Source organism: Stegastes partitus, unplaced genomic scaffold (genome assembly GCF_000690725.1).
Source record: "Stegastes partitus isolate 25-593 unplaced genomic scaffold, Stegastes_partitus-1.0.2 Scaffold1011, whole genome shotgun sequence".
Lineage (NCBI taxonomy): Eukaryota > Metazoa > Chordata > Actinopteri > Pomacentridae > Stegastes > Stegastes partitus.
The window spans coordinates 1-72,089 of NW_007578742.1; the positions used below are offsets into that span (position 1 = coordinate 1).

Here is a 72,089-nt window from a genome sequence, read left to right on the forward strand (position 1 = left end):
TTTGGTTATTTCTTAGATTTGTTGTCGGTCTACTGGGAAAATGTCTGTCTGCTGGGTTAAGAACACACAAACAGCTTTACTTTGTCAGTTTTGATGATGTTGAAGGTTGTGTTTGAATTTTTGTGCCTCGTAACGTCTCCTGAGTGATTACAATCGACTCCTGAGCCGGTTCACATCGGACCCTTTTAGAAAGTCTGAGGAGCTCAGCACAGATCTGGAAAAGGAAGTCGATGACTTGAACAAGTCGTAAGCCTTCGTTTTCTCTTTCCTCTAAATCTTCCTGAGATCTCTGACCCCCGAAGCAATAATCTTTGGAGCGAGATGGCTCACCTTGAGAACTGGTGTCCCTGAGGGTCAGGTGGGCAGATGGCCTCTGGGCCACAGAGGTCACGAACTTCGACCCCGAATTGTTGAAGGAGCGAGGCATGGTTCTGGCCTCTGAGGCAGGAAAGAAGTCACAGAATGTCAGAAATGAGGCTGGAGATGAAAGGAGTTGTTCTGCATGAGTGTCTGTGTGTGTGTGTGTGTGTGTGAAGGATGCTCACCAATGAAGGTTTGTTTGGAGATGATGTTCTCTGTCACCTGAAAGACAAAATGGAAACACATCGGTTAAGACAAATAACAACAAAGAACCCAATCAACATCCCTCCTGTCTGCTCACACAAGGAAAGAGCCGTGGATAATACGGCACAGTACTGCTAATGTTATGTGTGCTGAGCATTTGACAGCAGATAAACGCAGTCTAAACATTAGTTTGTCTTGTGGCAGAAGTAATGTGGTGTTCAGAGTCATGAGTCTAAAGTTGATTCTAAAGCAGCGACTGTTTTTTCTTCTATTTTATGACGAATAAAAAGCCAGGACTGGTTTTCTGGGTGTGCATTTATGTTGCAATGGACATAACTGTATTGTCTGTGTTCAATTTAAAGTCTTTATGACACCTTCTCAGCACTGATAACATAAAATATTCCTTTTAAACAAACAAAAAAGTCTCATATGCAATTCTGTGGATGTTGTTTACAGAGAGGACATAAATATTAAAAATTATGATATAAAATATAAAGTGATCAGCTGCTAAGATGGGCGATAGATGCATCACGTCACCTATTATTAGTTTTTATGTTATTATGTTATTTAATTTGGTTCATTGTCCTAAAAAAAGCCCCAAATCGTTCATGCTCGTACCAAATTTTAATTTATAGTGAATTTTTGTTTGACCTTCTTCTGGCTGCAAATGACATAAAATAAGTAACGAATGTTGGGAAAACATTGTGTTCGAGATGTTAGACTTGTTTTTTTCCCTCCATTTTCATTAAACATGCCATCTATAGAGTTATTTAGACCCTTTGTCAGTAATTAATGTCAAAGCTTTCATTTGCAACCACAGATGAGGAGCTGATCTGTATAATTACTGTACATATAGTATAATAACAGTCTTTCTGCATGTCCCACGGGGACTTTGTTCCACTCCTCTTTGAGACGATCTCCTGGTATTTCACGCTGACGTCTTTCTTGCCGTTCCTCTGGTTCTTAGTTCCCTCTACAAAAATTCCTGACAGGATTTATTTCTGTTCACCGTTGTCTTGTTGGAAGGTTCAAATCCACCCAAGGCCAAGTTTCCTGCAGACTGCCTGATGTTTTCCTCCAAAATCCTGAATGTGGTCCTGTTTTCTTACGATGCCACTAATTGCCGGCACATCGGCTTAAAAACACCCCCAGCGCATCACATTCCCATCATGCTTCACTGTCAGGTTGGTATTCTTAGGATTGAATGCTTCTTCTTTCTTTGAACAAAAATCCCATCTCTGTGTCCAAACCACTCCATAAGCAGAAACTTTCTTCTTGGTCCAGCTGAGCTTTTGTGCGTCTGTCTTGGAAAGATGAGCTCCTCCTCGGTCTACGTCCATGGAGACCAGCCTTGTTCAGCGTCTACGGTGTTTCTCCCCAGAACTGCTCACATTCATCAGGACTTTCCGAACGGTGCTGATCCTTTGGATTCTTCTTGCCGGTGCAGAGGTCGCTCCTGGCTTCCTACCAGCCCTTTGAGATTGTTCACAGCGTGGAACTCTTTGCTTTGTTGAGAACACTTTGCTTCACTGACTGTAGAACGACTGCATCAGCCCTTCTAAACAGTGCGTCAGAACGCCCCCGTGGTGGGTACAAACCATCGAAACATTTCGACCGTTTCAAGGGAAACTTCTTCAGTAAAAATAACGATTGGAACCCATCCATATGTATTAACATCCGTAACGTGATGTCTCACTTTCTTTTGTCACATGTTTATATGATTTGCAGCCATAGGAAACCTATTGTCAGATAAAAATCCACTATCAATCAAAATTCGGTATGAGCCGGAGTAAGTTTGGGCCAAATTGCACATCTGTCTCGCATATTGGTATTTTCTCGCTGAAGAGAGAAAATGTGCCACATCCTCTTCTCCTCCTTCCAGCATCACAGTACTAAACTATAAACTTCCTTCTCTCCCTGCAGACAGCTCATTTCTCCTGTCTGCCCTATCTCTGCTTTATTCCTCCTGCTCCTCCTCGTAATCACTCACTCCCGATGAGCGGCGCCCCGTTTCATCTTCCTCACTTCCAGATAGAGCCAAGGCACGGAAATATACCATTTGTTCGAACACACAGATGCATTTTATCACTCTCACACACGTAATTTTTCCGCCGATGCTTTCTGTGCTCGCTTTGACTCCTTGCTTTTGTCCGTCCCACTTAGTAAATCAAGCTTCAGCTGCCTTCGTTTCATAAATATTTATATACATACGAGTCTTTCCGTCCTTTCAGCTTCATACCATCTTAATCTCTTCTCGCTCCCCCTTCAGTCAGAATTACTTCGACGTCTTTCACCTTTTTTGTCAATTCTACGTCTACTTTTTTTCATTTTCTTCCCTTTTATTTTCTCCACATACTGTATGTCTTATAACCAAAAAGGTCACAGGTTTAATCACCTGTTACAAGTCATGTGGCCGGTCTTTAGTGCCCCTGAGCAAGGCACCGAGCCCCTGTTGCTATAAATCTCCAGATTAATTTGCTGAAATGCCACAAAGTCCTGAATATAATTAATTCCACCAGCGTTTTTTTAATGGTCACCCGGCTACATATGTGGTGTTGTTCTTGGCAGCGGGTCTGTTTCTCCTGCACCGAACACTCAACTCGACCTGCAAATTGGACGTGATCGCTGTGGGCTTTGGCGTGCGAGTGTGTGCGTGTGTCTCGGTGTGAACTGAGGCAGGGCGCCCCCCACTCGTGTATATCCTATATACTCTGAGGGGAACACAATACAGTAAAGTGCAGAGCGTCTACTCGGAGCTAAGTGTAGCGTGCCAGTCTCCGCATCACGTTCCTCAAGTCACTGAAAGCAGAAAATTGCCCGACACACACACACACACACACACACTTGAAGAGAAAGACAGAAAATTGCCAACAGATTTTCTGCCCTGCATGTGGCCACAGTCGAACCAAAAAAAAAGAAGAAGAAGTAAACACGAGGAATACGTGGGTTTTTCAGAAGCAGGAACCCACTGGAAGCTTTCAGACGTTCTTCAGGGGCGACTCCAGCACAGCATGTTTTCAATATACACATTTAGCATCGTGTGCTGTTTTTAATGCTCGCATGTTCACATGGGAAACTATTAGACGGCTAAAGAGTGAAATCAGCTGTGGCGGCTGCATGCATAATTTATGCTCTGCACAGAAGTGGAAGCTTTCTGAGAGCATCCTGAGAGATTTCTGACCAGCTGCATGTTGAGAGGTGAACACCAGTGTCATGTAGCGTTGCAGTCCATTTACAGTGTTTTCTGCCTCCCCGTTGGCATCTGGTTTGTATTTACAACCTAATGTATGACGTTAGATATGATAAATTTAGAGTAAATGGCGTCAAGGGTGCTCAAGATTAACCGCAAACATTATTTTAAAACCAAGAATGCAGCAGTGATGTTAGTTAAGACGTATAGTACACTTTTGAGAAATTAATTCCTGCAGGAGCTTTCCATGAGGACGAAGAAAAAGGTGCTGAAAGGGGGTAAATTGATTGCTGGTATCTTAAAGCATAAACACATCTGCATCCTTCTGAGTTACTCAACGCAACATATCCCGCAGGTGTGATCAGATCACAACAATTATAACAGTTAATATGCTGCATTTTCGGCCCTGCAGGTGGTTTCAGTGTGATAAATGTGCAGTAAAAAAGAGCTTACAAGATTATTTTTTTAAAGCTTCCTGCAGCTTGAAGCCATTAGTCTTCCCTTTAAATGAAAGGTCAGTCGCGGATAACATCATGGAATAATTTCAGGCAATAAGGGCTTCTAACAAACAACAGCAGCATGTGATGTACAGTGTAAACGTAAATGTGAGGCGTGCGTCTGCAAAAATGGGCTCAGCAGCACACTGAACTGTTGACAGAATATTTGGTGTACTAGTTGTGTAACGTGGCTAGAAATCAAATCTGAATCTCTATTTTTCTCCATTTTCTCTGACGCTGATTGTGCATGACTCTGTATGTATACATGACACCAAATATTAAATGACTGGTGGAAGGTGGATAATCAGAGAGGCAGTCGGAGGTAACTCAGAGGGTAACGCAGCAGCTTGTGTACCTATACGTAAAATATGAAAAGCATATGGAATTCTCAGATACATGCCAACTTTCACCCCAACTACAGTCCATCTGGAGGAGTCTGGAACCTGGAAAGATTTACTCGGACTTACTCGCGTGTCAGAGGTCGAGCCAGTTATTTGAGGCGTGCACCAATTAAATAGTTCCCCGCAGCTAGAATGACTGAAGAGTGCACTGATAGCACGCCCAGGCTGCATTTAGTGCTTCCAGGTGAGAGTCCGCTTCTGTTTTTGGAAAGACGTTCTCCATGTTTGCTGCTCCTCCTGTGATAGAGATGTTTGCCTCGGCGTTCTTTTATGGAGCACCCTGGGAGCCGTAGAAGTTTAAGGCTCCGTAGTTGGATGTCTTCTTAATGTCTTTTCATGTTAGATGTTTGCGTCTTCTCAACTGCCATACGTATGGGAATAATAGCTTAGCTTTTCTTTTTCCAAAGTTCCTCCCCTCTGAATCAGTCACACATGGCTCATTTATGTGCCTCCTTCACACATACATCATCCTCCACACTCAGGATTGCAAATTGGAATATTTTACTTGTGTGTTTATCAGTGATGTGAATTGAATGTAAAAGGAACAAGCACAAAAGGGTCTTAAGTCTTTCATCTAGGAGAACTAACATTTCTAAAGTGAGCAGCGTGCAGGATTTAGCTGCAGCAAAGGTTTCGTAATCGCCTCTGGGACGGCCCAGGTGTTTTTTTTTTCTTTTCGGGAAGTATTGTTAGTGAGCAAACATTAAAACTGCAATGACAAGAAAGCATCACCATTTGTGGACCCACTGAGGTGGAAATGTTGTTGAAGGTAAAACCCAGTGATGCCTAAGCTTGGTCTTGCAGGAATGTTTATTGCATCGGTCAAAAATAGAGAAAAGCTATGAGCTGAATAAATGATGAAACACTAAATAACACAGTTTTAGCACCCGGTGATGCTTTGATGAGCGTTGAGAGAGCGGTAAATCCCACACATGTGACCTTGCCACAGCGTTAATCATGTCTTGCCTAAAGTGGAGGAAAGACTTTTTGGAACTGTTGTTGCGCTGCGAGGAAGTAAGTCACGTTGAAGTGTTGACCCTAATGGGATTTTATCGGTTGTTCAGGTGGTGGTTTATTGTGAAAGACTACACTCCTGCCCTTGTTAAGGGCGCCACTTTCACTTCTAATAAATCAACACGTAGCCTCTGATGTGACAAAGTTCAACTTCGCTGCCTGCGTGACCTTTTGTTCATGTTAGCCACACCGACACCAGGACACTGTGCGTGCACGTATTTATGGGATTTAGAGCAGCCTGAAACAGCACAAGTCTGAAAAAGCCTTTCCAGCTGCAATAACAACAACAAATAAGCCCTGAACTCTCCTCTTTCACCCTGTTAGTAACAACAGACGGAGATAGAAATAGTCTGATTTCCTCACGTCATACTGTGTCTGGCCAAAAGCTAAAAAAAGAAGGCATTAGAGAGAAAAAATGAAAGATTACTATACAAGGGTAGAGAGAGCGTAAGTTGATATAGCGAGTAATCCTAAAAAATTCCCTTTTGGCAGGTTTTCTTCACCTCTATAACATGCCCCCTGCTGCAGCTTCTGTGTGGCCATGTCCCAAAGCACCGACGTCCCAACAGGTGGGTAACTGAGGCAATTTAAGAGTCTAATTTACCAACTAATTATCAAAACTAAAGCAGCAGGGGAGGAGATATTATGACTTCTAGCCCCTGGTGTGAGCCAAGCTAAAAGCAGCACTTATTTCTACACCTCAGACTGTGCAACTCAGCGGTGTCTTTCCTCTAACGCGACTGTCGGAGGCTGTAATTAGCTAAATGGATCCAATCTGAGTCCGTTAGCATGTTAACGTGTGCTAGTTACCACCAGGATGCGTTGTGGTTCTGTCCCCCGAAAACAGCGATCTATGAACGTCTCTAACGTATTGACGGTGTGACGTCTTTGCCAAACATTTCTATTTATCATTCTGCGTACACCATGTGTAAAATAAGGCTCTTAATCATGTAAGATTCAGGGATGAGGGTAATTAATCACTGATTCACCTGCTTAGTGTGCCGTAAGCGGACCATAAACATGCCTCACTTTACCAGAGATCAGGAAAAACAACCTTCTTTCTTGAAAACCTGCTGTCACAAAACACTGCAGAACAAACCTAACCCAAAAAAGCAGGCAGCGGTGGTGACTTCTCATGTGTATTATTATTAATTATTATTGGTTTAATGATGATCAGGGGAAAAGCGAATACTCCCAGAAGTTAAAGTGTAGCTTGCACATCGCTAAACTCCAAAAGAATGTTGTTGATTATGCAATAATTAAAATATTTAGCAGGTTGGTGACGTTAGTGTGCAACATAAATGCAAGTTCACTAGCAATCCATCCAAACAGTTGTCAAAACATTTCACTCAAAACCAAATGTCAGTCTGGTCTGAGGGTGGCAAAACTGAAAAAGCAAAATTCACGAGGATGCATTCTCCGGGGATCAGAAACGCTGAACAAAATTGCAAAATAATCCATCTAGTGAACCCAGCAGCTGCTTGAAATAAAGATTCATCATTTCTATCGATTAATTAATGGCTCAAGATTCACTATTGGTCTTACTTTGTGCTCCAGTTCATAATTAATAATATCCATAATTGATAATAGTGCAGGGTCCAGCCGTTATGTTGAAATAATACATTATTTAAGCCTTATAATTTATAATACTGCAGGGTCTCAGGTAGGTAAAGTCGTACTTTAAGTCCTTTTTGTACGGTTTAAATCCCTAATATGTGATTAATCTGGTAAAATCCCATCATGAAAAACACCTTTGTAACACCAACCATAATCTTTTTTTACTAAAAGCCACAATAGCTGTTGTGTCTAGTTATGTTATCCTAAATATCTTATCTTTTTTTGTTGCATGTTTGGAATCCTATTTAACTTTGTCTTTGAAAAGTGCTTTTCATAAAGGTTTCCAAACTTTAAAAAGTCAGTCTGCAAGTGTTCGACTTCGCCTTTTCCAGACATATGTTTTATAAAGTCCAAACATGCAGAACAAATGGGACAAAACTGTGGCACCAAAAATCACAAGTTAGTGGGAAAAGAGAGAAAACCAGAGAGCAAAAGATGATGCACAATTATGGGAAATGAGAGACGAGGAGGAATGAGGTTTAAAAAAAAAAAAAAAGTTGGGAAAACACAGAGGGGAGTCAGAGTGGACAAGTATGGAAAAAAAAAAAAGAACAGGAGAAGAAGTGAAAGAGAGGATTGAGAGAGGAAGAGAAGGAGAGTGAAAGAGGGACAAGTATGCACATGAAGGAGCGTTTCTTCTGCAGATTAGCGGTAGCTGCAACCCAATACTTTAATATGCTGCTCGACCCCGACAGGCCCGGACTGGCTGTGTGTGCTTCGGTGTGTGTCAGCAGTGTGTATCTGTTGCGCCACAGTGACAAACTCTTATCAGCCCTAATCTGGTCTAAGAGGCTGCTCATTCCTCACTGTCTGAGTCCAGTTTTGGTGTGCATGCAAACACGATTTCTGGGGAGTGGAGTGCAGAAAAGCTGCACAAGTGTACCAAAGATGGAGATGAAATACTTTGATGTTTGTGTGTCTTACGGCTAATGCTGCTTTACGGAGCTGGTTCAAAGGTTAATATGTGACTAAGATGTTGTTTAAAGGGAGATCGGTGCGCAGATTGGGAGATGTTTGTATTCGTGGCTTTGCTGGTCGTCTTAGAAAGTCAAAGGAAGCTGTTCTGTTTAAGGAATCCGTTATTCTAGGAAACCAGCTCCAGAGTGACAAGACCACAAATTAAAATTTCACGGTTGGAGGTTTTGATGGGTTCCTTGCATACTTGCCTTAATTTAAGCCAAACACTTCTGTGTCAACGTTGGGCCTACCTCTACGGCGTCCTGTTTTTCTTTTTCACAGTCTCTTTCCTCTCTTAAACCTCCCTTGAGCCACACCATGAGTGCATGCTTGACAGTCCAAATCTCCATGGAAAATCCAACCGCATAACTGACCACGTTCCCATCTGCGCCGACAGTTTGTTGTGCTTAATTAGGGAAACATTGTCGACTTTGGCATTGAGACGGTGTTGCAGCGAACCTGATTAGGACGTCGCTGGCCCATTAAATGGCCGCTATCACCACAAATCATTCCCGTACATACGGGCCAGCAGGGACTTTCTGCGGCTTCTACCGGGCCAGAGGAAGCGTTATCATCCACTGGGATCATCGGTTAACAGAAAATAACCCCCGTAACGAGTTTAAGTGGCTGCACAAAACGGAGCTTTGTGAGATGGGGTAAACAGAAAGGTTATGGCGGGGGTCTTTTGGGGCAATACTGATGCCGATGATTGGAAATCAAGAAAGCCAATATGTAATATTTTAACAGCATGTGATGGCAGAGAACCTGTCATTCTTAACTTCTTCACGAATAAAGGGGACGAACTGAATATGTAAAATAGAAATATGGTTGAAAATGATTAAATTAAGACGCTCTCCTCTGTTTATGTGGGATCGACTGAGATTGTTCAGTTTGTTTGCTGCAGTTATGTCGACTGCTGCTCTCTGTTTTCCCAATATGTCACGTTTATTGCCATCCTTATCCCTTTTCCAAACCTAAACAAGTAGTTCTGGTGCCTAAACTAAACACTGGCTGAAAACAAAATGATAATTTGGTTCAACAAAAGAAAATAATCTTGGTGTCTGGTGTTAATCTGGTGCCCAACAAGACTGCAAAGCGTGTTCATTGTAGGCCTGATTATTTTCATTAGTCTACACTTTTAATCCACCTTACAAACACCCTTTGCTCTGCGCTTGCAGCTCAAGCACACCAGCTCAGCTACGACTCCCCTCAAACGCTGTACAGCTGCTCTAGTCTACACAATATCAAGTTGTAACGTCGGAGTAATTCTGCCAGACATGTTTGAGCTGCGAACCAAGTCGGCGCTGACTGCTTGTTTCACTCATGTGTCCTCTGGCATATAAAATACACCACATGGACATGTTAACAAGGTAAAAATAATAAAAAAAAACCTTGATATTTGTTAAAGAAAGTCTTTTAAAACGAATCAGATGTACTTTGTCCAAATGTGATTGTATTCCATCTGGGCTGCATCAGAGGGTTATTGGATGTTGATGTGGTCTGGAGCCGTGTCAGGGTTGGACGGGCAGCAGTCGTTCTTTATGTTTGTTGTATAGAAGCCAGCACGGTGCATCAAGACGTTGGAGGCAAATGATTATTATGTGGCTTTATTCCATGTACTTTATCTTCCTGGACTTTTCGCCTTTTGCATTGAGTAGGGCGTGCTCTGTCAAACATTTACTCCATTTGTGAAATACAGTGCAGCCTTTCAGCACAGTGCAGCTATGAGCAATGAGCAGCAGACCGCTGGTTAAAATCAGCAGGTCAGGCTTTGTCCTGTCCAGTAAGACCTACACATGTACTTGGAAGAGCTGAATAAGAAATGAAATTACAATAATAATTGGTGCAGAGAACATTTTTCTGGAAGCTTTCCAAACATTCCAGCCACATCTCTTGAATGTTCCACAGGTCGTGTTGATAAAAACCGAACCATCGGCTGAGATGAAAACCTGAAATGTTCCTGACGACAGATTCAGTCATTTATGTTGAGCAGCCCTGACATGCACAGTTGGTGAAATGCTTAACATGTGAAATCCAAGCTGCATTTCATTACACTATGTGGCCATATGTGTGTTATGTAGTTAGCTGTGAGGGATGGCACCGGTCCCTGTATGCATTCAGTCATCTGACTGTGATTTACCCACTTTGTGACCCAGTAGGGGTTGTTCATTAGCGGTTTATCGCTGGAAAGCAGCGAGGAAAGGCTTTATGACAGGTAACGCACCAGTGGCCAACTCGATGCCAGTTGCTGATAGCTGACCTGTTTGCTGTGGGAGTTTCCTGCCAGACAAATGAGGAAGCGGTTGACTTTACACACATGAAAAACAACAACAAAAAAAAGGAGGAGATTGGTATCACCCTTTATGGCTTTACGAGTTTTAGTTTTGCCAGTCACATGAGAGACTCTGGGTTATTAGCTCGGTTGTCTTCCTCTCGGTGTCACAACCAAGAAGGCAAACAGGATAAAAGTGTTTATGCACAACAAACAGTGCTTTACTGAATTATGGGCTCCTGCTCTGTGTGTATTTACCTTCCTATACGATTGTATGTGTTTCTTCAGGTATTATTCTTTCTGGTTTCTCTGCGAGAGACAGAATGAAGTGCACAGCCGGAGTCAAGGAAGCAGTTTCTGCACTGCATTAATTCCTTGTCTTTCTCCTCCCTGTCTTTTGCTCCTTTTCTTTCTCTGTCTGCCATCCTTAATCTCTTTCACAACATGGCTTTCAGTCCTAAGGACACAAACAGCGTTAAAGTAGGCCAGAGGCGGGGTTGTTTTACAGCCTCGCTCGCCTGTTTCTTTGGCTCTCAGTGTTTTAAGTTTCATTTCACATGAGCAAATAGTAATATTAGTAGAAAAACCTGTATGTGTACTTCATGATAAAAACAAAGGCGTCTGAGACATGCAATGCTTTGACATTATCTGTGTTTAGAGGATCAGATATTTCAGGCATTTCTTTAAAATCCAATTCCTGATATAGTAAAAATCTAAAATACTCACATGTTCAAGATGGAATAATTTGCTTACAGCATCAATAAAAGTCATAATATGCGTTTTTGGACATAAATATGTCACTGTGACATCAGAACTGTGCCACGTAAACAGCTGTAGTCGCTGGTGCTGCTTCCTGGTCCCTCAGATTCTGTTCCCGGAAGTTAATTACTCATGATTGTGGTGGTGATGAAGCACAAAAACAAAGAGCATCCTCGCTGCTTGTCTCAGCAGTACTCTGAGCACGTAAACACAATAATTTCCCTCCACGATGTCCTCATATCTGCCATCACAATCACTTTTATTGTTTCCACAAGAACCCCGACCTTGTCAGTTGGTGCTCAAGACGGACGGTCATGATGGGAGTGATTTGTGAGACAAAACAAAACCATTCACACGCCTACAGTGCAGGAAATCTATTGCTGCACGTGAGTAAGTGGAAACGCCTGCATTTGCATCACATGTTGCTTCGGTGCAGAACTGACCTCGTATTAAATGCTAAATGTGGGCCACTTAATCACATAATTGGTTAATTGTGTGTGTTTCCACATGTTAGACAGGTTCTGATGTCACTTAAATTCAGTTTTATGTGTATTCTAAGCAGTCAATAATGGAATATGCTAAAGCTGGGTTTATGTTAAGTATTTCTTATGTGCCAAGACAGGTGAAGAGAATGAAACTGACCGTCTTGTTGCAATGCAAACTTCTGATTGGGCCTCGGATACTTATTGGACATGTACCACCCACCTAAACACTGCAACAGCTAAATAGTGTTTATATAAAAGGTAGGAAGTAGAGTAGAGTAGAATTTCTCCTTGTGAGATAAATAAAGGCATATCTTATCTTATCTTATCTTATCAAAACAAGCTCTTTGCTGTGTGCTATTGTGTATTTTCTGTAATATTACTGAGAAAAGCAAATGCCCTTTTATAAATATGTTTTACAGGAGAACAAATCTGTGGAGCTTGCAAGCTGGTGAGCGTCAAACTCGCACCATTGAGCCCGTCAACATGAGCACATTTATCAAATGTGGTGTGGTTTCAGACTTTTCTGCTTACAGTGTGATGACTTCACTGCTCTGACATGCTGCTTCTTTTATCTCACGACTATGTTTATGTCAAGTTTTTTCATTAGATTTTTCATGCTGGCAGCAGAGAAGTCTGTGGTCCAGAAAGTCAGTGCACATCTAGGGAATGCTATAAATAAAAAAAAAAAGATAAGACGGAGTCAAGGACACAGTGTGGTCAAGTGATAATATTAGACGTGAACACAACAGTTTGGAGCCGTTCTGTGGCCGGACGTGTATTTTAGGGACTTTATTTTCCCCCAAAAGAAAACTCAATAAAACCTATTCAACAAAAACATCCTTGATTGTGGCAACGAATCCATGACTTTATCACACGCCACCGAAATGTCACATTGAAACAAAGCTCGCAGTATGTTCTAAAATAGACTCTGCTGCGCCTCTTTATCCCAAAGACCTACCGCTGAGTTTTTGACCGAGGCTCGACGCCGAAGAGGGAAAGTCGTGATGTTTTAACGGTGTTTTGGTCTGTACATGCTTCATGTACAAATATGTAGAAGCTGGGGTCTTGCACAGTGTGTCCCAGAGGTTTTACATCCTTATACGGGCTTATGGGAGCAGTGCTGCCACCTTTAACCCCACGAAGAACATCAAGGACGCTGTGGAAGACCGCTACAAAGTGATAAAACCACGAATCAACTGTGATCTAACAGGACACTACAAACTAGTGTATGAAAACTTTAGACTGAAGTTTTTAACAGCATTTTTTTTTGTACCTTCTGCCATTTTGTTCTCTCTTGACTGTGTTTTCCTGCAATGGAAGCTTTCTGTTTGTCACCATCTCAGTTTCATCTGCTGTTTACCAAAGTTGAACGGATTCTTGCAAATTCACTGGTTGCATTGATTCCTGTTCATGTTTTCTCATTCCCACCGCTGCCAAATCATCCCAATAAGTGTAGTTCAGTGTTGTTTTCCCTGGCCAGGTGTGAGCTGAGTGTGCTGCAGCCTGCACATGTCTCTTAGTCATGCCCGGCTTCATCAAAAACATGAGAAGTCTTGTCTTCTCCTCTTCTCTGTTTTCGACTCGCTGCCCTTCCATCATCCCGGCTGCGTGTAATCCTCCACCCTCCTCGTTGTTGACTGTGTTCCCACATGGAAATGTTTTCCAAAAACCATCCGTCCCTCCTTTATTGGCTCGAACAAAGTATGTGGTCAGTAATACACAGCTGAGTCACTAATGGCATCGCAGTGTGCTGAGGAGGGCAGAATTGAGTTTTTAACAGAGTCTAGTTGGTGCAAACCATTTGTTTTTGGCAATTTTTTTAGAAGAGACATGTAGAATTAAGAGGTTTTGAAGAAATATCACAGTTCTAAGTTTAAATTTAGTTACTTTTATTGATGCAATGCTGTGTTAACGTTAAAAATCCAACAATTCTTTCTGTTTTTTTACAGACAACATGCCTCTCAAACCTGCCTCCAGGTTTGGTGTTCAGAGGATTAGATTACAGCGAAGAAGTAAAGAAACTTCCGGCTTGCTTCATGTCACATGGCCACATAGCAAACGGGCATGTAAGACTGAACATTTTTATCTTTTAGCTAAACGATGCACATAAATCCACACAAGATTCTAGTTTGACAATATTAGTGAGTGAGATAAAGGTCAAAGGGTCGGAGTTAATATGAAGACTTTAGGGAAAGCAATAAATCTTCCAGCAGGCTGAATTATGGTGCCTGGCTTCTGTTGGTACATTAACTTCCCTCTAATAATTGGTACTGTTCTGTGCTGCAATGTCCCATTTAGTTTCAAGCAGGAGTGAATGCAGTAGCGGTTAAAACCCAACAGGTACTGTAGGAATGCTGGCCGTTAGCTTTATTGTATTAGTCTTAAAATACCCTAAGAATGTCTCTCTCTATATAACATTATACATGTGAATATGTATTTCGTCTGAGGAAACAATTCTGCTTTGGGGAAATTCCCGAAAGATCGTCTGAGTCTGGTATTTAGCGTTTAATGCATGTGTCGTGACAGCACAGAGGCTTCTTGTCTTCTGTTTTAAATTGCCAAAGAAATTTAACAAACTTGAGGAAGTCGTTGGGATGTAAAGACGGAGTTAGGGGAGGATTTTTCGAGGGGTTGCTGGACGGGAACTTGGCCTGAGGGATGAATGGAGAGAGAGGGAGGGTGGTCGACGCCAGACACAGAGGCCTTTTGTGTTTGTCTATCAGCTGGAAATCACTAACAACACTGCGGCCCACCACTCCACCCCGAGTGTGCGCGCGAGTGTATAAACAGCATGTCACTGACTGACATTTGCTTTTCAATAGCCAACTGTAGCGCAGCATAAGATAAGGAAGTGCTGCTCAGACGCCGGCTTGTTTCGTTGGCATGAAGCGAGCCTCAGTGTCCCGTGTTGCTGCGGTTACGTCACGCTGCCCTCCATCTCTTCATTGTTATCTGAAGGTGATATAATATTCATTGATGGGTTTGGTTTTTTTTAGATATATCCTCTTCCTCTGTGCCATAAAGCTCCTTTGTTCTCCAGAAACGATCAAATGACTTCAGTGAGACACCTTTACGACTTCTTCCTTCACAGATAATGTATGCATACCTGCAAACTCAGCTGCCATTTTTAGTTTCAGGTCGTTCATGTAAGCTGTGTAGCTCCAAAGAGACAGCTAAAAAGAATTTGAGGGTTATGAAAAGTGGCCCTTCTTGTAGAGTATTGTGAGGAAAAACCCTGCTAGAATAAACTCCGCGTGTGTGCATTTACTCATTACATTAAGACATGGTTATTTAAAAAAAAACAAAAAGCAACTGTATTGGTAGAGGGAAAAGATAACTGAATGAAATGTAATTGTGGAATTAGAAAAGCCACATTTATGATTAAGGCGTCCCGCAAAGAGGATCCTCTTTAAACTAATAAATTGCAAATAAATTATTAAATGAAATTAACTGAAGCTGGTTGAGCTCTGTAATTGAGTTCATTAAAAAAAAAAAAACAAGCCTTTTCTTGTTCTGTTCTAACCTCAAGATGCTCTGAAAGGCTTCATTTGTGGATTCAAATCACAAACATTTACTTACAGGGCAGAATGTGTGTATTCTTGAGCAACACATTCAATGTCCCGCTGCTGGAAATGCTCAATATGGCACCAAATTAATGCCTTACACCCCTCATCCACTGCGTTTTTATTATCCAAAACATACTGAGAAGCATTTCCGAGTGGCGTAGAGTTGGTCAACGTTGATTTAAAGTAGGCTGATGGCTTTTTAAAACACTGTGGCAGAATTTTCCACAGCCGTAGTCGAGTGTTACAGAGTTCACCCCAATTCACCGAAGATGGAATAATTGCTGGTGTTAGTCTAAACACACAATAGCGGCAGCCTTATCCCTAAAGTGCACCGTGTTGGTCTCCTCGTGTCATCAGTCGTTGACCTCGAGGAACAGGACGGGCTTGATTCCTGCTGATCCGACGGTCATCGGCGTGTGGACTGACACAGAAAGCCGTGGGCGTCGACATGTAGGTCATTCGTCATCATTACTTTTACGTGCAGCAGGCACACTTAACCCACAAAACGAGGCACGGCGTTGACCCACTGCCGGGCGCTCATCAGTTAAACGCCAAAGAACAAGCGCTGACTAATTTCCACGACGGCTCTGACTGATGCTGGTTCTTTTGAAGGCCCTTCAACTCTGAGACTGAAACAATCCTTTAAATAAATTTGCCGACATCAAAGTCTCGCCCAGCAGAACACAAACCAGTTCTAAAGTGTTCATGCTTTGTGATTAATCGTGAGTCATGTGTCTCTCTGACTTGTATCAGAGCTTTGTGAATTCATAACGTACTGTTCATTGTTACACGGTTTTGGGGTTATATCAGTCCTTAATGTGTAGATGGTTCTTTGAGCTCTCCTCCTGTAACAGAAGAACCACTTCCGCGCTGATTTTAAACGGTGCGCTTGAGGAAACACAAAGTTCTTTCATTTGACAGATGTGACGAGCGGAGGCACGGATGAAAGGAACAGTGATTCTGTTGTGTTATTCATCAATAAAATTAAATGAATTACAGTGTGGCACAAACTAAATGCTCCTCTTCAGAGTGCGTGATTCAGCCCCAGCGCATGGTGTGCTGCTGCTTTTTGAAGGCTGGAGCTGAAGCCTGCAGCGTGTCTGCCCACACCCTGACCAGTGATGTCAAACAGATGTTTTGCATTGGTCGTCAAAAGCCAAATATTTGCAGTGACATCACCGCTTTGAGACGGAGCAGATTTACAGATAGGGCACCAACAATACATATACAAAGAGAGACCAGTGAAGCTTTGTTTCTTTACAGAGACGGATCTTTGATTAGAAATAACACGCTGGAGCCGGACGGGTCAACAGGCACGAAGACCAATGAAGCGTTTCTGCCTGGTTCCCCTTTACTTCATATTACTGCTGAATTATTATTATAACTCAAACTTAATTTAAAAGGAATAAGAAATCTGTCTTTCTTGAAGCAATACTCTGTGAAGCTATCTTGTGACTCAGCCCTTTGCTCGTCGAGGGATCTTTCTCAGTTTACTCCTGAAGGTCAGCGTGGTGCCAAAGCCCAACAAGATGAAGTTTAAATTCATCTCTAAAAGCTCTTTTCTTTCCCTGAAGCAGCTTGTCAGTGTTCACAAAGCTGACGGCAGCAATGTTCTTCTTCTCTGATGACAGTTTTAGTCGCTGATCTGGGGCTTTCCATCTTCATGTGACCTTCAACAGCAGACGGCACCTGGCGTGGTAGACGTTCAGATTGTCTCTAAAATGTTTGCCGGTGATGAAAACGATGATGAGCAAGATCACGTGACAGTCATACGTCATAGATAGAAGTTGTGGGGAGATTGTTTTGCGGTTTCCATGGCCAAGAATGATACTCGGTTATTTCTATTTTTATACTGAATGACTAGGAGTCGACTGATGTGTTTATTCAGGGCGATGAAATTACTTTGTGTTGCATATGTTAAATATCTTTTTAACATTTATCCTAAAGTGTTGATCGGCGATTACTCATGTGGTGTAAGCAGGACATTGTGATTACAGACGGAGTGAGGTGGCTGCATCAGAGCCAACGTAATGCATTTTTAAAGGAATTTAACTTAGAAAAATCCTGAATATCGACTCTAGTAATAATACTGAGTGTTGCTCAGGTGTGGCTCGACTTTCGGCATTCTAGCTCTTGTCTAACTGTGACCTCTCCAAAGCAAAATCCCTCTTCTTTGATCTGCTGAAGGTGGACAAGAGCCGAGGAGCCGGTTTTGACCCCTTTGACCCAAACCAAAGGAAGGAACAATAGTCGCAGCTCACACAAAAGAGCTGCAGTTCAGCCATTTTCACACGGTCAGCTATCAGAACGAGGAGGAACATTTGTCAGAATAAACCAAAAATGTATCAGCTGGATAAAAAGTTACTGGACTGGCAGTGAAGGAGAAGCTACGCCTCGGCTGAGGACATTTGAGCGAGCCCTTATGCGAATTCCTGCGGCGTCTTGCGTTAACCCCGGCCCTGTCCCACGTTATCCATCACCGGAGCTGGAATCTGAGCGCCGATGTACTAGCAATTTGTCTCAGCAGGTGCAGATGTTCCAGTGCCGTCTCTCAAACTGAGAACAGCTGGGAAGGAAAGTTACACCGACCTCCAGTGTGGCTTCAATACCTGAGCTTAGTCACACGCATGCCATCGCAAAGCCATCGATCCTCCCGCCCTGCTTCTTTTCCGGCCATTTGCCTTGTGACTTTGCTTGTCTCACTGTAAATCTTTGGTGCGACAACACCAGCATGCAGGACAGTGCGATACGTCAGAGGGAGCAGATCGCATGTGCTCGCTGACTGTCCTGCACAAACATACCAGCAGAAGATGAAAGGCCCGAGGAGCCGAATTCTTCTGCTGACAGACCGTCAAAACTAAAACGGCATGAAAGTAAAACACAGCTTTACTCACTTACCTTTCCCCTGGTACTTTGTCTTTCATTTCACTCGTTTAAGACCCATAGTGGCTGTTTTGTTTTATCCTATTGACCTTGAAACAGTTAAACTTCCCATTACTGGTGTCTATTTTAGAAGTCAGCGGATTCAGGTCACACATGCTATTTTTATATGGGGAGCTACAGAATTTCGTATAGATTAAAATAAATTAGCAGGCTAATTGTTCACCGTGACAAATTCAATACACCTCTGGCAGGTTTCAAGTGTCTACAGGTTCATTTTTCTGCCACCTTAAAATAAACTGGAGCCAAAAGCTACCACAGTGAACTTCATTTAAAGGTCCCTTATGGGGCTTTAGTCTCATCCAAGAACACTTTAACACACTCTGAAACTACTTTATTTGACTTTTAGACTTGTATCTGGATTTTGGCAACACTTTTCTTGCACGTGGTGACGCTTAACTCAACCAAGAGGACTTTTTTTTGCCTCCCTCCCCGTCGTTTTCAGAGAATGTGCTGATTAAAACCTCACTGTGTGTGATTTTATTTATTGGTGGTCTTCATCGCTCCAATTCTTCATCTGTTTGCTCCCATCTTTTGGCGACAGATCGCCCATCTGCTTGATGACTTTTTATCTTGAGCTGAAGATCCTCTTAGCGCAAATTTTCTCTTTTCGTCTCCCTCAACAAGTGTCCTCGCTGGGCTAAGGTGGAGGACCACAAAGAGGTGATTCCATGTCGACTTAAAGACTTATAATAGATGCAGTGAGTTTCAGAGGCTAAAGCAGAGGGCTGCATCAGGCCACACTTCCTCCCTCCCATCACTTTCATTTACTGCTAGAAAGCTTTTGCACACGAGAGCCAACAAAACCCAACCCAGACAGAACCTTCAGCCCGCGCCAGCGCCGTAAAATACATGGACGGGCCGCGGCGAGTTGTTGTCAACTTGAGTAACGTCACGCTCGCTTCACCTGTCTGTCCGTGTCACCGCTCTTTTCGGTTCTGCTTCATCTGTTTCCAGCGCAGCGCCGGCGGTCACTCCTGGTCTGTTTGTAAGTCGGCTCGCAGAATCAAAGGGACGGACTCACATGCACTGACATGCACAAACATGTCTACATGGACGGACCGGCTGCCAAAAATCATAAAACGGTCAAGCTCCGATTACAACACACTGATTTCAGTTGCTGCCGAGGACGTCATTTCTCTACTACATGGCAAATAGTTTGCTGCTATTTTTGTGTTCAAATTCTTCTATATTGCACCCTTAAGAGTCTTTTATTAGTCAGTAAACGATTCATCTTTCCATGCCAGTCACTTTTTATTATTTGTTAATTAATAAAAGCAATGTCACCCTTTTTGAAGTTGTCATAATTTCTATTTCCGATCTGAAGAGTGTCGCATTGGAAAAATAATCAGACCGTGACAAACAAAGTGTCGAGTTCGTTTCAAAATTTCCTGAAATTAACGGCCTTGTTGATGGATGGTACATAAGCTAAAACATGCAACGCCGCCGTCAGTGTGGTCTGTAATTAATTCTATTATCAGCTTAGCGTTGTGCTGTCTTTCTTCCTCTTTTCGTTTCATCTCCCTTCTTGTCGTCCTTTACGTCTGTTTCCCATTTCCACTCTTTTCCCTTCATATCTTTCATCTCCTTTTTTTTTTCTTTCTTTTTTTAATTTGTTCCTGCCCTGCTGGGTTTGTTAATAGCTTCTTTCCTTCTGCTTTCCTCCTTTTTTTCCCCCTTTCGTACACTATTGCTATTATTTTTCCCTTCTGTTGGTCTCTGACATCTTTCATGAAGCTCTCAATAGGCGCTGCAGTTAATCAGTTCATGTCATCACCACTGTCTTCATCACCAGCTTTCTCTGCCACATCTTTTAAGTCTGCATCCAGACCGCGTACTTTGAGTGTATCAGTGAACCGAATCCGGGTGTGTTTTGAACTTGAACTTGCAGCAGAGCAAAAAGACAAAGAGACGGCGTTTGGGAGGTTGTGCGAGTGAATTCCCAAAATGAACAGTGAAGGGTTTAACAGGGATGTATGGCCTTATTTTAACCTCGAACAACTTTGTTGCATGATCACAGCAGTCAGACGAGCTTAGCTTTTCCAGCCTAATTAGAGTAAATAAAGTGATTCAACATGTTGCCAAAGAGCACCGGATCACATGGCTTGAAGTGACTGAGCTGCAGTAAGGAGCCGTGATGAGCCCTTCCCTCCTGACACCTGTTAGCTGTTAACAGACACCAACAAGTGGCTGCGGTCGGACCTGACCTATATTTGTCATCGGGAACGGTGCTTGTAGTTAACGGGACCGCTGGCTTTTATGACCTTTAATTCTATCTTCTGTGTGCATCATTAAAAAGGCAGGTGAACTTCTGGGCACTGGGAAAAAAAATCAGGGGAGTTTAATGAGATAAATGATGCCAGTGTCATGTGCTTATACTGAACATAAAGCTGGGACCATAACACTACTGGAACAACAACAAAAAGTGCAGTAATTGAGTTTTACAGATGGTGAAACTTTGGAATTTGCTAAGCTAGCAGGTTTCCCCTGCTCCCAGTCCTGATGCTAAGCTAACGTGATTTGATGCAAAGATATGAGATCGTCCTTCGTCATATGGCAGCATGACTCCCTCAGTTTAAGCGAGACAGCAGCCAATCCAGTGACTGTATGAGTTAATCAAGCTCAGCAGATCAGTATTTAAGCATTGAAGACTGTCGTTTAGATGAATACGGAAGCGCTACCGTAGGGTGAGAATCCAGGCAGTTAGCTCGTTTTTTGGACCATTTAATGTTGTAATTTCAGAGCAAATTACTCCAGATGAGGTTTCAGTTTGAGAAAGAACTGCTTTGGAAAAGTGTTTGCTATGTTGGATATTTAAACATCGTAAAACGGGTGTGGTTCAAACTGCGTATTTGCTAACCAGGCTCAATATGTATGTCTGTAGTATATAAAACACTCTGGTTTAAAATCTGGCCCTCCAATCTTTTTACTGATGCATTTTATAAGAAAAGAGACGGCGCCTGTTTGGTCTGGCAGCTCAGTCTGACCACCACCTTGGCGTTTTGATTCCTTTATTGAAAACCTAAATCTAGTTTGGAAAGCTGCGAGAGGATACAGCGCTTTGAGGGATCATTAACACAGGACAGGTTTCCGACAGCAAACAATGCAACCACAGTGTTGTGCCGCCTGTCACCGAGCCGGTGCAATAAGTGCTTTTTCTTCAACTTCCTTTTTCTCAAGCGACAGAGAATAAACCGCGGAGCGCTGACAAGCAAGCTAATGGGAGCTGCATGTGACTGCATGTGTGAATGTTTGCAAGAGAGCAATGGCATGTAAATTTGTTTAGATGTTTCTCACCAGCCAGCGCCAGCGTTTTCTGTGACACCCACTTAAACTGGAGAAAAACTAGACATTCCTGTTCCCGTCCACTGAGGACCACGGGGGCATGGCACCCTCCGATTGTATCGTACAAGTAGAGCAGAGAGAGGCAGCGGGGTGAAGAGGTGAGAGGTAGAAAGAAGCAGACTTGGAGAGAATGTAAGCCGCAAAGAGAGACAGATTTAACGGGGGAAAAAAAGGGGGAAAGAGTGGGTTAAACCAAGACAGACAGTGGTTTATGTGTGTGGAGGCTGAAGATAAACTGCTGCGAGCGTCCAGACATTCAGTCTAAGTGGGAAAAGTCCTCTTGGCGATGTCTGCGAGGAGATGACTGATGTCGGTGGAGCTGCTCGGTGGGCTGACTGTGTGTTTGCGTGGATGTGTGTGTGTGTGTGTGTGTGTGTGTGTGTGAGAGAGCGACGGGGAATTCTTGAAGCAGCTTCCTGGAGTCATTGGGATTTTCATGCTGATTCGACGTGTGCGCTTAGACGAGTCTGACCTTCATGTGTGTCAGCAGTAATGTGTGCATGAGTAACAGTGATGTGACTGACTTGTTTATCAGTGTGTGTTTCTAGTCGTGTGTGAGCATTTTAGTGAGACTTCCGTGTCTGGACCCTTGAGCTCCAAGCATCATCGTCAGTAAACTCTTGTCGCCATGCAAATCAGAGATTGTAAAATCATGAAGTGGCCACAGGTATTTACGAGGCTGTTGAAACAGAGTGTGTGATGGATATCATGTGATCAATTGACAATAAAAAAAAAGCTTGAAGATTTGATAATAAAGTTTTGGCACGATTCAACAGGGTGAATTTTTGCACTTGTGTTGCTGAGTTTGCAGCAGCGCCACTTCCTCGACATCTGCCCACACAGTTGTGAACTTGTGAGTCCAAATGAATACGTACTGAGAGCAGTTTGGGGTTCGGTGATGATTGGTGGCTTTTCATCTGCACTGCAGTCACAGTCAAAGTAAATAAACACGGCACTTTTTCTGCTTCTGTAAACAAGACTGAAACAAAACTCAGAATTTCAGACATTTTGAATCCAGAAAAGGAGCCATGTGGTGCCTACGGTTCTGTAATTTGCAATTTAATTTGAATAGCTTCCACATGGCACGCCCCCGACCTGCGTGGGCCTCAGTGCAAAACAACGATTTACGTCGGCCAAGCGACCACGATGACATGTCCATGTAATCTGCAGCTCGGTGCCAGAACATGAGGCTTTCTTTCTTTCTTTTTTTCCTCTTATTCACTCACATCTTTATGGGAAAGCTGAAGACCAAACAGGAGAAACTCGGTAGCAGATTTATTTACTGACCAACAAAATCCATCTACCGCCACCTCTGGAGCTCAATACGTTATCGACTAGTAATTTAAATCCGTACAAGATCCAAACCTTTAATGCACGACGCTGGGATTCTCAGCAACGGAGCAAACGAATGTTATTCACACATTGTCAGACTATTGCTTTAGGGACGCTGTACATTTGTTCCTTCACCCAATGCATTGTGCAGGTGTTTCCTGGTTGAAACTTGGGATGGGAGTTTATCCGATAAAGAAAGCGAGTAAATGCGTTGTGCACAGCTCAACAGAAAATGAAATCTGGCAGTAAGGTTACTCACTGTATTAAAATAGCAGCTGCATCTTCCTCACACACGGGGTGGCGGCGCTGAAATGTTATTTGGAGAGTGAAGTGATGTAAAGCCTGTTTGAACTTTGGTATCGGTTCCAGTAACACTTGACTCGTAACCTCCCCTGTGTGATTTAGTGCTGCCCGTAAGTGGGCACCTTGTTTTATAGGCGCTGCGTTTGACTGAAGTCTGGCACAAGCACATTCAGACATCGCTCTACAGATTAAGGTGAAGCAGGTTCGATCCAAACACTTGGCAAGCAAACACGTGTGCACCCACACAGCCAGGTGTATTTGCAAATCTGCCTTTGTGCTGGCATGTGTCTGAAAAACACCCAGAGGCACAAAAACACTGTCGAACACAGACTGACGACACACACAAGTCAGAGCATATGAATACGGGCTGTTATTAACACCCGCAGTGACAAAGTGAACGAGGAATTAGCTGTGTTTGTGTATAATTGTCAACCAAATTTGAAGCAGACTTTTATAATCCCACAACCTAAAAAATAAAAAAGCTAATTAGGCTTGTTTCCATAAACCGACTTCATGCAGAGGAGTCTTTCGAAACTGTTTTCAATTGGGAAAGCTGTTATTCTTTCAAGTTTGCTGGTATTGCCCGTTATTAATGCCGTCCAGAGACGAAAGAAGTTATTCGAAAAAGGTGTTTCCATCGATTTCCTCAAAAACTCTTCTTAAAAACATCAAACAAAAGACTTCAAAAGGCACATAGAAATACAAAACATGGCTGTTGTTGGCCGCTTGGATCCAAAAAGTCTTATTAATACTGTATGTACATGTTCCTGTAGCACCACCACTGGCTACCTCTCTGCAGATTTAAAGGAAATGAGCAAAACGTACAGATTCATACGACAAATGAGGTGTCTAACTTGAAGCTCTCTTGTTTCCAATCATTCATGACGGTTCTCCTGCACTCCGTCCATCATGTTTTACAATATTTTTCCAAGAGATTTTTTATGATTACTCACTGTCTGCGTTTTAAGGCTACACTTGAGACTGTAAATTACACGACTGGGTCAGTGAAAAAAGCCAGAACATGACACTGAAAGAGAAACCCTTCGTCTTTGTGTTGTAATTATTAACTGCATGGGCTGTTTTTACGAGTGAAAAGCCACCAACGTATTCCAATTAAATCATTTCATCCAAAAGCTTGATGATGGTTTAATTGAAATAATCTGAGTTCAGTCATTCAGAAACCTAAATCTTGTCCCTCAGCTGTTTTATTGGTGAACTGAGAGGTGCTGTCACTTCAGGAGAAACCATTTAGATGCTATCTTGTCAAGCTTTGCAACTGAGTTTGTTTGATTCGCCTCATAAACGGTATATATTTATTTGATTAGCGGTACTCCTTCACAGCTGAAGGTTTCCATTATGATGACAAATACAACAAATTCCTTCCACCCAGAGGTTCAGTTTGTGCCTAAGTCCCTGCAGATGTTTCTCAGCTCGTTGTAACGGAGCGGATTCCTTCACGCCTCCATCTGTTCTTTTAATTCGGGGTCAGCAAGGCCAGCCAAGCAGACATCTTTGAGAGGTAATAATACAAACGTCTAGTCTGGGGTTAAAAATCCTAATCTGGATTTTATCAGGTGACATCGCTGACATATTGAGTCGATCATCCTGGATGTAGGAGTGCCGTAATCCTGGAAACGGAGCGTTTAATTTCAATTCTGCCCTGTGAAATGCGCCGCACATTCAAAAGAAATATTACTTTTGGCCCCATTTTTCATGGACCGACGATTTTTCTTTGTAACTGCGGTTTCAATATGCGAAACACCTTCAGCGACGCCCATCCAAACGGTGAAATAGTGCCATCGAAATGTCTTAGATGAGGCTTGTTTTTGGTTTTCTAGTTTCATAAGTGTGTGCGAGACTTTAATTCCAAAATAATATCCACCACAGGAAAAGCATTAGACGTGCTTTGTGGGCGACTGGACTCGGACCAGTGTTGGAGGTTTTGGGATATTAGAAGCCATTTATCAAACAGAACAATAATGTTTCATCATGAATCAATTATCAGGTTTCTTTCTCCAAAACAGGTGCATGGAAACTTGGAATGCATGTGTGGGTGACGTAGTTTTTCTGTTTTGTGTTCTTTTTCTACCTTGGAGATGTACGCTTTGATGCCTTCGGCCAGCTTGATGCAAGGCTCTCCGAAGAGCTGGGCCAGCTGGTCGGGGATGTCCTGGTCCTTGTCCAGAGCGTTCAGTAAACTCAGGCACTTTAACTCCTCCGTCACTCCCTGGCTACGCACCTGAAGGACGAACAGGGAACAGAAAATCAGCTGGGCCGGAAATGATCTGGAGTTTTACTGCTTTCTAACAAAAAAACCAAACAAAGAAACTGATGCGTCATGGAGTTGTTTATTCCTCCAGCAGGTGTTGAGCTTTCAGGCTTTACACGCTCAGTTTGGAATCAAAACCAGCTATGTTTGTCCAAATCATAAAAGATCTACACCAAGAAAGTAAATGAGAACTCCTCAAAGACAATGCAGCCTGTGTTTCCCCTGTTGTGTAACTTAGTGAGAATAGTAACGCTTACATAATAAAGTGTCAGCTCAAGACGGACACAAATGTGATTTTCATCAGATATTGGAACAATTATCACCAGTTTTCCGTCTACTAGAAATACAAAAGAGCCTTCTGAAAAGCTGCAGATCCTGTGAAACGCCTGCTGTGGCCCAAAAAAGCCACACAAAGAACAACAAGTAGTGTTATACATTTTCTCCTGTGCGTTCATCTCAACATCACTACATTCATTTATATTTCACTGCCCACTTAATAAGTCCATGCACATCATTTCATCGAACAAGCCGTCCTCTGGTGTACCATCTCTCTTTCTGCACTTCCTCAGTCTCATCTCATTATGCACTCGGCTTCCTCCTGCATGTGTTTCTCATTTTCACCTTCTTCTTTGTTTCTTCTCTTTTGTGTTGAATGCGTTTGTGCTCGAGGAAGAAAACTTTGCATAAGCAGGAGGCAATAGATAAAAAGAGGCACAAGGTTTCACGGGCAAATGGAAATGGTAACTTCTCACAAAAATAAATCAAACCACAAGTGCTTTTTTTTGCAGCAGCACTTGTTCATATTTGGTGCACATGCCCTTAAATGTGCTTTCACTCTTGAAGGGTAACCGTCCGTGAAAATGAAAGACAGAAAAGTGAACATTAAATGAAAGTGGGCACCGAAACCACCGGAGATCAAATGTAACCAAAACATTTTGGCACACATGGACCACTGGGTCTGGCAGCTGAAACGCAACCCCTCATGTTACGACAAGCATCTCGCTAAAGGGATTTTCCTGACCTGAATGAGCGCGAGCAGCCCGTCCGTATCAGAACCTCTAATAAGAGACAATTAAATTAACAATTCCTTTGTGGGCAAACTGTTTGTTTTCTGTTTTTTCTACACCTCCTGTTTGGCAGCTAGAATGAGAAATGTTTTCATGTCGGTTTACGCAGCACTAGACATCTTTGGGAACTGAAATGTACGGTGGAATTATGTTCATGTGTGCGTATCCTTCAGGGAGGTTGTCAGCGTCACGGTCTGAAAGCCCTGCTAATGACTCTATAACAAGCGCTGATGAGGAGAGAGAGATTACAGAGCTGCACTCCTTCAACCCCGCTCTTTATTTTTATTAATTTCTTTCCGCTTGACCCCCATTTTCTAATGAAACCCTTTCCCTTTGTTTTCCTTCTCCTCTCTTTTCTCTTCCCCTTTCCCAGCCTTGCCTTCTTCCCCAGCGATACGGCTCATGTTGACGCCTGAGCGGATCTCCCTGTCCCCACTGAAGATAGCGCTGTGTAAATGAATTCAGTCCAAGCGGGAAGGACGGGCCACTTACAGGAAAGACTGGCGATATTTAGAAAAGAATGGGGCCACATGTGAACACGGTGCTGAGAGCATGACTCACGTCTTCAGCGGCTTCACATGTCTATTCAGGGATCATTTAAATGAGTCAAATGAGGCACACATGTCAAACTTCCAGTCGGCGTACATTCCAGATGCAGGTCTGTGTCTAGTTTGAGGTCAGCTTTAGGAGGCTCATAATATCAAATATGGTCAAAATTACAAAGTGCACAAAGCCGAGAGAGAGGCTTCCCCAACCTTTTGAACTCTGCGTGCTCCCAAAACCTGAATGTGATGTTGTCAGTAAACCCGGCACGCTCAAGCATGAAAGTGGAAAAGCCTGCTTTCTAATAAAATATGTGACGTTGGAAAGTCCCGCTAATTTATGGATGTTTTCTTCCTGCCTTAAAATGGCTTGAATGCATCGTTGGTTTCTTAAATCCCCGCCTCGCTCTCCCTGCACCTCTCCCAACTCGCTGCAGCTCGAGCACACCAGCTCACGTAAGACTCAAACACTGTGAAGCGACTCTACGTGACATCGGAGTAACTAATGCTGGAGCTGGACGCTGGTTCTGAAAAAGAATGACGACAGAGAAACCTGCAGGGAGATCACAAATAAAATCTGGATGTTTGTTTTTGAGACCGTCATCCAGAAACTTGATTTTTACGGGAGAGGGATCTCGTTGGTTGGAGAACATTTTAGAACATTTTGTTTCCTGTTGCAGCTCCACAGTCACGAGTATTTTCATGTCATTCCCACTTCAGGAGACACTGATTTTAATCACTTTACATATTCTTGAATAGCGTATTTTATAGCCATGTGTCGTATATCACTGGTTTTATGTGTTGGTTGAAGTTTTGAGCTGAATACCAACTGTGAGTAAAAGTGAAAACGGGAACAGTGTGGCCATAATAAACACTGAAGAGACGGATTCACTCCTCCCTGTACTCCCCTCATTGTCTTTCAGTGTTGCGATGAGAGAAAAGGAAGCGCAGTAGGTCAATCTGCATCACCTGCTTACAATTAGGACACATCCCAACAAAAACTGCTGACAGCGGAGTCTGGGCAGAGACTGTTTGCCTTTTGTGAGGAGACGTGTGATGACAGCGACTAGAAGTGATGGGGAGGCTCGCACATGCATGAGTGGATCTGAGCTCGCTCGGCACAACAAATCGCGTCGTTTCTTTCTGCCGCCCGTGCCAAAACACACTCCCTGCTTTGGTGGATCTGGTCGGAGGATTAAATGTTATTGAGGAGTGTCTTTGTGTACGAGAATAAAAGATTGAGTTTAACAGGCCGTGCGTTTGTGCGAGTGCATGTGCGTCCATTAGGTTTTGACAGCGCTGGTAGGGAGTGTTTGATCTATTATGGGAAACAGTCTTGTCCATTTTAGCGAGGAGATAAAACCCATGCACATCACTGCGCTGAGCTACAAACAAGATTAGAAGTAAACTTTCTGCTCCATTAGTGTACAGAAACAAGGCCAGAGGCTAAACCGAGAAATATTATCACCAAGTTAATGCACTTTCTCGTTCTCTGGATTTAAACTGCGTGAGGAAACTTCTCCGTAAGTTTAGAAAGCGAGAGATAGTGTTATATCTGAAAGTATGACAGTTTAATCACGCAACGTAATGTCAGGACACCACATGTCCACGTTCTAATTCAGCTGTGCAGCTTTCGTTGGATGCAGCACTTGCTGTTTTGTATTTCACGGCTGTGATATAATTGTTCTTTTTCTTGCCAGTATTGGTCCGAGTCATGCAAACGGGACGAACCTACATGATGTCACGCAAGGGAGTGGAAACATTTGGTTCGTCTTTAGCCGTGTTTTCATGTAATTGTCTCAAAGCAAAACTTTGAAATGAAGAAGTCACTACCGTTCACTGCTTTGGAGCTCAGTTCTTACACGTTGGGCAGGTTTTAGTTTATTGTGTTGCTATTTAATCCTAACACACAGTACAGCTGAGGTTGACTGTCATGTTTCTTTTTCATTTCTGTTTCATTTCTATTTTGTTCTTTATTCTATATTGCACCGAAGGAGCTGCTCTTAATCTCATTGTACATGTGTATAGTGACAATAAAAGCATTCTATTCTATTCTATTCTATGTCTGTTTTGCAGGTATTTTATTATAAAAAATACATATATTTCAACCTGCTGATTGCACGGAAGTGATCACAATTCATCCTGACAGGCAAATGAATAAATGCACCAAATTTAGTTCCAATTCATCCAGGAGATCTGGAGAAAATGTAAAGAAAAGGACTTGGATTGGTACCAAGTCGCGGACTGACCAACCAACACTGCATCCAAAAGGTCTTTGTGGTCAAACAACTCAAGAACTTTCAGGCCCATTTGAGGGCAGCTTAGAGAAAGACATTTCAACCCCGAATTTATTTACACTCACGTAAAAATGTGCAAAGTTTCCTGTTTCTGACTTTAAATCCGGTGGCTCTCCTCCACTCTGTCTGCTATCTGGAAGTCGGCAACACCACAGAGCCACAATGACTCTTCTTCCCTCCAAGTCTGGCCTCCCGACTGTGTCTTTTCCGTAATATTTCATCTGCTTTACTGAGCTCATCGAACCCCGTAAGCCAAACTCTGCAGCTCTCTTGGCTTTGGCGGAGCAGTTTGTCTCCCACAAGACTATACTGTCGCATTGTTCCGTCATTGATTGGCGTCACAACCAGGCCCAGTGAACTGAAATCAGATCTTCATTTGAGCGATCGTATCGGTTATTTTCCTCGGCTTTTTGGTTTAGTGAAATAGTTGGAAACCGGGGAGGAAAATGTGAACTATTCTGTAGGCCAGTGCAGACATGCACGCCTCCAGAGATGGGGGTCTCAGCCTCTACATCATTCCCATGCCTTGGGAGCGTGCATCTGGAACTGCTCCTCAGGTTTTAAACATGAGCAGTTAGAGGAGAACCCGTCGCCCTTGTCTTCGCGCTCCGCTGACAGCTGCTTATCTGCCAAATCTTCCCTCCTCTTTGCCAAATCACAGAAACTGCAAAACTGGCTCCTTTAGCTATTCTTTCTTAAATAAGTTACACCCGAATGATTCAACATTAACAAATCACTGAAGTGTCAGCAAGTCAGCCTCGGCTCTTGGATTTATTGAACCTCTTCTTTGTGTGTTGTAGAAATTACTTCTGACAAAGATTTGAATAATTACATTTAATTCCCAAACAAAGGTTTAGAGAGGATTTGTAGTATAACTAGTAGCCCATAATCTGCTCTACAGTTGTGCTTTTGTTCCTTTTTTATAAAAAACATACTTTCAGATTTTGGGAAAAAATAACCTAAATGGTGGAGGCCGCACACTCGTCCCCTGAGCAAAGTATTTTCTCGCTGCGCTGACATCAATGACTTGTCCTTCCCTTGGCTCCGAAGCAACGAGTCCGCTGGGCCGCTCGGCAGCCAGAGGCCGGCTAGCAAATGTTTAAAACATTAGAAACACACACGATCTGATGTGGCTCTCCGCTGTGTTGTTAGAATAGGTTAAATACCTTAGATGTCAAAAGAAAAGAGGACTGCAAATATCCTCCTGGGTGGACGTCTCCACCGACAGATGTTTGGTCACGACAAAGGACTTCATTCTGAGTTCAAAATATCTGGTTTGCAGTTACTTTTATCCACTGATGCAATAGAAGCTTCCTCAGGCTGCCGTGCTAAGAGGCACTTGAGGCGAAACATCTGGTCAAACAAATGAGTTAGCATTTTGGCAGAAGTCACAATAAAAGATAGCAAAGCAAGTTGATTGTCAGTATCTTTCACAACTTAGAGGGGAAAACAATGCTGTCATGCTTTGGATCTTGTGTTTCTATTGTGTTGATATTAAGGCAGCTAAAGCTACATATTTAAGGACAGAGGAAGCGTTTAAATAACCTATAAAAACAGGAGATTTTTAAATTTGTTTGCCTCTCTTTGCATCTGGTTGAGCTGTTTTTGTCACAAAGGGACCTGTGGTTCACACTTAGTCCGCCAAACAACCAAACTCCTTTTAAAGACTTCAAAACATTGTGCTGCATTTGGCTTTTTTTTCAGATAAACGAGGTCTTTGATTATTTAAACGGTCATTTTTAAGGTAAATACTGAAGTTTGTGAGTCTGGATATTTCTAAATGTTGCTTGCTAGTTGGCTAACCTCGATGTTGGTTGAGTATTTTTTACTAATTCTAACTATTGTCAACGCAAAATTAGGCCTGATTTTTGTCTGAACTATCTAAACACAGATGTTGCCGACAAGGGTGCTGTGCTTCATCGTTTTCCTGCGGGAGCTTGTTCATATATTTGTCTTAGAGGAGCAGAGATATTAGAAAGTGTTACCCCGACTGATTTATTTAACTACCGTTTTCTCGGTCCAAGAGCTAAACTGGGCCGGTCCCTATCGGCCTGCTTTTGGAAGCCATCATAACTGCAACGGGAGGAAACGCACACACACATGCAGAGACATTTTTGAGTGATATACGTGCTTTTTTTTCCTCCCTCCTCAGCCAGAAGACATGCGGTCTCTCATGGCTGTCCGTGCTGAATTGGATGACTGGGCTCCGGAGAGAGGCTGACAGAGCTCCTGTGATCCTGATGCCGGCTCTCTCAGGAAGCGGCAAACAATGCTTCACTGTTCCCCTCCCCTGTGTGAGTATTTGTGTGTGTGCATGTACTCGTGTATTACCGCTGTGTATATCTGTGTGTGTGTGTGTGTGTGTGGCCTGCCCTCGGTGTGTATGTGCAGCGGAGCAACTGTGTGTATGTGTGCGGTTGGCCCTCGTCGGACACCAAACCCTGAAAAGAATATCTCAGAGGGCCACTTGGAAACCCGGCTACGATTTTGTGTTTCAGTGTGTGTGTGTGTGTGTGTGTGTGTGTGTGTGTGTGTGTGGGTCTGGGAGTTCCTTGGCAGTCCAGAACTCTCATTTGAGGGGATTAGGAAGAGGAGAAGGCGGCCACGTAACTCAAATCCAGCAGGCCGGAGGTCTGGACCGAGAGTGTGTGTGTGTGTGTGTGTGTGTGTGTGTTGGGGGATGAACGGCAAAGAGACTTGGCTGTATTTCACGATACTTTCTCCGCTTTGTGGCGAAACAGACAAGACAGAGAGCAGGGTGGAATAACAACTGGGACCTCGCTAGCAGTGGCACTGCGCATAAATCACTTCATCCAAACACAGAGGCAGCGAGATACACAAGAGCAGGAGTTAAATAAAACACGCCGCGCGTACGGCGTAACGAAACCCGCTTTATCATGCCGACCTGCGCTCGGAGGAGAAGAACATTCTAGGAGGCTTTGCAGATAAATACAAGGCTCTGCTACACATTATAGGAAATTGTTGTTGATCTGACGTGTGATGTGGGTTCAGACAGAGAACAGCACAGGAGACGAGACATAGTTATTCATATAGCACGCTTAAATCCGCAGAGCCGAAGGGATCTCTCATAAAGTTAAGACGCTACAATATTATTTATAATACTACCATAAATTAAAAATGGCTTCATCGAGCTTCTCAAACTGAAATTTTATCTTTTTCTGTTCATTTATTGCCTATGTTAGTTCAGGATTAGTGGCTTTAGCGCCTTTGACGTCTTCTCTTTGCTGCACAAACTGTCTCCTCCGAGTTACCAATTCGCTTGACTCAAAACGAAAATGCGTGCTGTGGTGTTTGGCTTTGCAACTGAATCCATGAAGTACATGAAGATGCACCTGCTTGAATACTGGAAGTCGCAATCGCAGAACAAACAGGGTGAGGAAAAAGTGATAAATATGATTTAAAAAAAACAGTAAAAAATCTGTAAAATAATTCTGTTTTTAGAGAATATATATATACACAGTAAAAACCAAGCCAGTATTGTAAATAGTTGCTCCCGTGCTGAGGAAAGTTGCTAAACCTGCAGATCGAGTCCACAGCTGAGATGGAGATGATTCTACTTGTGTTTGTTTCCTCCTGCCTGTAATCACAGCAGCTGTAATTCCCTTTTCCTCGTCTGACGAGAAGTGCTGCTGACAAGCTTCTGACCGAGTCAACCAGGAAGTCTTACGAAACACCTTTTTTTTTGTTTTGTTTTCACACTGGCCTCCTGTCAAATTCAGAATCCAGCTCCAGATTGCTGTGATTACATGTGGAGATTTGCACGGGCAGGCGACGGGCTGCATTAGAGGCCGCACTGCGATAATAGCAGCAGGAGTCTGAGGTCCTCTGATCGGGGTTTGTTGACTGTGCAAGACAAAAGACGGCTGTGCTCTGTGGTAGCTCTGGAGCTCTGTCACGTTTGACTTCAGATCCGTGCATGTCTTTTTTTAAAGCAGCTCGATATCTATTTGTTTTGACTTGTTTTTGTTCAAATCTGCTCTGTCTCATATTTGCTGTTCAGGTTTTTTCCATTGCGAAATGACAAATGTCGGGTTTTGATTTTTATCTCTGACAAGTACATAGACCAGCCGTGTTTGCACATTTTGCTGGTGTTTTTAATGACGATATACTCGAAGCAGATACTCGACTTATGCATGGATACTTTCAAACATCTTTGATGTGAGTCCTCGCGTTGCCTCGTTCCAGACCTCCGAAACAGCGTCGTTCAGCGACTGAAGTACTTCTGGTGCTCTGCTTGTTAACGAAAAGGCCCCGTTTTAGATGGAGATTTCATCTTCCTACAAAGCTAGCTAACTAGATAAAAACCAAACAAGAAAAAAAAACGGAGATTAAGGTCACTGAACAGTTTGTTGTCGTCTTAAGATTTATCACGACTGATTGGATAATGGAACAAAACACAAGGGCAAAGCAAATGAATAACAGACAACACAGAGTCTGATTATCAATTATTAATCCTTGATTAACTCCTAAAAAGCATGTAGGAATAAAACCCTGCTAACCAACCAACACCTATAAAGGGTGTTGCTGCTTTAAAAACAGTCACATCTTGTTGCTTTTAACACTGTGATTGGCATTTATGTAGTTTGGGATAATGAGACCCAGTGAAAAATACATGCTGAACTAATCCAGAGAGAGTCTATATCGCCATAAATGCTGGTGCTCGGTATTTACTGTGAGGTTGGTGTGCTGTTAATAAATGAACTTTGCACTCAAGCAGCGTTTATTTGACTGTTAAGGTGAGACTTTAGCAAATCAGTTTGGGTCTCCGGGTGCACTCAGACTTTTGCTCTTGCTTTCCATTTTATAAACTGGCACGCAGCGATCATTTAGACCTGCAGCGCATGTAGTTAACTTCACCAGGAGAGCCATAAGTCTGCATGAGAGTACAAGCTCCTGGTAATTGTATGCGTTGTGTGAGCACGGGTGAGAACGAGTCACTTTATGTTTTTATTGGCTGACGCCTGCGTGTGTTTACGTGCTTTCCTTTTAAGTGTGTGTGTGTGTGTGTGTCCATGATTTGGTCTTTAGTTAAATGTGTGTGTCTGCAGGTTTGTGTGCAGCCTGTGTGTGTGTGTTTTCGCCACTTTATCATCCTTTCAGTATCTGGCGGACGGCCAGGGTGGTGCCGACACTGATTTATTTGTTAAAGCTGTCCGATTCATCCCCGTTATACGTTTAATGACCTGCAGCCTTCACAGCAATCCATCACGTCAAAGAGAAATCAGAGCAGGCACTTCTCACTGAGCGGCTTTTGATTTCCAACCGTACGCTGAGGTATTTACGAGGAAAAAAATAAAGACCATTCTGATTACCAGTGGATAAACTGCGGGTTTCTACCTCACCCAGCGGCGCGGGCCAAGTTTTTGTCTGCAGTGAAAAGACAGACACTCCCCCACAGGAGGCCTGCCAGAGCCCAGCACACATACATAACAGCTTCCAGGGGAGTATTTTGAAAACCTGAGCCAAAGACACAATCATTAGAGGATTGGGGAACAGAAACCAGTGTTTTTAACATGGATTCATGCAACCACATGAGTTCTGGCCTTGCCTCACATGCCAGCATCGGTTTACTTCAGCAGTGCAACGAAGCTGGAGAGTCAAGGACACAGATAGACATTTTAAATGAGGTTATTAAATGAAAAATGTTTTGGTGCCCCTGAAGAGGTTCTAGGTCGAGGCAAAAGAAAGGCACCGGTGGCAAAAGTGAGATCTGAGACGGAAGAAGTATGTTTTTAAGCAGGCATCCATTTACCCAAGTAGGCAGTTTTATTTATCAGAAACAACATGAAAACATGCTGATCTTTACTACACGCAGGTTGGTCATTGATGCTTAATATTGTGTGCTTTTGGTCCCAACTGCTCCTGACTTTGGACTTTAAATCTGTTGTCTTGATTTAAGTAGTTGCATAAATATGAGCGTGTGAATAAACAGATTTATCCTCACGTTACGGTTCATCACAAAACACACAGTCCCAACACCAGCCGAGATGTGATTAAAAACCACCAGAGCTCCTCTTCCCGTTCTCAGTCTTGTCTTGTTATTTCCTTGAAATGCCACTCATCGAGGAATGTATGTTTGGTCTTTGTAAATTTCCCCAGACAGCAGCAGCAGGTGTGTTTAAAGAAAAAATAAAGAAATGAGTTGGTTTTGTCAAGGCCAGGAGCGTACTTTTAAAAACTGCCTTCTGATGAGGTGAATAAAAAAGTGAAACCGTTCAAAAACATGATCCTGAGTCATGCAGTGCGACAGAGAAACATTGAGATTTCACGGCCCATTTTATGTGGCATTCATAAACTTTCTCTGAAGCACTTTGTGGAGTCACTGCTCTGCACACTTTCACTCGTGTGGGGAAAGGCAAGAGTAGGGTTCTAGCTGAGGGTCCATCATTGCATTTAAGTTTCATGATGTTTCCATAAACTGGCTGATTAACAACGTCATTCCTCGCGCTATGAGCTCAGCCTCTAAATCGGGCCACTTTGAAGTCGGATTTCTGCTCTTTTCACTTTAATGGGTGTGCATTTAGCCAACAGCTTCGACACAGAAAGCCGCTCTGATTGCAGCTTTCAGGGTAATTTTGCGACGATGAAGGATGTCTTTCTTGAGAAATCTTGATTTGAATCACTGTGCAAAATCACAGAACAAGAACTTATCTCTGTGTGATTAATCGTGAGACTTAAAAGACATTAAAAGTGCACACAGACGCACGTCACATGAGCGCCTCACATGCAGCACAGCGCACACAAGTCCACATAAATCACCACATTCAAACAAGCGGTGCACATTTAAACAGCTGTTGCAGCTTTGGCATGAGCCGGAGCCCTCGCTGGGCGACTTGCTGCAACTTGCCGGTGGTGAGATATGCATGCATTAAACGGGATATCCAGTTGCATCTAAAACCACTTAGGAGCTGAATCGTTTCCCACATATGAAGATGTGCTTTTACAAAACACAACAAACAAGTTATGACAGCCTTCACCTAGTCTAATTTAAAAAAAAATATCGTCTGAATTGTTCTGTCTGCACAAATTACATTGAGCAACAGATGTTACAGCCACAGTCATGAATCGCAGCCAGGATGGATCATAAATATATATAAAAAAAAACAACAAGTCCATCTCCCATTACCAAATCAAAGTTCTGTTTGAAGTGTCAAATCATTGTAAACAGTCTGGATACACATTTGAAAGTATTTGATAATGAGCTCGGGGCGGTAATTGTTCTACAAAATAGACATGAACGCTCTACATATGGTCTGCACATGCCTCTTTTTTTTATCAAACCAATTCAACTGAAAGTCAACCCAGAGAGTAGCCATTTGCTTCCTTTATGTCCTCGTGTGTCTGAATGTGTTTGTGTGCGATCTCCTCGGCTTGCCTTTGTCGTTAGGAATGCTGCGAGGAGCCCGACAAGTTTGTGTGTTGGAAGCCTCTGCAGGTAACTCATTGACCTGCCAGCCAGGATGCAAATTCACGCATCGATCTTTGTGTTTTGTGCGTGCGTGATTGTGTGCACGCATACGCCTGCTCTGAACACTTCTCGTGCACGGCACCACAGCGAGACAGCAGAATACCACTCCCAGCTTTTGCGTGTGCAACTCTGACCTTTCTTTGTCAGTTTTGCTGCTTTGGATTCCCTCCAGCTTAAATAAAGTTTATAGACATACAAAAGCAGGGCGGACCTGCCTGCCTGCTGATAGTCTGGCTCTTTATTTCTTTCTTCTTAACTTCCTTGTTGCTTAAACAATTGAGAATGCGACTGTTTAGGGAGAAGGAGCTGTTAAGATGAGTCGCGATAAAGGTGCAGACTGCGTGGGCGCCGCGGGGTTTTATTGTGAGTTAATGGGTTTGTGAGTCGCGCTATCGAAGTTAGCGGCATCGATAAAGCAAGAAACGTTCGCTTTGGTTACAAGGGTTAAGTTTCTGCTTCTCGTCATATTGGAGAGGAGAGGTCAGGACTTTCCAGTTTGTCTCAGTCACCTGTGAAGGCACAACAAGAGAAAAGCTTGAGGCAACTGAGTTCACGTGATTGAGATGAAAGGCGTGTTCAGAGGCTGGATTTCGAGTTATGCTGATGATCCAAGTCCAGAAATAGGATTCACGGAAAGCAAAACTGACTGAGTTTATTAGAGTCAATCATTTCTGAGCTTATTGAGTTCGAATAACGACAAACCAGTAAACTGACGTTTACGATGTGGTGTCTAAAACAAACAACTGGCCAAAGTGAATCAGGTTAATAATTAATCTGTCTGCCGTCTGTTTACTTCTGGTTGTTTTTAACGAACACCATACAGTTTAAAATGATTTAGTTCATCTGTGTTTTTAAATGGATTATACCTGTTTGTTAATTTACAGAAAATAAATCACAGAAAAAAAGGAGTTCTACTTGTCAGCTGTTAAAAACAGGCCAAAACTGTAAATGTAAAATTAAAATTGAATCCATTAGAAATCAGCATTTTTACAATTACTCATTTAGTTCTTACATATGACCAAAAACTTTAACTTTTTTTTAAATTTACTGTATTTAAATCAGGAAAAAAATGCAAATATTTTACAGATATTTGCAAGAAAAAATATTTCCATGATATTAAGAATTGAAAAATGGTTTTAAAAACTGTTTTCCTGTAGTTAAACAACAGATATCTGCTAAAATCACTGAAAATAAATAAATACTTTCATGCTGACTGCAAAACATAAAAAACAGGCCAACACTTTAAATAATGTCCACATTAGAAATCTGTATTTATACACATGGTAATTTGCCATTTTACAGCTTTAACTGTAAAATTTGACTGTTTTTCTGTATTTAAATCAGCTAAAGAATCTCATATCTAAGTCCAGTTCAGTTACCAGTCACTGATGAACACCTGTGCATTGCGAACAGCGAACGCCGGGGATTCTGGGATACCAGAGGTCACAATTACCAGTTGGCTGTTTTCTCTGAGTTTATACGCAATAAGGCTGCAATTTTTCTGTCCGTGTGGAACCGCTGGTCACTCTCTGACATGATCGGTATGGACGTCTGGACCTCTACGCCCGGCCCAAATTGTGCGCAACGAGCAATTGGAAATGGGTGTAATAGTTGTAGCGTCACGGCCAATCTGCATCAGTCAAACAGCTGCAGATGATCTAAAGCCCAGGTGAACTCTTTTACCCAAAGTAACCTTTAATTATTTAACTGTAGTTCTGACTGGTTAAACAACCGCGTTCAGCTTTTTCCTCTAAACCTGTCTGCTCTGTGTAGTTAGGACTGAATTCAAGAATATGTTTCCAACGACTGGACGAATAAATCATGAATCACATTTGGGAGAATTACAGTGAAGAGAAGCATAGAAGTGTAAACAATAGAGCCGATTACAGGCAGATGCTTCACCGGTGCAGGTCAGTGAGCTGCTGTGGGGTCCTTCAGATGCATGTGGGTGGGCGAGTCCAGCATGGGTGGCCAAGTGTGTTATGTAAATGTGTTTTTGTGTGGCGACGGTGAGCAAGTGTGAGTCGACCGGGGCCTGTGCAAGTGTTACTGCGCTGGCACATTTTCTAGCTGATCTCTGTTTTCTCTGGTGGGGTCCAGACGTCCCCACAAGAATGAAAAAACAAGGAAAGTGGGCTGTCTGAGTGGCTGGAAAGGTTATTTTTGAGATAAGGGTTGGGATTGTTTGTGCAGGTTGTTGTTAGAAGTCTGGACAAGGAGGGGAGTTAAAAATGCTGAATGCTGACCAGTGCATTGACATGTATTTAAACTCATTTATGAGTTCCTGACAGCAGTGATGTGAATCCTGTGTGTTTGTATGTCGATGTAGCTGCTGCTCTGACACGTGCAGCTGCTATTGTCACCCGCCGCCACAATAAACACACTGCTGACTTCTGGGAATTCTCCGTCTGCTCCGTCACATGAAAGACACCACTCCTTGGACGGACGGTGCACATCCTCTGCATTGTCTTCTTGTGTTATTCATGTGTTAATCTGTTTGTCACACTGTTCAGACTGGCCTCTCTTATGTTTTGAGTTCGGGGTATGGTTTGTGGAAGTCGATGTGTCAGAGTAATGTAATCTGAAATGATGTAAAACTGACCAGACAGAGCACTTCTCCTCGTATTGTAATGTGCGTCAAGAAACCTCGGGGAAAGACTTGACAGTAAGATGATACAGACTCCCTCTGATTCTGATATAAGGTCCATATGGCCTCGCTGGGGAGATGTTACACAACCTCTGCTGTGGGTGTTTATCGGAACCGTGTTTTTTTCTTAACAACGAGGCCAGAAATATAGTCCTTGGGTGGCAAAGGGACGTGATTTTATGGAGGTCATTGTCACCATTGCTGGATGCGGAGCAGAGAGATGGGAAAGAAAGCGCTTCCGCCCATGTGGCGTGCACTCCAACAGCTATTCTCTTAAAATGACACATTTTCTGTCCACAAAACACTTTGTCCGCTAAGACATTAAACCTCGAATGCACACTGACACACCACTTTGAGAGGAAATGTCGCTCCTTTTCGTTCCTTCCTTTCTTGACAAATGCAAGAGGTTGAATTATTAGATATCCTGGCATCTGTGGAATGATTTATTTGAGCAGTGGCTGTTCTTTAACGGCGTGTGGAGTTTCTTTGGCTTTGAGAATGATTGACGGTTTGATTCAACCTTGACACTCTGTCCTTGAGACGCTCCCCTGCAGCCTGCAGCGGTTGAAACATTTACGAGACACGTCAATACAGCAGAAGAACTCAAAACAACCAGGTGTGAACTAATTAAAGCTGCGTTATTTGCCTGCTTGCAGAGTCAAAGGTTATCATGCGCTGTCGTTGCCACTGTGACGGATCACGAGGGCAGTGATGGCCGCATGCAAACAGGCACAAGGAATCTGACGGAGCAGAAATGCTGCGATTCGACGAGCTCACTGGCGTTGTGGCAAATCAAACAATGCAGAACACAAAGTTAAACTCAGGAAATGGATGATTCAGTGTGCACCATGTTTGCTTTAGCATCCATTAGAGAAGGGAAGAGTTCAGAAGAGGATGTTTACTGCAGGGTTTTATTGGCAACGTGTTGCTCATTTCAGTCGTGACTTGGTTCAATTCAGCCATGTTTGGTGAATCCAGAGCTGTTGCATGGCTCGCCAGCTTTGCCACATTTTACGACAACTCTTAAAGCCGGAGAACCGGTTTGCGATCCACACTGGTGGAATTCTTGGCCGCTATCATGATGTCTAATACCTTTCTGAGAAGCGAAAGCGAGACAAGGAAGTTATTCCCACTCTTACCTGTAACGAGAAGGTTAAGGTTGTGGTTGAGATGAAGAAGTAAGGTCTCACATTGGTGTATTAACCATCCAGTGAAAAGCCCTGTTAGTCATTTTAGACCTTTGTTTTTTTTAATCTTCTTCCTGTAGGAGATGGTGAATAAACTTTTGGTCCAGACTGAAACATCTTAACAACCAATTGATGCTGTAAAATTTTGTCCAGACATTGGGAAACCCCTAACTCTAGCCCGAGCACCACTGTGTTGTCCAAATACTGGACTTTTCATTTAGAGATATCATCAAGAAAAACTTTCATGTGTCCAGCTCTTTAAACATTTTATCCTGATAGCCCTCATGCTTCTTGAGGGCTATCAGGACAAAATGTTCCCTAAAATGTCTTGAATTTAACAGATGAGCTGTATAACTTAGAAACCTAAACATGTTTATTTCTGCTGTAAAACTGGACATTTCATCGTTAGTTTCTATGAGGAGTGACTCGCTTTTGGATCCAGCCTCAAGTGGACTTTTAAGGAACGACCGTTTTTGTCTTTCTACGGTTGAAACTCTAAACTGTCGGGACAAAAATAATGAAATATAAGGAAACTGAAAACAGCCGCATTGTATTGGCTCTTTGTGACTTCAATTTAAAAGCAGCCCTTTAATCCTTTCAAACCACTGTCAGCTACAATCTAGAGATGTCTTGGCTGTTCCTCCCTGTTCATAATATTTTGGAAGCCCCCATCCTAGATTGGGCACATGTTTTCATAATATTCACGGGAGATTATTATCTCATCTACAGAAGGTTAACATATCCATACAGCTATTTCTGTCCATGTCTCTGGAAAGTCTGATCGCTGTATTTGATTTAGGTGCTCAAAGTGAAGTCAAGCGAGTCACTTCAAACAATGAATTCCAATCATTTCCCATCCAAGCCAAGGAACGAACGTTGATGCCTTGACTTCTCATGTTCAAGTCGATCTAGCATCGGTTGGGTGACGTGTTCAACCAAAGTCTAATTTCCTCAAGAGCCGAAAAGCAACCGAGCCAGTATCTGCTTTCTTAACCTCGCTCGCCTCCAATTTTTACCAGACCGAAATGAGTAATACCAAAAATGACAGCATTATTTAGAAGTCAGAGGCCGAGGGGAAGCTTTGACCGACTGCCTGACAGGTTCATAATTTCACCTCCTTTCCCAGAGCTTTTCTTATTAAGGTTTTTTTTTCCATTCGGCAGCTGCACACAAAGCCAAATCTGTGCTCAGCGGCTGAGTCACTGATTCACGGGTGACCTGTGTTCTCACGTGTCCAAGAACCTTACAAGCTTCTAATGAGGCAGTGATATTTTATGAAACATGAAGCCAGAAACTTGCTTCAGTCCGGAGCCCAAGAAGTGGAACATCTGTGATTGTGTTTTTTTTGTGGATCTACAAAGGCAATGATTATGGGTTACGATGGGCTCTCGTTAAAAGCCAAAACAGCTCTTTACAGTCAATGAGACATCAGAGAGAGACAAAGGGACGGTCAGCGCCAGGGTTAAGGGAGGAAAGGAGTTCAGCGGCTGTTTAATTGGTACAGAAATGAGAGCTGACAGAGGGACAGGTAGGTCTTATTACTGAGTGGAAAGGCTGTTATCAGAGGGAGGAAAGCCCTGCAGTAGACAGACTTTCGGCTGACGCTAACAAGCTCTCCTCCTTGTGCCAGGACAGAGATGTCGGCCCATTCCCAGGGTTAGATCACGCTGAACCGGCCAAGAACTTTCCATCCAATCAACCGCCGCCTTATCAGGTAACGCACACTCTCAAGCCATCATTTCCACTACGCAGAATAGGCTTGATTCTCACTTTAAGTCAATACGCCTGCAAAAAAGTCAGCACTTTATGATGCACACTACAGAACAATCTCTGTTTGATGGCTCATATGTTAGAGCCACATGTCCACTACTTTGCAATTCAGGTGCAAAGGTGCTGCGTAAGTGCAGACCTAAGCAACAACATAATCATTTTATAACACAACCATGTTTCGGTGTAACTGCCGAGCGAATTTGAAGCTAACGTTTGAAATGTTGCTAAAAAAGAAAACGCAAATTAGGGTTGTTTCCATCATGAATGAACAAGAAGATGGCGGTTAGACTACAACCTGCATCGCTGTAAAAAACAGAATTACCGTCAGCTGCTAAAAGACCTCGATGAAGAAGAACAAACAAACTGAGCTTTGGACACGTACAAGAGAGAAATCTTTACTAATTGTTTCCAGTTGAGGAAGTGATTATTTTTTAATATCAGCTGGTATCAAACGTTTTTCATACTTTCCGGAGGCGAACGCAGTGGGAACAGTTTGTCTTGAAAAAGTTAAAAACCACATTTGGCGACCACATAAACATTTTTTTGCTAAATTTGTGAAGTTTTTTCGAATTCTGCCGTTTCTGTGAAGTTTATTAATCCAATACTTCAAGATGTGGGAGCAAACAAGTGATGGGAACACGGCCTATGACTCCCTGTGCTCACATGACGAACCAATAGGGGTTAAACAGTCATTACAAAGTTTAGTTTCCATGTTGAACCCGACGTTTAGCTGCCTGCTGACTACAGCTGCAACTAATGATTGTTTTAACACCTATTCGTCCTCATTTCCAGACCCTTCTTCCTTGATCGGAATGCTGCATTTAAGCATTCCTGGTTTTATGGGACACACCGAAATCCTGAAATTGCACATGTTTGATGCTTTTGCGATTGATCAAAACCTCCCCTGTAGAGTTTCTCAACCTGAAAGATTTTTAAGAGCCTTGCCTGAAGGTCCTGTCATGGTTTTTGCTTTTCCATGCAAACTGCACATTTCTGGCAAGAAGATGGATCCATTTGAAAGTAAAATCATTTCTAAATTTCTTTCGGCCTTCAAAAACCCGAGAAGCATTACCAAGTACAACCACGTGTAGACCAACCAAACCAAAGCATTGTTTCCCTTTTTCCATTTCGCCCCTTTTTGTTCTCTCGCCCCCCACAAGCGCCGAAGCGTAGCTGAGACTCGACTGTACACGTTCCAACAGGGGAAAGCAGTTTCTTTTCCGTCTCCCCCTTTTGATATGATACATGGATCAGAAGCACGGGAAGGGTTCGGTTACCATCTATGATGGGAGACATATGGACACTTAGAGTGGAGATCGGAAATGAGGGAAGATGGATAGACGAGAGGAGGAAGGTTTGGCTGTAGGAGGTCAGCGCAGAGGTGCACCTCCATCCTCCAATTTATAATCATTACACTGATGCCCATCTGTTTCCTCGTAGCACCACCAGTTACAAAATAGTGTCTGGAGCTCGTTATCTACCTCAACTGACCAATTATGCTCTGACTGATTGTCGTATTTGAAACCCAGACACAGGGTCCAGTACAAGGTTTGTATAATTTAATAAACACAGACTATGAGAAGCTCTGGTTGAATACTACGGGACAGAAGGGCTTTTTGCTTTTCTTTTTGACTTGAGCTGAAACAAGTGTGTGTCGATGGTTTTTTTGTTTTTTCGTTGTAAAATAAATATGTTTCCGTTGGACAAAATGAGACAAATTGCTCGCTGCATCTGAATGCAATGCATGAATACAGTCGTCCTCAAATTTATTATATTTATTTATACTCTTCCATTAAAGAAAAGAAAAAAATCACATTAGTCACTCAAATAACTAGAAACTGAAAAAAGTAATAATAAATAAAAATTTTGCTAAATTATAATTTAGTGAAATAACACGTTACTTTTGAATAGTGGTTGAAAAGAATAATTGAAAAAACAAACAAACAAAACTGTCCTGGACACATTAGAGCACTTTGCTGATGAGCAGTGAAATCAGAACACCTGTCAACAGGTGCAGGAGTCTGACTGAGAGTTACAGGAAACACCTGATGGCAGTGATTGGCTCTTTAATGGGAGGGTATGAATACATTTGAGGACAACTGTAGATCGATATAAGCTTTCATGAACTGGATCAGGCAGCGACGATTATGATCAGATCCCGTATAGATTACTAATATGGACCGTAAACATCCCTATCATGTGTACAGACGTTGAGCAGCACAGATGCAGCATGTTGGGAGCTCCCTCGGATCTCATGAGCGGCATTTATCAGCGCTTTATAGCCGTGTTGACTGAGCAAACACAGAGATAACGCACAGCTCTGCACCAGCTGTTGGCACACACACACACACACACACACACACACAGCTGGAGCCACGTCCTAATGAGCATTCCAACGTGGGAACACAAATATCCTGTTTTCACGTGCCGTCCTGCTGCACCAAGGCCGAGTGTGTGTGGTGGTGCTGGTGGGTCCGTCTATCTGCACACAATCACACGACATAATGTATAGCGGCAGAATCCTGTCCTGTTGTGTGAATGATCTTTCCGTCTGCTGCAGCTCTACCCTCTCGTCCTTTGAGCTTCTCGCCTTCCTTATGTACACTCCGGGGTTTCGTGATTTACGGGACTGCAGAGACGTTTGTTCGCATTTCTTTCGTGATGAGAAAACATGGCGTGTTTGATTCATTAATGGAATAACTGTTATTATTTAGGGCCTTATTTGTTCCGCTGGCTTCAAAGTCTTTTAAGATATTTTGCCAAAAAGCTGCAAGTAGCCTGATTTCTGAGTTCTGTAACGTTAAAGCATAATTATTGGTCTGTTTAGGATCATAATAAGGTAATAAATATTGTCTGTACTGTAAATAGGACGTGACTTCCAGCTTAGCTTAGCTTAGCATAAAGCCTGCTGGCCTGGTTGCATCCAGTGGTGAGAAATGCAAACATCTAGCACCTCGAAAGCATCTGTTCAGTGACTGAAAGGTAAAAACAACACATGGTTTCCACTCTGTGCTACGCTAAACGTCAACCTCTGAATTTAAAACTTGCCTATGAATTATGGTTATCTGAGAAAATAAATCCACATTCAAATATTCCAACCCGAGATATTATATAAAAATATTCCACAGTGCACACACAGCTAAACTAATCCAGATGTGTCTTGTGCCTTTGTATTTGGGATTTCGGTCTCAGAGACTCCTCGTCTTGTTTCTACGTTGGGTTAAAACTTTTCAAGTCAAACCATCGTCCTCCTCTGTCACTGCTCTCTTTCAACTCTCGGGGCCACTTTCTCCTCTTACACCCCTCTCTCCTCTTTCCTCTCTTTTTCCTGTGATCCCTGCTTTCCTTTTCATCCTCGTCCAAATGATCTGGCCATGAAAACAGCGCTGCATAGATGGAAGTGTCTTCACCGGTCTCCCAAAACATGTGTGTTAGCAAAAAAAAAGCTTCGTCTGTTGGAGCTGAAATGCCACGCGCTGTATCTGTTTGTCGTGTTTCAATAACCGAAAACTCAAAAGGCCAGAATTGTTTGCGCACTACAGCCGACTTCTTCTGTGACTCAGAAATTTGAAGAGATCATTTAACTGACGTCACTTTGGCCCCGTCGCTTCAATTTAAGCCACGAGAACATGAGGCCGAAAACGAAGCCAAAGGCCGTCCTTCGCTAATCATCTACATGTAAATTTAAGCCTCTTTGTTTTCTCGTTCCCTTGTTCTTCATGTGTTTCACACCCGTATAAACACCTTACGTAACTCTGGAGCTGTGCCCAAGGCCTGTTTAGATGCATAGAGCTCACACACACACACACACACACACACATATCCATTGCCAGGGAGTCACTTAACTTCTAAACTCATAAAAGGGAGAAAGAAAAAAACAAAAAAAAACTGCATGTGTCAGTCCTGAAAAATTCGTCCCACCCTTGAGCCCTAAAACTGACTGTAACTCGATTCTCCGATGTGGACCTAAAGCATAACACAGAGGCTGCAGGGGGGCGGGAGGTAAGAGGACGGAGGGAGGGCGAGAGAGCCGAGGGGGCAGAGTTGTGTATTTTGGCAGTGGAGGCTGGTGCAGGGGGGTTAGTTATTAATAGCTTTGTATTAAATCTAAATATTTGCAGTGATGGATTTAATTTTACTCAAAAGAAAAAGCTGGCTAGTAATGAACGATGTGTGTCCACCTGTGTGTGGCTGAAGTTGGCTAAACGTCTCTCCCACCCAATAACACCAAACTCGCCGTAAAGCGCACGTGTTGCGTGTCCAGTCCCTCGGCACACACACACCACTCACACACATGTTTCCATTCTCGTTGGGTTAACACACATTTTTCTACTTTTGCTGTCAAATAACAGATAATGTGTCCCAAAAAATAAAAAAATAAAAATGCAGATTTTAGAGATGCCACATTACGGCGTTTTATCGTGATCTGACGGTGAAATATGGAGCAAGACTGTGTTTGAGTCTGGACAATCAAGTTCAACATTTAAAGCTCAAATAACCCCAATATTAGTCTGACTGTCAGTCTGTAAAATTAAACAAAAAAAAGAGCTTCAGAAAAAAGCTTCTCGCTTTTGGTTCTTGAAGATGTTTTACCTCAAAAAGTTGGAACTGAGGAGCTAAACTGAGGAAGTCCAGCTGCTTTTTTGCTCTTAGAACCTCGTTACCTTGATGAATGAGGCGTTTATCCAAAAAGACTTACAATATAATAGAAGGAGAAACACTGAGGCCATTTCCCGTAACGTATTTTAATGCCCAATTTGCAAAATAACTAAACTAAAAAATGAAAAAAACCCATAACCAATTGCTCAAGAACACTTTGGGTTTTCAAAAAGAACATATTCCCTTCATGGAGGATGGAAACACCTTTTTCAAATAAATTCTGATGTAGAAAACATTTAACTTCATGACCGATCAGCTGTTTTGGCTTCTTTTGTTGTCTTTGTCTCTGGCATGAAACGTGGTCACTACCAGCTGACATGACAAAATAATTACTATTTTTTTCCCGATTGTAAACAATTCCTGAGGACTTTATTTCTCATTGAGGGCCAAACTTTGGTTTGTTTCTTCTTCTTTGAGGTTTCTAGCGGTTTGCAAACAACTTGACTTTGTTTTCTCCTTCTCCTATTCTGTTTATTATTCAGTTTATTATTGCCATCTGTAACGCCGCCTAGAACCCGGCTAACGATCTCGTCTCAAGGTGACGTCTTTAAATCTCGGGTTTTGTCTCGCCGTCAGTCCAAACCCCAACAGCGTTCAGTTGAGCGTCTCGTAGGACAGAAAAGCATCATCGCTTTTCTAGAGCTGCGATTTATTAAAAGTGAATACAATCAGTTAACGAGCTGATCTTCACACCTCTGCATGGATCTGGAGCGGCTCGTCCATTCTTGGCACTGTGAGCGCTTTTCCGTGCTGAAAACACCACAAAACTTGTAAACTCAGCCGTTCCTTTTAAGAAACGTAACAGAAATGGGCATCGTTCCTGCAGCGCTTCTAGCTGTTGAAATGTACATACAGGAACGTCAGAGGACTGGGACCGCTCATCGGATTCACCTGATAACTAACACAGAAAACTGACATTTTTCCCCCCATGCTTGAATACTGTCTGCTCAGAATGCAGGTAAATCAGAGGAACAATTCACTGAAACTGCACAAAAAAACCCCCAAAATTGCAGCTTTTTTTGGCTGAGCTAACACACATCTACACACACTCCAACAGACATGAAGTGAGAACCTCCCTGTGTAAATCAGACCACACACACACACACACACACACACACACCGGGGTTATTGTTGCATGTAAGGGTGAGTCAGAGCCTATCAGTGAACCCAAACAATAATAAAGTGGACCAGTGAAGTGTGAGGAATGGAATGTGCACACACACGAGCACACATTTCACAGAAACGCCCCACAATCGACACAAATGAACACAAATGGCACGAAGATTCCTGATGGTCACACATGTGAAACGGGCCTGAATGCAACCAGTGTACATGCAAAGCTGGAAAAAACAAAAAAACAAACACAGAATCTGTGTTCTCTTGTTCAGGGTGACTGAGGACACCAACCAGTTTTAATAGTTTAAAATAAAGTAAAATACTGTTTCTGATAAAGATCCGGAGGCTCATGTGATCAAACAAGTCACAAACTGTGGACATTCAGTTTCTAACTAATTCCCTGGAAAACAGGGATAATAATAAAACCGTTTATTTTCCCTCCTCAGTCACAGGGATGAAGAAGATTTAAATGCAAGTGTTGTTAGGAAGTAAATTAATTAGTTTAACCCATGAAAGAGAAACTTCCTGGTGTGAAAAAAAATCACTTTAAATGACAAGAAACCTTTTTCTGATGTCTAGCTGTATTTCAAAAGTTCAATTGGTTTCTTTTAGGTTCTTGCCCACCAGGTGCGTCGGATCAAAACCTTCAATCTGTTGACCCGATTAAGCGTCGGTAGTGAAGTGTTTTATGGAGGCAGGTGAAGCTAAAAAGACTTTTTCTTATTTTTACTTGAGATTAGGCAACAGAAAAGTGTCAAACAGAGCTGTGACAAACACTTATTGTGTATAAAATGTAAGAAAAAGCAGAAAAGTAACCATCACAACCTCCTAATTGACTGTTGATGATCTATTCTGTGGATGTATTAATCATTTCCAGCTCTTGACGTACGTGTTGAGTTCGTAGCAGCTCTTTGGCATGCGACTCTCAGCCAGCAGATTTATTCCTGCAGTTACAATCACTGATGTGCTACGTAGTCAAAACATATTTATGTGTAAAGTGAGTCTGCATCATGTGCTTCATGCAGCAGGACGTACGCTGGCTGGACCTGGAGCGTCTGCGTTCACATGTGTGTGTTTGTTTGTGTGTGAATGCTGCAGCTCTGAGGCAACGCTGGACAATTCCTCTTTGTGCCGTGCTCATTGTTGCACATATCTTTTGTTTTAACCGGCCAGGCATGGGCTGTGACTCCGGCGCGATTCAAAGAGAGGCCTGTTTCCAGATTAAAAATAGCTGGCCTTCGCATGAGAACCGGGGGATTCCCCGACATGCAGATACACAGCTCCCTGTTTTTCATTTGGTCCCAGTCCTATATCATCTCTGAGCTATTCCTCATGCAGGCTACCTCTGACACGTTCAAAAAAAAGAAAGATCGAAATCAGTCTAATCGGTTATAAATTAGGCCGTTCGCCCGCTAACGTGCCTTTAAATCCACTTGTTATCTCATCGTTAGTGTAAATGATGTTGACATAATACGGTGCTTCAACGTACTGAGGCACAGTTGTTGCTTTCTTAGCAGCTGGAGGCAGACACAGTCCAAGTCTGATATATTTATTGATGTGGATCTCCTCCTCCCCTGCCTCGAAGGCCATAAAAGGAACAAATAGACGATTCAATATTTGAATAAAAATGAAATAGCTCGAGTACTCCTGAGACAGACGTTCTGATTATTACATTTATAGAACACCATGTGTCCTGTGCTACATTTATATCTGGCTGGTGTTTTTGCCTTAAAAAGGTCATCCAAGTTCTGCAGCTACTCTGCTGTTTGAGACTCATGTGTACATATAATAAATATAAAATAGCTTTTGATCCCCTGTCTGTCACGTATAAACCACTGATTTATTTCTCTGAACGCCCACAAGTGCAGGACACAGTTTTAATAGACACAAATCATTTAATTAGTAAAGAAAAAAATGTGAATTTCTCTATTTTTTTTAATCGTTTCATATTATTGCGACTATATTTGACCTAAATCTCTCCTCCCTGAGCTATTCTTGTTTTTTTTTTTCCCCTTTTATGAAGTTTTGATCAACTCCAGCCCAGAAACAACCACAACTGTCTGTCAGAGCCTTTCATAGACACACAAGCTCGAGTGTCTGACGTGATTTGAAATGACAAAAAACAGCAAAAGACACCTGAACTGTTGTTTCTACTTGTTGCTAATTTGATTGCATTTGTTTTCCTTTAAAAAAAGCCACAGATTTGACCCCATCAATGTAAACGCTGGCCTAACCGCTAAACCCGCTGACCGGTGAGCTGAACTACGTGGCTCAAATCATGACAGTGCAGTATTCTGTTGGGAAACCAGCCGCCTCCCCAACAGCAGCACTCTTCCCCAGCGGGACAGAGCGCCGTGCCACAAAAACTGCCCAGGAAAACATAACAAAGCCCTCGACCCAGCCTCCGAAACTCCCCAGATCCCGACCCGACCACAGGATGCACTGGAACAGCCAGATCCACGGAGGCCCCACGGCCCACAGAACTCAAAAGGATCTGCTGCTCAGATCCAGGTGTAAAACACCTCCAGAGGTCCTGCGTCCGTGACCCGATGCTTCAGAGACAATATCCGGCAGGTGGTTCTAATGCTGTGAATGGGGTCACACATGTTCTGAATGGAAAGTCGCTGTGAAAGCGTATAAATTGTACATCATTTGCTCCGTCCAGAGACGCACGGTGCAGCGCTGACGCCTGCCTAAATGGGCCTCTTGCTGGGATTCCCTGCAGATTTATGGAAAGACCAATACGTTTCCCTTGAAGACTGTCAGAAACCGTTTGTAAAACCTCATATCAACACGTTGTGCCTTTAAGTCCTAATTCATCAGTCGGATTGCTTTTCCTCCACACCAAATCCACAATATGAACAGGAGGAGGACAGATACAGTATGTAATAGGGAACACTCCAAACAATGAGTCTCAATCTTCCTGATAAGCTTATCTCCCCGGTCCTGTGAGCCTCCCCACGCTGAGCTGTAACAAGGCAGTAATGAGTTCACTTGTCATCATGTCCTTTCCCTGCTGGGGCTCAATGATCAACATCTCACTGATTCACTGACGTCTCTCTGAGTAGCACGTTTAACTTTGCAGCAGGAAAAATAACTTTCCCCGCAGCGGGGACAGAAGCAGAGCGAACTGATTGTCAGAGCAGGCAACCAAAAAATAAACCTAAGCTGCTCAGATAAGCCAAAAAGAAAAGATGACTGCAGGAGTATTACAAATGGTTTGGTTTTTATATGTTCACAGCTGCTGCACTTCTGTTAACATCCATGTTAATATTTCAGGAGATAAAAAATGAATTAACTCAAACCCCAGGAGACAGTCCACCTCGATCCCTGACCTGAATATTTCACCTCTGCACACATCTGTAACCCACTTAAAAGGCGCCCTGCGCCACAGCCTGAGTCCACTTTCTTCCGACCCAAATGACTCCAACATGTTCCTTTTACGCACGCACGTTAACCCGTTTCTTTTGATAAACGCAGCTGGACACACGCGCTGCTTATTCTCTGCTCAGCCTTGATTGCTTGTAAATTTTGGATCGCATTGTTTAACAAGTCCACTCAGGGCAGAGCTGTTTTCCAAAGCGCCTGACGAGTCAAACTGCGGGGGTGAACTTCCAGAAATGAATTACTCCCCAAACCGAGTTTCACTGCGTCCCCTCCAAACTTTCTGCGGTGATTTTCAGAACAGTGACTCACATTTTGGTTTGAGCCGACTTCAGCAAGCATTGCGCACAAATCGACCAGTGACTTATTGTTTCTGGCGCCACTATGTGTGATTTCAACCTTTAATTGTTCGATGCGCAACGAAGCCTTTCCATTAAGGCTCTCACAGAAAGCCAAAGACTCCCCACAAAGGACCACATGTGTTTCAAAAATACAGCACAAAACGAGCAGAAAGCAGCCCTTACCTGTGATATGGACATGTTCAGGTAGACAAAGAGCCCCGTGGTGGACGCAATCTGCAGCACCACCACCACTATCACCACCATCGCAACCCACATCTTGGACGGCGCTTCCTTGCGCCCGGTCCCGCTCGGCCCGCCGGCTGGGACCATCATGTAGGTGGTGGACTCGCTGCTCACCGATCTGAAATAATCCTGGTGCTGCTGCTGTGCGCTCGGAGTGGCCATGGCATTCCCGACGCATGAGTGGACCATGAAACCGAGGAAGCAGCAAAACAACAATAGCCTCCACAGACTTGACCGACTGACCGAAAAGTGGGGGGGCAAAATTAGATCTCCATGCGTCCTCGGCTGCAAATGGAGCTTTTCATGGGGAGCTCAGCGGGAGAGGCGAGGGGGAGGAGAGCAAGAAGAGCTGAAAGTTAAAGTTTGGATGAGCCCATGACTGTTCTGCGCTCAGCTGCGCCGTGAAGTGGGACTGGGACTGGAGGCAGCTGGACTGGTGGGCTGCAACCGAGAGAGTACGGCGGAGAGGGGCTGGCTTAACCTCCTCATCACCCTGGAGCTGTGCAGGAATGCTCTCCCTCTCCCTCTCTCTCTCTCTGTCACACACACACACACAAACACTTTCCTTTCAGTTTCAACGGTACTTGCCTGAGAGTTGCGCACGATTTCTCTCATTTATCCCTAAAAAGTAGGAAGACTGCCTTATATTAAAGTTGATATGTTAAAAACAGAACCAGGGCTTTCCACACTTTAATTACATCCATCTTATTTCAGAATGCATCCCACTTGTTGCTTGATATAGAAGTGAAAGGTTTGACCTCTACCTCAGTCAGTCTCCTTCTATCGCCACTTTCTTCTTCATTTCTTACTCAAACACAACCTGTGGTGATGTTTGATTCTTCTGAGACAGTTTGGTTGGTCCACATTATGAAGCTGTTTCCCTAAATGTCAGCTTCAGGGCGACCTGGCAGAGGGCGCTCTCTGCTTGTTGGACACCGCAGCAGACAAAAAAGAAATCAGATAAAGGATCATTTACAGAAAAATAAAGTCACAGTTTTGCCGTTTAATTAATCCTTTTATTCAGAAATGGCAGGAAGCCACTGCTTCTCAAAGGTCACTGTTTACGTTTTTGTCCCTGATAATAATAAATCTTTATTTTTGTGAAACTAAACAAAGTTGTTTTGGAAATTCAAACCGTGCTTTCAATAGATTAATCAGCAGCAGATTAACTGATAATAGAAAATAAATATTTGTGGCAGCACGAGATTGAAGCATTTTTAATGAGAAAAGCTCCTTTTTGATAATTCTAAATACGTTTCCTGATTATCTGTCCTCTGCAGCTCCAGTATTTGTGCTTTTGTCTGAGGTCTATTTTAGAGCTTTACGCTGTTTGAGACCAAATATTTACCCGACGCCCTCCAGTTTATCACTGCAGCCACAATTAAATATTTAAACTTCCAAAAACATCACAGCGCTGCACTCGGGTCACTGAAGAGACGAGACCCCACGGAGTCATGAATAAACGGACGTTTTAATTGGTGTCTTCTGCCAAAAGAAGAAACTTCTCTGCTCAATAAAGTCCTAAATCATCATAAAACAGAGGGTTTTAAAGCACTTTTATTATCTTTATTATTATCTTGTGTTTGGACACAGAATCATGATGCAGCTCATATTTTCTCCCAAACACAATAAAGACTTTAAAGGAAGGAGACCGGCAGGAACCGTGTTTACAGCTCAGCTTTCCTTTGTTTCCCTTCTGTCCCCACAAACAGCTGGAAAGCAGTGCCCAGCATCGGAGCTGTTTATCAGAGATGGGAGACAGAAGAGACGAGGCTGGGCCGCTGCCAGTCCGACAGCGCCGACCCGTCAGACCAGCACCGAGCTGCTGAAGAAACAGACATGTTCAGGTCCGGCTTCAAAGAAACCAGAGAAAACCCAGTCCAGTTCAACAACAGGAGACTCTCTTTGTGAGTTACATGCTGTTGTTTTTTCCTCTTTCAAGCTTGTTCGATTGCAGAGTTGATGACACGGTGATGCGCTCTGCAGCAAACAGCCTGCTAAGTTCACTGTCCCCCTTTCAAGTTGTTTACTTTGTTAACATGCCGATGTCATTTTTAGAGGCATCAAGAGTGAAACAGGTGGTTGAAACTATGGCGGAACATTTTCTCACAAACACGGATTCGTTTCCAGGGTTTCACACAGAACAAACTTTTTTAAAAAAAGATCCTGCCAGCTTGTTATGTGGAGCTTTCTGGATCATTCTTCAGACTCTGTTCTGGTTCCAATATTATAAGCTGCCATAGTGGAGCTGGTGTGCTGAAGCTGCTGTGAGTGAAAGGGAATATACTTATGGACCAAACTTCTAAATATGAAACCTTGATACACAGAGATGCATTTGTAGGGGTTAAACCAACAGCAGCAGGAGGGATGCTTTAAATGCTTCTTGATCCGTGAAAACTGATCCAGAAAAATGGTTCCAAACTGTCTTCGTTGCTCAGGTTCTTTTTGCACCAGATGTGAAAGCGATCCATTCCTGCTGGGACGTGACTCTCGGCGCAAATCTTGGTGGCCAGGAAGGGAGGGATGCCGTCTGCAGGTGAGATGGAATGACATTTGGGTTTGAAGCAGTATAAAAACCCAGATGGTTGAATCCACAGCGGTGAAACTGGTGAGGGGGAGAGACGAGTCGAATACTTTCCACGTCCGAAAGAAGGATGGATGTGACAGCGTTCTGGGTTTGAAGCTGACTCCATCTCAGGTTGTTTTTGCAGATGATTGTCGGATTGAATTGTTTCTCCAGTCTGAGACAAACGCTAACTATCTGGCCTGAGAAAAAGTTTACAGCAGACAAGATCCTCTGGAACGACACCAAATAAAATATATCTTCTGAATATCAGCCAGGTAGTTATTGGTGCTGGAATCCTTATGAAGTTATCATCTATTGTTAACATGATATCAGTATTTAATATTCTAAACCGTCACAGTTGTTGGATTCACAGCGATGGCAACAGGTTCTAATGGTGACGAGTGTTCACAGCAGAGAACAGTCGTACCGTCACACAAAAATTACTGTGAAGATATTTCCTTCAACAACCTGAAACGTTTGAATGAAAATGAGCTATGAGGTGATTTCAACAAACAACTGTAAAGCAAATTCATCTTCTTATCAAGTTAAATCTGCCAGAAACAACAAAAACAACAACAAAAACCCACTTCCTCCTTCTGTGTTCAGCCACGTTAATAAAAAAACTCAATACTGAAACACATTTTTAACTGTTTGATGCGCTGCAGTACAGTTTTGGGAAGCAGTAATGCTTAACTAACGCAGTATGTATCATGAATCCATTTGTCTCTCCTTTAGCATCATGATTATTAGCTCAGAAGTTCATCAGTTAAGAAATGATAAGTCCCACTGACTTTAGACATGAGTTGACATGTGACTAATTAGCTTGGCACTTTGATTTATGACCAAATACTTATGATATTTCTACTGGCCTCAGCTTTTCGTTTGGTGCCAACTAGCAAATGCTAGCTCTCAAAATGAAGACATTGTTGTCTGACATGAGCATTCATTTCAAAACACACAAAGCTTTTAGCATTGCTTTAGGAAAATATAAACAGTTTATTGTAAAGAAACACCATTATACGGCAGTGTAACTGATGGTTCACATCCTGAGCAGGGAGATTATAGAATTTCTGGCTACCACGCTTGGTCAGAACATTAAAAGAGGATGCCAGTCATCTGAACAGATGGAACACTTTTCCATCCAGATGTTGGGAGGAGGAGAAGAAGAAGAAGAAGAGTATCTGCGGATGTTTGAAATACCGTGCTAAATGACCTGTTAAATGGCTCGCTATATATTTTTTAGATCAAACTTATCCGGGGGTCAGGAATACGGGTTTGGCTGCTCTTCTCTGGCTGTGCTTTCTTTAGAAGTATGACAACATCAGCATCGCTATCAGTAACCAATGTAGAAAAATAAAGCAGAGCCTCATGTGGCGCCTGAATTCTCCACCCTGTGGGTGTGCTGATCTTACCTCCCTCAGATTTATGAACTCAGAGCCAGTAGCCAATGGGACCCCCATAAATAGAGTAATCGGTGCACTCAGTAGCCTTTAAATACAGCTGTGGTTGCCACCTACACTGACACAGATGATAGATGGATGAGTATCAGACTTGGCTCAAATACCATTCCCAGATTTTTCATTTTTCAGTTCTGCTATGTTGTAAAACTCAGTCGAGCACACAAGTTTCTTTTGTGGCAGTGGCTCCCTTCATGTTCAGAGCTGGAAGCTGCATAGAGTGTTTGTTGGTTTAACCCTTTACTAAATGGCAAGTTGAATGAAAGACAGCACTGTCCCAGACAGTGCAGCTGCAGGACTTATTTCAGCTGCTGCCATATCATCGGATCAAAATACGACTCTATGAAGACATTTAAATTTACTGAAAGTCCGTCTAATCTGATCCGACGCTGTGTGAACCGTCCGATGGGACCAATCAGGTTCAGTCATCTGGAAAAGAAACAAGAAACGAATGCTACAAATTGTTCCGTCCCGTGTTTTGACCAAGGACTGATTAAAGAGATTTTGTGTTGCACAAAACAGTCCACATGCACATGCTCGAGCTGGCGCAGGGCTAAGATGCAGCAAAGCAAAACCAGGTGGGCAGAAGTGCCATCTGAAGAGAATGGAAGAAACGAGTTCCCAAAACTTCAGTCTCGCAAGAAATATTTGAATCTCTTCATGGAATATTGTGAAAATGAATCATCTGCCATCAGAACGGGCCTGTATTACACGTTTCTGCAATGAAAAACTACTTGCTTCAAGTTCTAGTTCTAGTGTAGGTTTAATATAAAACAGATTATTATATTGGGTTCATTTTAACTCAGCAGAACATTAAAAAATGTATAAAGTATGTGCTTCCCTTTGGAGGAGGTGGAGGTCAAACTGGAGCTAAAAGGAGAGCCAGTGTTGGAGTTACAGGCAGCAGGCTTTTAAAAGACTCAAGATCATTTTAAAACAAATGCTCTTTAATAAACTGTACATTCAAAGTAAAGTTGATGTCACAGCTGTGCTACGTTTCTGTTGGTTAGAATTAAATAGTCTTCCATAATATAGCAATTTATGCAGTAGTTCAAAGGTAATGACATTTAACAAGTCAGCTATAATGAAGTAATGAGTGTAAAATCTTCGGCCCCCTCCATGGATGTATATTCTTGGATTCAGGGTGGATGCTTTTAATTTAGTAGGTGGAGGCTACCTCCCCTGAGAGATGAAGACATTGCGTGTCTCCGTAGTTTACTCCCACCGTCGTATGTTAAAGTCATCCTGCTGTACATCCTCTGTGTGCCATCATGCTTCCTCCCCTTTTCATCCCCTCCCTCGGTCCTCCTCTCTTTCTGGCAGACAACCTCCGGAAAACACAACAAGCATTTCTCCAGATGTGTGCGTGCGTGTCTCCTCTGATACCACAGCTGTCCGCCCAGCCCCGCAGCTCGTCTGTGTGCGTCGGTGTGTATATTTGCGAGTGTGTCGGTCCGTCAGTCCTGCGGTGAGAAAACACAATGGTGATCAGCGGTGGGAGGCACAAGTTCAGACTGAGCATTCCATGACATATTATGTATCACAGCTAAGGGACTATCTACGTACTGTAGCCAAGCCAGAGTGAGTGTTTTCTGCTCTGTTTGCTTGGATATGTGGGTCAAATTAGCAGCTCAGTGTTGGAACACAACTCTCCAGGAAGAACAGTGTTTACAGATGGTTTTTGCTAAATATAAGCATCAAAATGTGGGTGAAAGGTGCAGATATCTTCCACTAGAAGTGCGTGTTGGAAAGCTTTGGTAATCCCCTCCTCGAAAACTCTCCAGTGTCTGATTAGGGCGGCCTGCGACCGCCTGAAACCAATAATGTGACATCACGCCGCCACTGGCCAGATGTGTGGAAGTGAGAACGGAACCCTGTGTCATGATTGGACTGTTTTCATATATTGAATTAACCACTGTTTGTCTAGTGTCACACTGCCAACAAGGCTGCAAGCATGTGATGTCTGTGAGGCTGTGTTTCAACATTTTGAGTCAAAAAGCTGGCGAATGGCACTGCTGATGTTAAACACATTTTTCTCATCTTAATCCACTTCCAGACCGGCATTAGCTCCGCGTGAACAACCTCCTCCGTCGTGTGAATGGGACCAGGCTGGTGGCACAGCAGGCACAGTGGCACGGTCATTCAACAAGGTGCTGTCTGCCTTCAGATGTGCACCAAAACATTCAAACCATCGACAGCTGAAGTAAAAATGACTCTCAGTATGTCGTTACAGTTGCACCTGTCATGGGGTTGGAGTATATGAGGCAGCACATGACGAAGGTGTTAGAAGCAGGAAAAATAGGAAGCGTTGGTGAAGAACTGAGAGACTCACATCGTATTGGCTGGATCACAGGATCAGAGCGTCTCCAAAAAGCTTGTGGGGTGTTCCTGGTATGCAGTGGTTAGTATCTCCCAAAAGAAGGACACCTGGTGAACCAGCGGCAGCATCATGGGCACCAAAGGGTCACTGATAGGTGTGGTGAGTGAAGTGTGTGGTTTATTGCTCAGAAAAGCTACTGCAGCACAAACTGCTGAAAACCTTGATGCTGGCTGTGATAGAAAGCTGTCACAGATCGCTGCGTTTGTTTCTGTGTAGCCGCGGACTGATCAGAGTGCTGCTGACGGTGACAGCGGTGGAACTGGTAGAAACAGGGTTTTCCTGGTATCCTCCAGCAAATGCAGCTGAAACTGGTGCTTCTCAGCTTAAGGTCAGCACTTTTCAGAGTACAAAAAGGGGAGCTTTTTGTACTCAGGATGTACTTTATGAAGACGGCAGGAGGCAGCATGATGCTCACGGCAACGTTCTGCTGGCAAAACTTCATAGCAGCTACGCAGGACATGACAACAGTTTAAAGGTGTTAATTTGAACTCTAAATTCCCAGACCTCTGTGGACCGTGCTGGAAAAACAAGTCATGTAGGCCCCACCTGGTAACTTCCAGAACTTCCAGGATCTGCTGCAGGACACCTTTTAGTGGTCCTTAGACTCGTGGCCACAGTGTTTTGGTGGCATGAGGGAGACGTATGCAACCTTAGCTTCTTTTATTATCTTTTTATTTAACAGTGGTCTCCGGGAAAACTCTTTAGAATTGACTTTGGCATCTGAACGGCCTTCCAATTCACAGATCTTTAAGCCAGTCCAGATCGTATTTCATTGCCTCAGCGGTACCTGAAGCAGCAAACCACCAGCGCCGCAGCTCCAAACCTTTATGGCAATGCATCTAGCAGTGAAGACATTTCACTTGAAACCCCAAATGGCAACCCCCCGTGGTGGTGCTAAAAGAAAAGATCACCAGCGTCAGTCGTTTTAAATCTTCTGGTGACCGTAAATGTTTATGTGAAATTTCATGGCAATCCGTCCGTTGGGGTCTGAAATATTTCAGCGTGGACGTAAGTGGTAGACCGACACTCTTAGTGCCGCGTCGCTGGTGTGGCTGAAAAGTAAATCCAAAATTCAAACACTGTGCACACGCACTGTATTTGTTCTCCTAATCACTCCCAGATTTCTCCTGCTATTCTTGTGTGTTCATGCACACACGTAAACACAAGACAGCAAACAAATCTTTAGGCGTTTATGCTCCAGTTGTTCATCGTCTTTAATCTCAGATATGTGTGTACCCAAGCACGCCGCTTTAAACCAGTGACGAAATGATGATGAAGAAGTACAATAAAACGTATTATTCCAAACTGCTCCTTTAAAGTTCAGCCAAACTTTGATTTTACTGAATTTGGCAGTCGATTGCTGTGTTTAAATTAGGTACTGATTTGAAATAGAAAGAAAAGGGGGAGAAAAAAAAAAAAGAGTTTCATTTCTTTTCAAGATTACATCAATGTTTAGTTAAGAACTGTGGCTCCTTCTTCTCCTGGATCTGACCTCAGTGATTAAGTGAGTATGAAAATGAGTTTTCTTCGAGCCAGAAAACAAATTCATCCCAAATGCCAGTGCTAGGCTCAGTTGAGGGGATGAATGAATCACGCTGAGGCTGATTACATGGAGAGCTAACCAAACATCCCTTTATTAAACTCGATCATGTGGGCAGCGTGATTCGAATTCATCACACAAACTGTGATGCAGTTTGATCTTTGGCTGTAGTTGCATCAGTGCTCACAGGATTCAGTCTGTGTTCTGTTGTTGTGTTGAGCAGCAGACCTGAGCAGTGACGCAAAATCAAGACGCAAACAAGTTGCTAACAGTTCACACGGACAAAAGAAGCTTCCACAGTTTCAAATGCTAATTTATGTCAAAACTGAGCTGAATTGACTCCAGCTGTTGTCATCTACCCAAACCGGCTAACCTCGCTGACCTCATGGTAAAAACTCACAGAAACATTTCTCCTGTGCTGCCATCTAAAGGTCATGTACAGTTGTAGCTGCTGGATCCCAGGATAGGAGACCTTTATATCCATGCTGGACTGAGACCAGTACCTGAGGCTGGCGCGCAAAACATAAAAAGCACCACACCGTGTATTTTATTCGATCAGCAGGCGGTTTTTGCAATAAATAGCCAATGTTCCAAAAGTAAACACTTCATCTTAATGAGATGCATCTGAACTTTATTGAGAAAAAGATCATAAAAGAAAACAACTTCAGAGTAATTATATTATCGCAGTAAATCACATTTCAGTGAGAATACCAGGTGGTGCATGGTGGATGTGAAAATTTGTCCTCGCAGTGGTCATCACATCCTGCATGAACCCGTTAATCATGCTAGACAAGCGTTTTAGCTTCATCGAGGGAGGAGGTGATGATTGTTTTGGCCAGTTGGTGGGCTAATAGATGAAGGTCGCCATCGTCTGATGTCTGCTCTCTGTTTTTGGCCCTCAAGACCCAGTCCATGATATCACATGACAGAGCGTCTGCAAACGCCTCCATATTGGCTCCTCCTTCAAAACTGTGTCTTGCCAGGTCCTCTGTGGACAGTGAATGCATCAGGTGCTCCATTAAATCCACCTGATGGTCGCCGATGGCAGCGTCTGAGCTCGTCTCTTTCTCCTTCGGGGTTGGCGGAGGAGGCGAGGGCAGGAAGACCTTTGCCAAGCCTCCCTTCAGCTTTCGTGCGAAGCTGTGTCTGCTCCGCTCCAGCTCGGGGAGGAGAGGGGTGGTTGGAGGGGCGTCGGGGTAGTCGAGGGATCCCACAAGGGGAAGCTGTGACTGGGATAGAGGCGGATGACTGGGCTGGCTGCAAGTCTGCAGATCTCTAACCGGATCCATGTCTGCGTCCAAGTCTTTTTCTTTTGCAGGTTTATCCACCAAAGACAGCCTCTCAGCATTTTCATGATCCATCTTTACGCCAGCTGACCTTGAACTCTCAGGAACCTCGACGTTTCCACCTCGACACACTTCCCTCAAGGCAATCTCAATCACCGCTGACGCTAAGTCTTCAGCCAACATCTCATGGTCTCGGTTCAAACTGGCCACCTCAGCTTCCACCATTTCCATTTGGCTTATAAATGACTGGATAATGTTCTCTGCCGTATTTTGGGCGAACGCCTCAAAAGCCTCAAAGTCTAGGGGGCTTCTCTTGTGGCCTTTAGGAATGCCAAGGTTTTGCTTAGTGGGCTCTGGCACCCTTGAATCTGCATTTACTGTCTGCATGGGATCTGTGAAGATAAAAGCAATAATCTGAGTCAAAGTAAAGGAAACGTCGCTTTCCCTGCAGCCTTTTTTTTTGTGTGAACAGAATATGGTTTGAACTGCTGCCTTGTTCACATAATTTGTTAATTTATGTATTTTTATTTGAGTAAGTGTTGCCAACGTGTTCAGTTAAAGCCAAGCAAGATATAAATATTTCCCTTAAATGGTGCAGCGTTTCACGTTCACTCTCCTCCGTACCAATACTTTTGCATTCCTTGCCTGTTTCAGATTAGAAAAGAAATAGATAAGCTGTGCTGAAAGAATGCTATATGTACAAGAAACAGCAAGAAACAGAGTGTGTAGGCAGGCATCACGCGAAACTAGAGGTAGAATGACAGACAGAAAGAACAGAAAGTCCCCTCCGCGGCCCGAGATGGAAATAAGATTGAGGCTTCAACCACAGCCTGTCACCATATGAGCTGTCAGGCAGCCAGGATGTGACAGGCAGGAAATTCAGTTTGGTTTGAGAGCAGCACAAAAAAAAAGCGCTTTTCTAAACTCAGTCGTGATGCAGGTCGATCGATTCATAGCTGTAATCTTAGAATGTTACATGAAAGTCGTCCAAATCTATTTCAACACCAAGAAAAAACAGATTTGGACCAACGCACGAGTGTTTAAAGGGGTCTTTGTTCCACAAACTTTGACTCAGCGAACAGGAGTGTTTGTTTTCACATCCAGTGAATTACAGAGCCTCCACATGCAAACACTTTAATGATATAAAACAACATGGAGACTTGTGCTGCTGTCATTGCTCTCCAGGGTCTGTTGAAATCAATCTTTGCTTGGATATTTGAAAGCGTTCTTCTCCTCCTCTAATGCTCAAAGAATAGTTTGGTGAAAACACTGATTTTCTTTCTTGGTGGAGGTTCGACGAGAGGATTTCTGCTCTCTCTCTCTCTCTCTCTCTCTCTCTGTTTGTATATCTAATATAAAACTTCAGCCAATTAGCGTAGCTTAGCACAAAGACTGGAAACACATTTCCTGGCTCCGTGCAAATGCAACAAAATCTGCTTTCCACCACCTTCAAAGCTCACTAATCAACTTTGTACCTTGTTTCTTAAACTGCAGAGTAAAAGCAACACATTGTTTTTTTTTTTTTTTACTGGGGATCATGTGGCGAGCTATTGCTTGGCTGTACGCACATGAGGTATTGATTTTCTCACATAACTGTGCCTTCAGACTTTTAAAAAATGAGACAAAACACATTAGCAGAAGCTGCTGAACTCGGCAGGCCTCAGCGCTGGTGGACAGTAAATCTTTGTCCAGCTACAACACGAACCGCGTCAGAGCGTCTGATTTAAACTACTTGAAATATTTCTCTTCTCACTTTACCAGACCTTGCCGCTTGAGGTTAGCTGGGTGAGAAACTGGAGATGGAGGCAGGCTGTGAGGCGGCAATGTGAAGCTGAGCATAGCTCTGTTAACGGCTGCTCCTCTTCTTTGGTTCGACTGCAGCAACGGCCCTCCTACAACTATTGAATCTAGCTGTGAAATTCAGGATTAGCATTTTACGACCATCCAGGCTGGACAGCTGGAAAAGAACGCTTTGATGGATATGTGATGTAAACTTTGCAAAAGTGTGCAAATAAATAAATCAGTTTTCTGAGACGTAATGTACTCCAGGTGGGGTGATTCCCAAACTCGCCCAGAGATCCCCTCGATTTAAGCTCCGTTTGTTTTCATGCAGCCAAAGCGAGTGACGCTCCGAACATCACAGAAGCTTCATTTCGGTCCATGAGTGTGATGTTTCAGACTTAATGACATGCCGCACTGTCATCGCGTTCTGTGACTCATTCAGTCGATGACAGCCTGGCCTCAAGCGGATCGTAGAGGAGGATGAAGTAGAGAGTGAAGCGCAGATGTGCAACAAATACAGCTAAAACAGCTTCTCCTGGCAAAATGACTTTGACACCGTGATGGGCAGAGGACCGCTGACAAGATGCTTCCTTTGTTTCTGGGTGTTCCTTCGATCTGATGACACCAACACACATCTGATCCACTCTCGTTGGACACACAAAGTTTCTGCATTCGTGCTCACAGGAACAAAGACAAGTGATGGAAATGCCTCATTTGACCTTCTATCAAAACTTAATGTCTTACCACCACTATTTTTAGTGTTTTAACACGCTGTGATATGAAAACTCTCAAGAGAGCATTTAAGGTTTCACAGTCCGCCAAACCTATCTTGACGTCGCATCATCTTTTGTTTTATATATTGTAAGAAATCCGCCAAGAAACTCTGGACAGAAAGGAATTCATGAAAGATGAGATAAAGATTCAAAAAGAGGCAAATAAGTTTGCTGTGTTGGATTTGAGGTATGACGGATCAAAAGGGCAACTTATGATTTATAACCACAGCTGGCAAGACGCAGAGGGATTCTTGAGGGCAACGAGGATAAGCTTGTAGCCAGAAGTTACGTAAATGCACAACAAAATATGAGAAAAAAAGGAAAGGTGGCCTAAAACGCCTGCATGGAACTTACCGGTTAGCATCGGAGTCACAGCTCTGAGCTTGAACGTCTCCAGTGCAAGTGAGTTTACACGGAAACGGTTTGAGTTTTACTCACTTCCTGAGTGAAAACTCACAGAAACCTACCTCGATGACGACATGAGGAAGTGATGAATTCATCAACATTATGCAAACCTACGCTGTGCTAAAATTATTCTCTCAGCTTCATTCTTCTCATTTTTTCATGAGGTTAAACAGAAAATGATGAGATGACGAGGGGAGGAAGAGGAAGAGCAGTCCAGATGTAGAACTGTGCAGTAGTTTATGAAATAAGGTGTTTAGAGTTTAGTGCACCGCTACAAGAAGTACTCGGATCCTTTACGTTACCTAAAATACTCAGTTACAAGTAAAAGTCTTACTGTGGAAATGCTACTAAATAAAAGTCTTAAAGTACTTAAAGGTAGAATTAGTGCAGGAAAAAACTGTCCCTGTGAAAAATAGTCGTCAACATGCGTAGCACCAAACGCTATCTTCAGGTTTAAGGAGCTAGAATCATGAAATATGAGGACTTTTTTTTGCATTAGAAATAACCTAAATATAGCTAATAAACGTTCTTTATATGTTTTATATCCAATGTCGGAGTTTGTAAGTTACCAGGAGCTGTCATGTAGCTCCAGGTGAGGATATAGTTCAGTATTTCCCTTTAAAAAGCTCCAAAGGAAATCATCAGTAATCCCGTTCCTATATTCCACCACTGGAAATGAATATTGTCGGGATTACCCTGAGTATTTAATTTGTTAACGTTAGTCGTGTTTCTCTGTTGGAGCTCTCGGCTCAACATCTGTTTTGAACTTGCTCGATAAACACTTCTGACTGGACTTGACAATTTCAACAATTCCACAGTCTGATCAGTTTAAGCAGAGGTTAAACGAGGAGTTGTAATGTGGGCAGCTCAGCGGTTTCACGGTTGCCATTGGTGCACATGAGCAACAATGAAAGGCAAAATCTTTGTGCAGACCAGAGCCTCCATACAATACACTCAGCCCAGATGTTGGCCTGTGATTGATCATTTGAGAGACTGTGCACAAACAATGACAAAGTCTGATCTGCGCTGACAGCGATCTGCTCTGGATGTGGCAGCTGATGACAACGTCCTCCTAAGTGCACTTTATTGTTCATCAGATTGAACAATGGCGGTGGAAGGCGACCACCAGAAGAACACATCAATGTGAATGAGGTCATTTCCATTTCAATAGTTACATCAAAAGGGAATCAGTTGGCATCTATAGTGTTGACGTTCCTGAAGTTATAGCTGGAAAATGATCAAACGAGCTTGTTTGACAGCTAACCTAATGTTATCTATCTTATCTGAAGTACATCTAAATAGCATTGACAGCGATGATGTTTAAGCAGAATGTCAGGACAGTTTCCATTCAGTAACAAAATGAGATCTCCATCGTTTCCGTCTGCATTGTCTGATGAAAGAAGGGCTGATCTACAGGCTGGCTTTTGGGGAAACCCGCTGACATTACAAAGGGAAAACCTGCAAGTTGCGTCATTTTATTGACTCTACAGCTGTAATTGCTGAAGAGCTTTTAGACCTAAAGGGACAAATAAAGTGCATTTTACTCCATTTGTGAATAATTAGGACTAGAAACTTGCTGAAGGTGGCTGTGGTGAAGCTGAGCGTCCCCTGTTGGCTGAGCCCCAGACAGCCCTGACCCAGCGTAACCTCCGGCTTTAAGTAATTTTCTGTGAAACATCGCCTCCGTGACCCTGAATTTATTATCCTGACCACACCCATTTCTTTGCAGCTTTAACCAAATCCTTAAAATTATAAAACTATTCCTCCCAAGCTCTGAATGAGACACGAGCAATCTGGCAGAAAGTGCTCTCATATGAAGGCTTTTTGTCTTGGATGAGGACAACAGGAAGGGGAGATGAAATGAAAGTAGTGTTGTGCGATGATATCTCTCCGCAGACTTCATTACATGCCAGATTGCACCGCGTGAACCGCCGGCCTCGAAGCTGCTTCAGAGCATGCTGTTCAAATAAAGCGAACGTGGGCCGAATGTATTAATGGACCAGGCCGAGGGACTTGTTTGGCTTTTTGTGTGCTGCACATTGGAACGAAACAAACCGAGGAATGTTTGTTCACCTCGGATATTAATGATAATAATGTCGTATCCAGGGAGAGGTAATGGTGCAATTAGAGGGTGTGTTCAGAGATAACAGCTCTGTTCTCCGGGTCAGAGGACGCCTGAAATGAATTCATCTAACAGTTATTACAGATACGTTTTACAGCCTCCATTCCTGTTATCCAGCCCAGAGCCAAAGATGACCCTTCCAAACTCCTGGCATTCGGGTGGACGTTAGCTGTCAGCTTCCTGCAGAGTTCATCTTGGAGCTGCCCTCTGGGTGCACATATGTGATCCACAATTTTATGACCCGCTATTATCCAGCCTGTTTCTGCAGTAACTCTGTGTTGTGAGCCCCAGTAGGCCCACTGCGCTCTCTCCCCTCCTATTCAGGAAATACCTATCTTTGTGTAAGTGAGCTCATTGCTCAACGCAATCGTTTAAATAGATTTTAAGGGTCATTTCAGTTTTGTGCGGCAGCCTGAAGGGAAATCACACGCATGCCAGACCGGCCTGGCACGAGCAAAACAGAAAAACAGGACCGTATAGGAGCAACAAAAGACTTTATGAGTGAGCCAGCCCCATCGTGTTGTATTTACTCTTTAACTGTGAGCTGCCAAAAACACTTACACAACAATTCATGCATCAGTCCATCACTATACTCACTTTATTGTGTAGATGGTTACGGTGAGCTCGAGCCTAAGTTCACCTCGGACAGGTCACCAGTCCATCAAGTTACAGTTCCTCAACTTACATGTTTGAATAAAACCCAAATAACAGCAATAAAAGAACAATTTCTCGGTCACTGTAACCTTGACTCACAAAGGAGCTTGGAAATGTTTATGTTGGGGGGAAAAAGCGAAAATTGAAGCAAATATTCACCTATAAACCAAATGTAGCCACAGATATGTGTGTGTGTGTGTGTGTGTGTGTGTGTGTGTGTGTGTGTACAGAATATACTTGTCCTGTAACGGTACTCTGAAAAAAAATACAAAATGAAAGCAATTCGTAGCCTGTGAAGACAAGTTACCAACAAATGCAAACCATTACTGCTCTGATAAAACGAAATCAATACTGTAAACATCCACATGATCTATTTGAAGTTTATTTGTACTGTGGGTTACTAAAGAAAAACAATTCTGCCTAAAACAGCATGTGTGCAGGATATCCTTGTCCTGCAATGCGACACAGTTAAAACAACATAAACCTGCATTTATTTTGTCTCTGTTTTTAGAGGACACTTGGCCTTTAAGGTGGCGGCAGTGCCAGTTGTACCACAACATCTAGGAGAGGTGAAGGTACACGATCTGGTCGGTCTGCTTTCTGGAGGGAAGTGGAACTACATTCCCACAAACACGATAGATTTAGGAAGCTTTGCAGTGTTTAAAACCAGCCTCGAGCTTTAGTAAAGTCACCACAAAAGTGTCCCCACTAATAACTGTACTTTTTGTTTATTATCTATTATATGTTTATTATGGGGTGTACTTGTTGTTTTTTGTTCACCTGCCCAGAGATAGCGATTACAAAATAGCTGCTAGGTAACTCTGGTGAAATGATATTTAATTGAGTGCTGTCCCTTTAAAAATATACTTAAAAATATACTTAAAAGTAAACACATAATAACATAAATGAAAATGAGAAACAGTTCTCAATGAACTTACCTCATAAAATAAAGGTTAAATAAATAAAATAAATTGTATACAGCACTTGTAGGTGGTCTGCAAGTTTGATAAATGAATTAATAGTCAAATTAAAGTTAGAAACACATACATAAATAAACAGTACATGTTGGAAAGACTCTTGGAGAGACTTTGGTGGATAAAGTGTGTGTTGTCAGTGTGTTGGTCACATGCAATCGTGTGAAAAATCTGTGTCACGTGTTTATGTGGCTTAAATACAAACCGAAATAATCACCGGTAAAAACGTGCCTCTTGCGGAAAACATTAGTAAAACACCCAACGCCTAAACCTCTATTGGATGCCCGGAGGTTTGAAAATCAAACGCTGCTTCCTCAGGGTTCGCTGGATTTGCGTCAGCAAACTGAGGTGGGCGGAGATAAGTTTTCATTTAAATTTGTTTTGAATGCAATAATATTAGAATCGCCTTATTTAAAATATCATATCAAAATGTTGTATTTTAAAATTGTGTTTGTTTTTAAATGCTTGTTTCTATGGCTTCTGCTGTTGTCATCGTTAGGGTACGTTTTGTCACCGGGCGGAGCTGTTTTATGAAACTAACGCTCCTTAGCGACGGCATCCTTAGCGACTTCCTGATTGGTCCGCCGGCTCAAATTCTAGCCAATGAGAGCGCAGCGCAGCAGATTTAGATCCGCAGCTGAAACACTTTTGTCTGAGGTCTCGTCAAAGAAGGAACACATCTAGTTTGGACTATTTACTACAACTATAGGCGGGTTTTAATCCCCAAAACAAGCGACTGGATCAAAAAAAGACGGAATTATACTGTAAGGTAGGATAAAATATACAATTTTATGGTTATATTTTGAGCGCAGAGCCGGTTCACGTGACTAACTCCACCCATGTAAGGCTGAATGCTGCTTTGTTGTTTATATCTGCTGCACAGTGCTGCTAAATCTGCTAAAAAAATTAATAAATTAATTAATTGTTTTTAAAACCAACCTGCCATTTTTTTTGTGTGTGTTTTTATGTCCGAGTGCAGCTGCTGCAGAGCTCGTGTTCGGGGGTAACGTAAAGGAGCCAGCCATGCCTTTATCTAGAGGGAAGAAACCCACAACAACCGCAGGAAGCAAGATACCCAAGCTGGGTGCAGCATCCACCGAGAACCAGGTGACAGAAACGTGCATGCATGTGTTTCCTCCTGCTCGTTTAAAAAGCCCGCTGCTGTAAACAAAGCAGCAGCTGAAGGATGCTTGGTCTGCAGCGGAAGTGATTTTTTTTTCCCTGCACATGCACGACAGAAACACCTGAATTGTGGCTGATGTGGTGTTTTGTTTTTTTCTTTCTGTTTGTGTGTTGCAGGATGAAGGCCCACAGGTGAAGAGGTCCTCCTCGCCTCCTCATGGAGCTCCAAAGAAGAGGACTGCGTTCATAGACATCACCAATGTAAGTTGAGAGGCTGTGATTTGGGAGAGCGAGCTGCAAAGATGCACTTTGTCTGCAGGAGAAAATAGGGCTGAATGAGTTGGGGGGGAATATCTCTTTGCATTTTTTTCTGACATATTGCAATTTGAGGTGCAACATACATTTTTATGGTCATGCTTCAGTTTAGTATTCACTATTACGCAAACCTACGGTCATGCACTGCCTAATGCATATCCTAAATGGCAGCTTATGCCTTGTTTCAAACTGTGGATTAGATGAAAATATCTTCTGTTCACTAAAGCCAGCCTGCCAAGATTTCCAAGTTGGACTATTCTAGCTATCAGAAGTTTTAGGTGGAATTGTTTTGGCCAGATTTGTCTGACTTTCTAGCTTTATATTCTTTGGCTTTATGAGAATAATGTGACCATTTCATTCCCATCCATTATGAAACCATAAGCCGCTATCATACGCTGTCATCTTGATCAGAAAATTGCCCGTCTGGCCACGGTTTCTGCACCAGTTAAGTCCTCATGATGACATCGGTATTTGCTCGTTGATTGTCCTTTGGGTGTGTTTTTTTTTTTCCCCCTGATACATGGCACTGTTCCTCAGCAGCTGGCTCTACGGCGAGTGTCTGGTTTCCTAACATCACATTGTTCCACGGTGTCCTCTTACTGTTGTGTAAATCTGTCATAGATGGTGGTGTTGTAACCCCTGCTTCGGTGGGAATACTGTTGCGTTTATTCATACCAAGGCCTCGGAGATGCACAGAAAGTTGGCTTCTTTTCTCCTGAAGCAAAGAGCGTGATGTGTTTGTTAGAGGATGCTCTATTCAGTGTTCGTAATAACCAAGTGTCACCTGAGTGTGCCTTTATATGCCACATAAAGAACACAAATAGAGTCCCAAAACAAGATCTCTCATTCTGGGCTAACAGATTAAACCATCATCATCTTTTTCTAGCAGTAAATATTTGTCATATTTCTTTTCTGGCCCGAAAACCCTCATAGCAGCACAACGGATGATGATAATAACAGCAGCTACTTTCCCGGCTGGCCTGTGTGTCACCCCGTCTTTGTGAGTGGCTTAAAGGCCTAAAACATTGAGATTTGAGGCTAAAATTTGGATTATGTTTGATTTATGAGTGGTTCTTGAGTGTAGCATGACTTTGCATGATGTGTTGCTTTATTTTAACCGCTCATCCATCTTCCCAACCGGCTGTCAGTCTGTCAGATCGTCCAACTAACATGTAGCGTCAGGACACTGAGTAAAATACTGTTTGCATCCAGCTGGCAGAGACGCTTGGAGTCAGTTTAATGCTGTTCGATACGAAAAGAAAACTTGCTCGGTTTTCACGTCCCCTGGCTAATCTACAAGGCCTGATTTAAGAGTTCATTGTTTGTTTGTTAGAGTTTGATAGTTGACACAGAGGCTCCATATGTGCACAGCGAAATGAGCACCGGAGGGAAGATTTTATTGGCAAAAATAAAGCATCTTTAATTGTAGGGAAATATTTTGGTTACAGAAAGAAAGGTGTTGACAAAAAACAGGTGCTCTTTAGGAACCATTCCTCATCGGTTCAGTTTTTTCACTTCACAAAGTTCATTCATACAACATCTGACCTTTTGTTGGACTTTTGATTCATTAAAGTCCAACAGAAATGAGGTTTAATCATTCAGTTTGGTCTAAAAATAACGTTCGTGGTGTATTTTAAAGTGTTGTATTAGTTTTGTTTCATAAAAATAGAGGGAAAAGAGAGAAACAACAGGAATGCTGATTTGCTTCTCAGTCAGCTGAATGTGCAGATCAGCATCTGTTGTGACGGGTGGCGGCTGAGACGCTGCTAGACGGGCTGGTGTTGCCACTGAAGGAATGAGACACTACGTGAACGGAGTTACACACAATGTGCTGCAACTGAGTGAATAATTGGCCAAACTGATGGTGGTGCGCTTTTCCCTGGAGAATGTTTGATTGTTCAACAGACTGGAGTTGCAGGATCAGACTCATGGTCGTACGCCTGCAGCTCCATCACGGTGCTTACTTCACCGCTGAAACGCTGCCGTTATTGCTTAATTAAAGTCTTAAATAGCTCGATGAAGTCTCCATCTGTACCTCAACCTTATTGCTTTTCTTTTAATTCATGCAGCACTAAAAGTTGTCATCACATTTGTGTTGTGTTCCCCTTAAATGAAGACACAGGACTGTTGATATTTACAGGACAGATGTGTGTCTATAGGCCAGTAAAGTTAGAATTTTAGCTGCATGTGATTAACTTTAGGCCGCGCATTTTATCATTCTGGACAATTAAAAGCAGCTGCTTTGCAAAAGTGAGTTTCTTGTTGATTTTCATGTTGCACATCAGGTTGTTGTTGACTCAGAATGGGAAGTAAATGAAAACGCACAACCAGAAACCTAAGTGGTTTGATAGAAATCTGTGCTTTTGCCTCTTACGTGACCCTTTGATGAACCGATATCTTCTTTAGACTTGAGCAAAAATAACCCCCAAGTAACAAAACTGGTTAAAAGGATGCTTTTTA

The 72,089-nt window shown here is 42.9% G+C and overlaps 3 protein-coding genes across 4 annotated transcripts in view; 1 reads left to right on the forward strand and 2 right to left on the reverse strand.

Annotated features, from left to right (window-relative positions):
• Positions 1–151: 151 nt before the first annotated feature.
• LOC103367072 (uncharacterized) lies at positions 152–52,663 on the reverse strand (the record flags this gene model as incomplete). The annotated part of the gene is made up of 4 exons (XM_008294987.1): positions 52,194–52,663; positions 25,332–25,481; positions 546–582; positions 152–438 (listed from the first exon to the last, which is right to left on the reverse strand). Coding segments are annotated over exons 1-4 (723 nt in total), but the record flags the coding sequence as incomplete, so codon positions are not given.
• Positions 52,664–60,800: 8,137 nt separating this feature from the next.
• Positions 60,801–64,458, reverse strand: LOC103367070 (uncharacterized). The gene is made up of 2 exons (XM_008294983.1): positions 64,392–64,458; positions 60,801–61,874 (listed from the first exon to the last, which is right to left on the reverse strand). The coding sequence occupies exons 1-2, from the start codon at positions 64,399–64,401 to the stop codon at positions 60,982–60,984; spliced, it is 903 nt and encodes a 300-aa protein (XP_008293205.1). The 5' UTR covers positions 64,402–64,458; the 3' UTR covers positions 60,801–60,981.
• A 4,416-nt stretch (positions 64,459–68,874) lies between these two features.
• Positions 68,875–72,089, forward strand: part of ccnb3 (cyclin B3) — an 8,624-nt gene continuing 5,409 nt past the window's right edge. Inside the window, exons 1-3 of one of the 2 annotated variants that reach the window (XM_008294985.1) lie at positions 68,875–68,961; positions 69,172–69,299; positions 69,492–69,575. In XM_008294985.1, coding sequence (XP_008293207.1) covers positions 69,216–69,299; positions 69,492–69,575 — 168 coding nt within the window. In that variant the 5' untranslated portion in view covers positions 68,875–68,961; positions 69,172–69,215. Of the gene's footprint in view, positions 68,962–69,166; positions 69,300–69,491; positions 69,576–72,089 lie in introns of both variants that reach the window. The other variant, XM_008294986.1, reaches the window with a different exon arrangement.